General features: G+C 33.1%; 7 protein-coding genes, 1 non-coding gene and 2 pseudogenes across 9 annotated transcripts in view; 6 read left to right on the top strand and 4 right to left on the bottom strand.

Moving 5' to 3' along the window:
* LOC116107992 (exocyst complex component EXO70H1-like) overlaps positions 1-811 on the top strand; it is a 2030-nt gene extending 1219 nt beyond the window's left edge. Inside the window, exon 1 of the mRNA XM_031394276.1 lies at positions 1-811. This exon is cut by the window's left edge and continues 1219 nt beyond it. Coding sequence (XP_031250136.1) covers positions 1-656 — 656 coding nt within the window. The 3' untranslated portion in view covers positions 657-811.
* A 219-nt stretch (positions 812-1030) lies between these two features.
* Positions 1031-4400, bottom strand: LOC116107993 (probable pectate lyase 4). 2 transcript variants are annotated; one of them, XM_031394278.1, is made up of 5 exons: positions 4221-4400; positions 3430-3820; positions 3131-3341; positions 2936-3004; positions 1031-1528 (listed from the first exon to the last, which is right to left on the bottom strand). In XM_031394278.1, exons 1-5 carry the CDS (start codon positions 4345-4347, stop codon positions 1292-1294), a joined length of 1035 nt encoding a protein of 344 aa, XP_031250138.1. In that variant the 5' UTR covers positions 4348-4400; the 3' UTR covers positions 1031-1291. The 2 variants fall into 2 exon arrangements, with proteins under 2 accessions (XP_031250138.1, XP_031250137.1); XM_031394277.1 differs by having other exon boundaries at positions 1034-1528; positions 3430-3781.
* A 13820-nt stretch (positions 4401-18220) lies between these two features.
* LOC116107941 (3-ketoacyl-CoA synthase 19-like) lies at positions 18221-19985 on the top strand. The gene has a single exon (XM_031394213.1). It carries the CDS (start codon positions 18280-18282, stop codon positions 19672-19674), a length of 1395 nt encoding a protein of 464 aa, XP_031250073.1. The 5' UTR covers positions 18221-18279; the 3' UTR covers positions 19675-19985.
* Positions 19986-23644: 3659 nt separating this feature from the next.
* On the top strand, positions 23645-23762 carry LOC116108007. Its single transcript, XR_004124576.1, has one exon. It is a non-coding gene; the product is annotated as a U5 spliceosomal RNA (small nuclear RNA).
* Positions 23763-25985: 2223 nt separating this feature from the next.
* Positions 25986-29515, top strand: LOC116107957 (ankyrin repeat-containing protein ITN1). Its single transcript, XM_031394239.1, has 4 exons — positions 25986-26103; positions 26646-27173; positions 27736-28145; positions 28555-29515. The coding sequence occupies exons 1-4, from the start codon at positions 26082-26084 to the stop codon at positions 29386-29388; spliced, it is 1794 nt and encodes a 597-aa protein (XP_031250099.1). The 5' UTR covers positions 25986-26081; the 3' UTR covers positions 29389-29515.
* Positions 29516-33414: 3899 nt separating this feature from the next.
* LOC116107991 (probable membrane-associated kinase regulator 4) lies at positions 33415-34794 on the bottom strand. The gene has a single exon (XM_031394275.1). It carries the CDS (start codon positions 34695-34697, stop codon positions 33588-33590), a length of 1110 nt encoding a protein of 369 aa, XP_031250135.1. The 5' UTR covers positions 34698-34794; the 3' UTR covers positions 33415-33587.
* A 2775-nt stretch (positions 34795-37569) lies between these two features.
* LOC116107950 (filamin-A-interacting protein 1-like) lies at positions 37570-46304 on the bottom strand. The gene is given in 19 exon segments (XM_031394231.1): positions 37570-38241; positions 38342-38412; positions 38806-38893; positions 38971-39038; positions 39169-39235; positions 39378-39508; positions 39647-39754; positions 40752-40817; positions 41440-41506; positions 42354-42396; positions 42399-42423; positions 42621-42731; positions 43082-43199; positions 43544-43617; positions 43801-43897; positions 44252-44304; positions 44471-44566; positions 45183-45401; positions 45924-46304. Coding segments are annotated over 19 exon segments (2043 nt in total). The 5' UTR covers positions 46074-46304; the 3' UTR covers positions 37570-37850.
* Positions 46305-49690: 3386 nt separating this feature from the next.
* On the top strand, positions 49691-50866 carry LOC116107989 (annotated as a pseudogene).
* A 16671-nt stretch (positions 50867-67537) lies between these two features.
* Positions 67538-68965, top strand: LOC116107988 (probable caffeine synthase 4). Its single transcript, XM_031394272.1, has 4 exons — positions 67538-67612; positions 67694-68107; positions 68197-68451; positions 68585-68965. The coding sequence occupies exons 1-4, from the start codon at positions 67538-67540 to the stop codon at positions 68963-68965; spliced, it is 1125 nt and encodes a 374-aa protein (XP_031250132.1).
* Positions 68966-70319: 1354 nt separating this feature from the next.
* The window catches only part of LOC116107986, a 9290-nt pseudogene continuing 7520 nt past the window's right edge, over positions 70320-72089 (bottom strand).

Genomic DNA, 72089 nt, shown 5'->3' with positions numbered 1-72089 from the left:
AATCTTGCATTGGGAGTTTGACCTCCAACCACGATTCAGCATCTCCAGCGTCAGTTCACCTAGCCTGGCTCATACTTGTTCTTTTATGCAAGCTTGACAGCAAAGCTGAACCACACCGAAAAGATGTGGCTTTGTCATATCTCTTCCTAGCCAACAATCTTAACTTCATCATTGAAAAAGTTCGGACATCTAACCTGAAGAACCTTCTAGGTGATGATTGGATGAGTATGCACACCAAGAAGCTTAAACAGTATGCTTTAAACTATGAAACTGTGGCGTGGACCAAGGTCTTCTCATCTTTGCCAGAAAAAAGTTCCTCAGCAATGTCGCCTGAAGAGGCAAAGGAATGTTTTAGGAGGTTCAATGCAGCTTTTGAAGAAGCATATATGAAACAGACATCATGGATTGTACCAGATGGGAAGTTAAGAGATGAATTAAAGGTTTCGATAGCAAAGAAACTTGTACCAGCATACAGAGAATTCTTTGATGCACATGTGATGATGTTATATGGGGAAAGACATCTGGAAGTGTTGGTGAGATTTGGACCTGATGATTTGGGAAATTATTTATCAGATCTGTTTCATGGTACTCCCATCTTAGTTAGTTCTTCATCATCTTCATCATGCAGCTCATCGCCAAGATGCATACTCCATTAAAGATACAAACATGTACATGATTAGAAAAGGCAACGTCTCAATGCCCAACATAACTACTGTTATAATTTATGCTGTTCCTTCTCTAATGGTGCTTTCAGTTTTTTCATCAGATTAAAAATATGTACTAGAAAATAATTGTGCAGAAATAAAATACTTTACACTCTTACACTTCTGTTTCTTCATGGCTGCATATTTTTATATTCTAGTCTTAAAACTGATGTTACAATCAAACTGAACTTTAGCAAACTTTGGTTCAGAATGATTGAAAGTGAAAAAGCATACAAGGTTTCACTTTCCTCTCTCTATCTTTCCAAGAGTTATTAGTACTATACATTAACCATGTATAATTTCCGGTAAGGATTAGTTAGAAATCAACAAATTTGTTAATACACCCATCAAAGGAGTCAACCCCAAAGTATGCCAATAGTCTCAAGTAAACTGACCAGTTTTGAAACAATATTTAATACATAGTTACATACACTAAATTGATTATATTCTGGATAATGGATTTTTGTGATTAAAACTTTCCATAATCGAATGAAAAGAAAATTCCCAAAGGAAAATTAAAACAAGAAGGTATGCTCGTAAATGGCACCATACATTCAAGATGCATGCACAAAGAAGACATTGAAAAGCTATGTAGCTACCATCAGGTCTGCTGGTCGAGCAATGGATTGCCAACCCGTACAAATTTTGAGGACTTCCTTTAAAGAATCTGAGGGTGCTTCCATTGTCCACATCGGATAATATTCACTTGGGTGGAACACATGTTCATCCCCCACTCCGGTCAATAAGCAAGCTAGTGCTCCATTCAGAAACAAGTCTCCTTCAGATCTTATTACACCAGACTTTGCTTCCGGCTTGTCTGCTGCCTACAAATACATCCAATAGCAGCATGTTAAACAAGTGCCAGCAGATAAAACTGTTCTTTCAACAGGAGATACAATGCAATACAAACAGCTCATATTGTTAAAGGAAGGAACTTTAAAAAGAGGTACAAACTATAGTTAATTATAATGTAACATGATTCTAATTTACCCATAAGGAGTACTAATAAAAGGGTTCAACCACATATTTTAGTATATACCAGAAGTCATGATTATACTGATATGCAGAAGACAGTACTGATTTCTTTCTGACACATAATTGGTAAAGAATGATGGAACCAGAGAATAACTCGACACATTCAGCATGCAAAGACCACAGCAAGAATAAGACCCCTTGCAAGTGATGGTGCATCCCGTGTGTAAGTATGGTAACGTATCTGAAGTTTTTCATACTCTGAGAATGCATCCCTCATAGATTACTATTCCTGGCAACTGGCGCTTCCCATTCAGAAGAAAAGTTAAAGGTTTCCCTCATTTATTCACCAAAATGTCAAATTATTTCAAGCCCAACTATCAAAGCAGTAGAGAACTAAAAGAGAGCTCTTTGATTGTTACCTAATTGAAAGAAAAGCCACCAAGCCTTTTGTATATGGAGAGTAGACCTAAGGCATTGATTCTCCTAGTTCATGCAATTACAATGTCTGTAAGGTTGACAGAGTGCATACAACAGACTAAATAGATTTTCTTATGGATGGCAAGTGGCTTACTGACAACCTGTTAGATTCCACTCTCAAATAGTTTGGTGGGCTATGGTTAAAGATTTCTAAAATAAAAACATTCCAGTTTGAAAGGTAACCACACTTGATCGATATTGACACACTTTAGCTTTTTTACCATATCCCAATTTGACAGCAAGGTTCCAACTGAGAACAAGCAGCTAACTCATGCAGCATACCCATAGAAAGAACTTGTGGCTTGCTTTTAGATACATACTGCGGATGATATTATTGGTATTACAGTTAGCACATATAAATCCAACTTACCAGACCATCTGCTCCTAAAATGCATCAGTAAGTGTTCCATAAGACAAAATAAATTTATCTTCCATTAAAACAAGGAGTCATTGTGCAATTAAGAGCCATGCTTATTAATCGCACACATTTAGACAGTTAATTTACCTGAACTTTTATGGGCATATGGTAGATCAGATGTGATGGTCATAATATATGTTCAATTGGAACAACATTAACTTAACTTTGTTTTATGGATTATGCTTTAACTGGTAAAGGACAACATGGTCTAATAAGTCAGATTAATTCGTTCTGGTCATTACTCACAAACTATTAAGAAATATTATGTTAAAAAAACTCTTTTCCAAGCTGACTGAAGGTATCTTATTACTCTATACGTTAGCTAATGGAACTTCAACAATAAATAGATTGCCACTTTTACCTTCTCTGTATAGTATTCAAAGGTCTTTTTCTTCTTTCCTGCTTCATATATGTTGCACTGGGAGTATATCTGATAAAAACAAAAATGACATAAAATGTAATAACTACAATATAATCAAGATAAAGTTAAGAGGATAATAGCATTCCACATGGTTAACTAAAAGATGCTTAAACTGAAAAATGAACCATCATTTACCTGGGACTCTACACTTGCACAAACTGCATAAATGCCCCAATTTCTGGTGTAATTATTGTACAGATGAACCTTCCCAAATCTAAGGCGAGGATGTCTTTGCCTTGTCCCATCAAAAAAACAATGGTGAATGGTCACTCGAATGCATCTATCTTCAACATGAGAGGGGTCTGCTCCAATAAGCATTGTCTTATCATGACGAGTAAAATAACATCTGGTGCACCAAAATTAAAACAAGTAGATCAGAAACCAGCATTAATCACAACATTTTAGGTCTTATCATCCAATGAGCAAGAACCCACCTAGAAACTGTAATGTCTGTGCTTTGTCTCGTGATATCTATGAGCCCATCATCAAAATCACTAAGGCTACATCGATCTATCCATATGTGTCTAGATTTCGGCTTTATTTGAATGCCATCAACATCATGTCCTCTACCACCTTCAAACTCAAGATTACATACAATTATATGTTCACATTCCTTCAATCTCAACCCTTTCCCTGAAAGCTTAACCCTTTGGCCCCGCCCATCAATCGTCTTATAAGACGATACATTCAAGTACGACAAAAGATGAATTGTACCCGAAACTTCAAAAACAATCCACAATGGTTCTTTTCTCCGGCATCCCTCACGAAGCGATCCTGGACCATCATCTATAACAGACACATAAAATCTCATAATCAAATTCTTAACTACAAAGAACTTGATAGAAGCAATGAAAAAGTTGAAAAACACTCTCTTCCAAGTATCAAAAAGTAAATATTGACCTAAAGTGAGGTATCATATACAGATTCCATCAAATTATGTTGCAATATAGCATCAAAAAAATTCTGAATTCAGCCCATTTAACAAATCCGCATAATATTTTTAAACTGTTTAATACAGATTATGTTTAAAAGTATCTTAAAAATTAATAAACTTTTGGCACCAATCTTTCAAGAAAAGAAAAATAAAAATCCAGATAAAAAATCATAATGAGACAATTCATAATTCAATAATGAAAATCGTAATTCGAATCCTAACAATTCCATCTAAAAAACAAAATAATTCTGCAAAATTAAGGTATTGAGAATTAGAGAGAGAAAGGAGAACCAGATAAACTGGTGACGAAGTAGAGCGGGCCGTGGAGCCCGCCAATGGCGAATCTGCCAAAACCCTCGGCCCGACCCGCCAATGCTCTCAGACTGTTCTCCACGTCAGCGTACGGAAGCGAACCCATTTTCTTTGCTAATTTGTTCTTGTTCGAGAGTCGAGAGCTGAGAAGACAAAATCTCGTCTGTTTGTTTTGTTCGGGTTCACAAATGAAACTGTTAAAACCGTTAAAGCGTTCCGACCGAACACGTCAGCACTTTTTTTTTGGGAATTTTTTTCTTAAATTTAAATAAAATTAGTATACAAACTAACTGTACAATCTTGAAAATTATTATCAATAAACTCACTAATATTTATCGAATAATTTTCGAAATTATAAAGATAATTTGTGATATTTCCACTAAAACAAATTGCCTTATGCATTAATTATTATCACATTTATTTCACAGTTACAATAATTTAGAACCTCAACCACCACTATAAAATGACATTCTTTGCAAGATATTATTAACTAATACAATTATTATTTGGGTCCCTAAAGAGTCTAATATATAAGAATTAAAGATCCTTGAATGGAGGCGGCATTATTGTTGAGTTGAGTTTAATGAAAATGTCAGAAAGGCAATGATAAAATAATCTTATTTAAAGATAAATTTTTGATAATTAATCTTTGTAAAATTATAATAATAAATGTCAGTAATTAATCCTTATTTTCTTTTGAAAAGCCTTCCAATGGAGATAAAATTTATACCATCCACGTAATAATACATCAAGAAAAAAAAAAATACAATACCGAATAACGAAGGGAGTTTATATAAATCTCAAAAGGTTAGCTTGGTGGTTAAGAAGTTTTACTCATTTCATTAACTTTTTAGGTTCAAAGATTAAACCACCTTAGGACCACTTACTACGTTTGTTATTTATCTTAAACATTAGATTTATAGGATGTTCAATAAGCTTTAAGGATTAGTTGAAATATATGCAAACGACCCGAACACCCCAATTATCCAACAAAAAAAAAAGTCTATATATATATAAATATTAATGATATTTTACACTTTCTTTTGATATAAGATGACTGATTTATTTACAGAGTATATGAGAAAGTAATTGAAAGTGAAGCAAACACCCAATATATATATATTCATAATCATGAGGCATAGACTATATGATTGCCATTTTGAGAGGCTAGAATTCCTTCATTTTGACACGTCTTCAGATTGCTCGGTACATAGCTGGATTTAGGGGGTGTTTGTCTAAGCTTATAAGCTGGTCAAACTAGCTTATAAGCTGGTCAAACTAGCTTATAATCTCTAAAATTAAGTTGATATGTTTGTTTATAACTTTTTTGAGCTTATAAGTTGAGCTTATAAGCCAAAATAATAATAATAATAATAAGTTGGGAGAAAGATACTTTTTTTTTTTTTTTTTTGCTTAAAAGCACTATACTTATAAGCTAGTTTGACAAAGTATATTACCACATTATCCTTGTTTAATTTTAAAATTTCATAGTATACCCTTATTTAATGTAATACACTTTTTAGTCATTTTATAATAAAATGTACTTATAAGCCACATTTTACCAAACACGTTAACTACTTATCAGTCACTTATAAGTACTTTAACCAAACACGTAATTGTTTAAAATTTCAAATTCTTATAAGCTAAAATCACTTGTTGCTTATAAACTAATTTTCATAAGCTCAGACAAACACACCCTTAATTGGTGATGATGTGGACTGTTTACATTTGGTTGGATTTTATTAGTGATGATGTGGCATAAATTGATGGATTGTATTTTATGGTATATGTGGCTTTATGTAATTGGTGTTTGTTATTAATGATAGATTTTAATAACCTTATTGATTGTTGTTTGTTTCACATTGACAATAAATATTTTCATTTACATTTACATAACCTTATACACAAAACGTTATTGATTGTTGTTTGTTTATAAATTTTTGTGAATATAAGGGGTCTTATACGTTGTATGTTATTCACAATACATTTATGTGAATTTAGGGGGTTTGTGAATATGAATGGTTTGATAAGTTTTTATTTTGTTACATTGTATGTGTTCTATGTTGCTCTTTAATATAAACGGTTATAGATATTTATGAGAATGTGAAGAGTTGTATACTTTGATTGGATATATATAGTATATGTATGTAATTATTTGTATAATTTGGTACATTGTTACCAGCAAGAAACTGAACAAGAAACAGAGGTATAATTATTCATTTTTATATGTTTATATGTCATGTTCTTGCCAGTCTATTGTTTATTTTTTTTAACGTATGTTCATGCCAGTTACTTTTTCTTGAAATTTCATGAAGGTATACAATTTGTGGAAGGAGCAAAGCTATTGCTGCTTATATATCTTGGTGAAGGTAAAGTTATTCAATATTGTAATTTTTATATGTTTATATGTGATGTTCTTGCCAGTTCCAGTTTATTTTTAATATTTTTTTTTCATTTATAATGATTTATATTATAAGTTATGGTTCGGCAGGCGAATCATGAGCAGTCGAAGTATAATGCTTTACGTTATAATTTATGGTTCGCCAGTCGAACCATAATGGACCATTAGTATGTTTACAGTGGTGTCACACAGGCCAATTATGTTTGTTTATTATTGATAGAACAACTACTTTTTCCTTAAATTTGATTTAGGTATATACGATTTTTGGAAGAAACAAAGGTGCCGCTTATATATCCCTGTGAAGGTAATGACTCTTTTTATTTGTTTATTTTCATTAAAAATCCAATTGACTGAATTATAATTACATATATAATAAGTTAATGTTTATATGTCGAACCATAGCGATGTAATGATTTATATTATAAGTTATGGCTTGACAGGCGAACCATGATGAACCGTTAATATGTTTGTCATTATGTCATAGGAACTCCACACAGCGATTCATGTAGAGCATCATGAGTGGTTGAAGTATAATGATTTATGTTATAATTTATGGCTCCACAGGCGAACCATAATGGACCATTAGTATGTTTACAATGGCGTGGCACAGGCGAATTATGTTGGTTTATTATTGATATAACAACTATTTTTGCAATTATAATTACATATATAACAAGTTAATGTTTATATGGTGAACCATAGCGATGTTGTCAGACAAAATTTGCAAAGCTAAAGATTTATTCGTACCTTCTTAAAAATTTGCATTAACAAATACTACAGCAAACCAACAAGACAAATTATAAACAAAATTTCTGACAATCATGAGTTCGAAGCGATTACAAACCATTTAAATTTGGAAATTCCTCACTAATTTTGATTTGGATATTCTATTATATAGATTGTGTGTAAATGCATATCCAAATAAACAAAAAAATAGATTTTACCGTTGTAAAGTTGTGCAAACTAATAGGATTTTTGACGAAACTGTTCAATGTTATCAATTTGCTTGAAATCACAACAACAAATCTGGTGCGATAGAAACAAAAATAGATACATTAGGGTTAGAGAGTTTGAATCAGGCTGAAAAATACTCTTAAGCAATAACATGTCCTTAAAAGTAATAAACATATTGAACGACAACGTTTAAACAACATATAAATTTTATCAATCTAAACGACGCTGCACATCAAAATAATAATGCCAGTTTTTTTATCATTAAATAATAATTCCTTTAACACAGAATAAAAATAATTGCATATTTTATTTTAAACTTAATGAATACACATGGTATAATAATAATTGCATATTATTCTTATTAAAAAAAATATTTTCACTGAATAATTTATCATATGAAAAATTATAAATTCTTGAAATCCAATTGCCACAGAAAAATATAAAATAAAATAAACATGATTACCACTAATCAAATATAATAATTAGTAAAAAAATATAATATCTTATGAAAATGTTGTCTGATTTTCTTTTCATCTTTCACTACAATAACATTAGATTCAAATTCGAATAAAAACTTAGTGATGTGAAACAAACATTATTTTTATAATAAATAAAAATATTGATTACAATTTAAATATAAATTGTTAACATTTATTTGGTTTTAAATTTGATATAATATCAATGACCGTTGTCTTTCACAATTTCCAAATAGTTTTGCACATTCTTGAATCGACCAGTTTATTTATTATGATACGTTTGTTCGTTTTCTAACTCTTTGGTTTTCATACACATTAAAATGATACTTTCAAGCTTATATATATATATATAGAACGATTACTAAAACTACATCTGTATCATTATATAAATTTTTACTATAGTTTAATTATTTGCTCAAGCTTTGTTCACGTTTTTTAAAATGGTGGATAAAGGTAAGAAGAAAGCAAACGAAAATATTTCAAGTTTTTCAACAAAAAAACAAAAAGGTAAGAAACGAATCTGTTTGCATTGATAATGTTTCTCTGAATCAAAGTACGAACTGAGAAACTTGCAGCAACTTCTGCAAAAAGTCCAAACAAATTTGAACGATTTAAATGCGACAAGACTTGATTTGAAAGATGTTACCAATGAAATGGGTAACATCATGGATTCTTGCATGGACATTGTCTCTGATCTAAATAAACAGGAGAGTTTGGTTGCTAAAGAGGAATTGAAAATTCTTAAACAAAAAGTTCAAGATCTTTACTCTACATCATCCAAACATACTTGACACTAAAAAATGATGATGTATTCATGTTTACAATACAAATATAATAAATAATTTTTTTTTTTTTCAATTGGCTCATTGTCAAATGTTTAATTGATTAAAAAGTTTATTATAACATGTTCTAAATAATTTTTGTTAGATACAATATCAAACGTTAAAATACTATAATAAAAGCAATTAATATTGTTCATCAATAATAGTAACTAATAAAAAACAAAATGAGCAGTGTTTAATTATATCAAACAATTAATCAAGCAATACCATGAAGAGATGAATGACAATAAGGGAAAATAGACAAATCAATTTTATACAAGAGAGACATAACATTTGCTCATAAAACATTATAAAATACCTAATAGTATTTTTTTCTGTAAAAATTGATTGTCAAACTGGAATTCATTTTTGAATACCAACAATTATATTTTAAGTGTTGTAAACTTTATTGCTCAAAAAAAGTATAACTCATTCGTAGCAATATTCAACTGCTGGTGAACATATTTGAATTAATAATTGTACTTGCAAACCCATTGACAACAATTATTAATCAGTTTTCTAAACGTTTTCGAATTTATACATTTAGTATATAATTATATACCCATTTTATTGCACATTGTTCGAACATTTGCTTTCATCTACTTCCATAATTGTGGTTTGGCGAACCATTGTATTGTTCTCAAATATTTTAGATGTGTTTAATTTCATAACATACACAAAAATACAAACCATTTAAATTTAAAGTAAATATATCTTTATATATTTAAAAACATAACAATATCAATATGTATTTGTATTGTTTTAAAATCTTTTGATGTTTACAATAAAATTTATAAATATATAAATATATTCCATTCAAAATTACAATAGCAACAGTCCAAATTTGCAAAAATACTTAAAACAACAAACTAACAAAAATAACTCATTATTTGTAAATATTATAAATATAAGTTTTACTTTGAATAGTTACACCTCTTATATGATAAACATTATTTTATTATGCAGATTATCAAATTGCAAAATAATAATCAAACAATTATAATAAAATATTATACATTGACATTACAATTATGTATTCAACAAACAAGTTGAACAAACTGAACAATTTATTAAATAAAATTAAAACTTGCCATTATCAATGGTATATGTCAAACAATTTTAATAAACAATACTCCTACCATTTCAATTACAGAACAACATATACCAACGTTTTGCCGAACAATTGTATTATGTATTTTGAATATTTACAACGAATCTTCCAATGACCAATACTTATTACATACTATTTTGGTAACACACCTATATCAAGATATGTTGCTAATTGTTATGCCTGGAAAACTAAAGGACTGACGTCGGAGAGTCACGTGAAGGGTGACCTGCTCCCGTCAGAGCAACACGCACACGTCAGGCCTGCCAAATGATATGGAGCTCACACGCGTCCATTTCCCTGCAATAAATAGTGAGAAGTCAGCTTGGGAAGAGAGTAATAGGATATAAAACCGGATTATATCCTGACAATCGCACCAAACCGTGGATTTAATGATGATTACACGCTTCAGTTTGATATAAAATGAAGAAGACCCCTTCATTAAGGGGATTCGGCCATTTTTCATACAAAGAAAAACTCTCTCTCTCCTGTAAACACATTTTTACTTTTTCCAACTCTTTTGTAAGTCAGTACGCAGTTGCGACCTGACCCACACTAATATCAATACAAATCAGTGGACGTAGGACTTGCTACCTTAGCATCCGAACCACTTAAAAAACTCCCTTTGCATTTATTTTGCTTTATATATTTCATTTTCACGTGTATTTAACAGCCAATCAACGTTACGCACGTGACAATTTGTTGGTGCCAAAAACGAGCATCAACACTAACGGAGAATTTGCATTTGCAAACCATGGTAAGTAATTATTACAAAACCGCTAGCCAAACAATAATTAATAAACATAAATAATCAGCTAATACTGATTATAATGTTTCCAAGATACGTTTATGTTGACACATAGGAGAGATTGTCTTTAGCGAATCATTTTCACATGATAAATCGTTTGACATATGATGTACAATTACTCAAATACAATTCAATGCTCAATAAAAAAATACCTGATTTTCTTTCTCGTGAATTCTTATAGGAAAGAAAAAAGCTAAGTGACAAAAAGAGTGAGTGACAAAGAGAGAAAGTGAAAAAAGCTGTGTGCCGACAGAAAGAGAGTGACTCAGTGAAAGATGGGCACTCCCATCAAAAACAATAATTCTCATGAAGAAAAAACATTACCCAATTTTCAGAAATACCAAAAGCTAGATGCAATTAACAATTTTATTTAAAACAATAACTTATAATGACTATTCACTATCAACCAAAAAATTATATAAACTACAATGCAAATATCCAAAATCTAAAGTTTTCCTACACTCAAAAATCTTACAATGGCTAACGAAGATTCAACAACACAAATCAGTAATATTTTACAACTATCAGTAGATATACTACAAAAAATCATTTTTAAAGCAACTCGAAGAAGCATCCAGACTATGTGCAATTCGATTGACATAAGTACTACTAACACTAGTGGTATTGATTACTATATCAAAATACTATCATAAGATATAAATTACACTTTATTTATCTAACATTTTTCACATGCAAATATCTTAACAAACAAGCAAATACCAAAAAAAAAAAAAATATTGTAAAAGAAATATCTACAAGCGAATATCCAAGCTACCAGCAATCACACCGCACGAACTTTCAATTCTAAAAACATTTACAAATGCAGAAAATATACATGCTTTATAACTACTTGGAACACACTTAGTCTTCATCGAGCATGATGTACACACAGGTTTACCGATGCTAAATGCAACTTGCAGAACAAATACAATGCAAGCACTATATCACGTTGCAATTGCTCTACTAACCATATCCGCACGGAAAGGTATACAAATTCTACTGAAGTTGGTCAAACAGCCATACTATTTTGTCAGGATGAGAAATTGCAGAGAAACCTTTAAATCCCTAACTCCAATAGCAACAATTCTTATCAAAAGGAAGATATTTGGGATTTATGACAAACAAGATGAAAGTGTTGTGCATTGGGACAGAATAAAAACGCCAGAAAATATCACCTGCCAAAATTGTTGTGTAGATTACCAAATAATAGAATCTTCATAACATTTTACTAAAATTTAATATACCAGTGATTATTCAGAATTAATCCTATTAGATGATACATGCATTCCAAATTATATTGGTGAACAAAAAATCTCAAATTGCATAATCCTATTTCCTAACCATAATAATAAAGTATGTTATTAACATAACATGTAAATGATTTTCCAACACATGATACCATGTTATAAGCCATGATTTTTGAGTTTTAGATTTTACTGCACGTCATTGATAATGATTTGTAATATATACATAAAAATGATTTGCTATGACATATAGCTTAATATAATTCATGTTTCATTTTTTTTTGTATTAATAACATATATTAACAACCTTCATCATTGAAGCTTGATCAATCATGTACGTCACTATTAATTTAAAAGGCAAACTTCACATTGACATTAAATATTTTCATTTAGATAAACCAAAATTTACATAAACCTAAATGTTTTATACCTAAAATTCATTTGATAATAATATGAAGAATTACAAATATTAATGCAAATATGAACAGTTTGAAAAAAACTAACGATTTACAAACAAATTTACTTATTCATTAAACTTGATTGTTTGAATACCAATTGTTAACTTTTCATTGTGGTAAACTTCATTCTTATTGATTGTTGTTTGTTTCACATTGATAATAAATATTAATCTATTAATATTCAACATTCATGATAAAAATATTTGTGTGAATGTAAGGGGTCTTATACGTTATATGTTATTTACAATGCATTTATGTCAATTTAAGGGGTTTGTGAATATGGATCATTTGATAAGTTTTTATTTTGTTACATTGTATATGTTATGTGTTGCTCTTTAAGATAAACAGTTACATATATTTATGAGAATGTGAAGAGTTACGAACAATTTATTAATATGATTTGATAACTATGTGTAACGAACCATTGAATATGTTTCATTGCACGAACAATTGTTTTGATCTTGTCATAACTATTTTTACCAAACCTTTTAATAATAATAATTAAACTACCAAATAAATACTTATTACCGTTTCATTGCACACTATCCAACAGTTTTTTTTTATCTTCTTCAATCCCTATTATTATTTTTTAACATATGTCTTTTCGTTTTCTATTCATTCAATTGCTATTAAAACTGACTCTTGATATATATCTATTTATAAGGTTAAGCAAATTTGTATTCATAATGCATTCACAAAATACCGAATTTTTATTGATGCTTTTTGCTTCTCCTGTAATCTGAAGAACTTTGAAAGCGGTACTAGACATTTTACTCATTTGGTTATATTTTATATATATATATATAAACTCTATAATTGTTTAGTTTTCATAAGCTAACAATTTTTTTTAAATTTTTTCAATAGTTGAATTAGCAATACTTAACAAACAATACGAATTGAGACAGATTATAAAAAATGTTGAAAGCAACGTAGAGAATATAAATACCGAAAGACAGAAAGCGAAACATCTCATTGACAGGTTGGTGGATATCATGCATTCAACAATCATTATTATTTCTAATATGATGATATTGGAGTTACAAACGAAATGGAACTGGCAAATTATCACGATAAGAAATGAAGAATGTGAATGTACACATTTCTTTAATAATTAATATATAATAAATTAAATAACAATATATTGAATTCCAAAGTACAATAGCAACAATTTCTGTTTCTCATTAACTTACAAGTTACAGTATTCAAATTTCTCAACATCATCTTAAGTTTTTTATTCTTTTTTGTTAACAACCCATATTCCAAACAATAATAAATAACACATACATAATATTAATCTAAAAAAATCAAAATATATACTTGCTTAATCTTAAAATCATTTTTATAAACTAAAATAAATTACGATAACAAGTAACCCAACTATTAATTAATTTTAAGCATGATGAATTATAATTAGACAATAAATAAGAGAAATTCATAATTATACAAATGTAAATATCATGTTCAACACTACAATTTATAAAAAACAACAAAGTTTCACAAAAACTAATTACACATAACTTATATATCCAATTCCTTTTGTCGGATAGTTGAATTTTTGGGTTTGCGACCATGCTTTTTCCCCGGTTTTGATTGACAAGGTATATCCACTGCTTTTTCAGCATATTTTGAAACTTTTGAACTCAAAAACATATCCTTCCATTTCTCCACAGATCCAGAATATAATTCAACATGTTTCTCATGCTACAATAAAATTAAATATTTGTAAGTTATTTATCCAAAAATATAAAAATAAATTATTAGAATAAAAGTGTTTTATAATATAAACAAACACATATATGTTATGCAAAAGAACATATATTCAAACACCTTCCACACAACACTAATTAAAAAACATGAATCCCGAATAAAAACAACTCAATAAATCAGACAAATACAAAAGCCGTAACAAACATACCACTTCAAATTTACCAAGCAAGTTTTTTAGCTTTAAAGCAAGTTTATGGTTCTCCTAAGTTAAAATTTCAATATGTTTAACAAAACAACATCAAAATAAATAAATAAAACAATTAAATCAATACAATAATGAAAATCGATATAAAAACAATGATTTTACAACTATGTTGATAATAACTCTTTTTGCGAATTAAAATATAAACGTCAGTATTTGAATTGACAGGTACAAGATTATCACCAAAAGTAATTAAGCTTGCTTTGTTTACTGTCTATCATTTCAATCAAGTAATCAATTTTCTGTTCCAGAGTTTTGTTTTTCCTATTGGACTGAGAACTCTCCTTAATCACATATCCTGGTCGTTGATCTTCTTCTTCACTTTCACTATAAACGATAGAATCAATAAGACGCTGAATATCTTCATTTCACTTTTCAAGATCTGTTTCTTGAAAATGAACAGAGCGTCTAGGATTAACATTAACAGGGCACTTTCCTTTCTTTGACATTTGATTTGAGGTTGACATACTATTAACAATACCAAAACCAAAACAAAATCCAACTATAAAATCAATCTTGCAAAACTATAAAAGCCCAAACATATACTTAATCATCACTCTCATTATCCGTTGTATATCAAACATAGCTTTACGATATAATATGAACAACAATACAATAACTCAAACAACAACAAAAAAACCAAATAAAGCTTCACTTTCTTCAACCCTTTATTTCAGATTGCTACAATCAAATTTCAAAAATCAATCTTGCAAAACTATAAAAGCTCAAACAAATACTTAATCCTTACTGTCATTATCCAATGTATATCAAACAAAGCTACACAATATAATATAAACCACAAATAAACAAATCAAACAATAAAAAAAGAATGAAAACAAATATTTATTAAAAAAAAAAAGGATGAAATAAAATAAAACTTGGTAATTGAGCAACGTGAACCAAAGTTACAAATTAATTAGGATTAATAAATTATTAAGAGAGATTTACTCGTGGTGGACACCAGAAGGACTTTGGTTTATTATTGTACTGGCTCACTGTCCATGAGAATAACATATCCAAACTTTTTTAACCAAGTTATAATTACCAATGTTCTAGAACCTGACCTGCGGTGCCACCCGGCCAAGTCGTTGGGTCCCACGCTGCAAAAACAACCCTAAAAATAAATCAAGCCCTTCAAGTTTGAAATCTTACCAACACAACCTTACAACAGTTAAGGTTTTGATTTTTTTGGGCACACTTTGATTGATTTCGTGGCCAAAATTTAATTTGACACCATCACCTAAATTTTTTTTTTGTATTTCAATTAAATGNCTTTTTCTCATAAAATTACAATGCAATTAAAATAAAATATTATTCATTAATAGAATATGAAAATCTTTTATCCAGTGTATCAAAAAATGTCTGCAATAAAATATTGTTTTTTCACATAAAATTCATAAGTAAATAAACAATCCAAAAGATAAACAATATGTCCAAATCCAATTTCAAAAGCAACGTGCGCAACACGCGGGCCTTAAACTAGTTGTTAATTATTGGGAACCCAAGTCTTCTTCAATTATCATCTCCTCATTTATGTCACGATAATTAAAGAGAACTAGACCTGGACAGGACCAGTCCCAACGGGGTCCGGTTCTGGGCCCGATTGGAACCTGTCCCAACAAGACTGGTCCCATTTGGGACTAGTCACTCATAGGCCTGGAAAATTTTTTCCACCCCTTAATTTTTTTTTTTTTATATTTAGGGCCAAAAAAAATTATGTAGGGGGGATTATATAATTTTTAGGGGCCTAAATTTTGTGAAATATCAATTCAACCCTCAATATTTTTGTCAATTTTAAAATTTACGGGAGGTTTTGGATATTTTCCAGGGAATTTTTTGAAAAAATGCAAAGGGGTTTGGGTCCAGGCTTGGGTTCGGTCCCAAGCCCAAGTAGAGATGGCAATGGGCCTGATATTTTCGGCTACCCGACCTGACCTGTCCAAAAAAAGTCAGGCTTTACCTGATGTTCGCGGGCTTGGGCTTGGGTCTGGGCCTGATTTCAAGGCTCGACCTTGGGTACGGACCGGGCCTAGGTATCTCTTCAGGCCCGGCCTGACCCAACAATTTTAGTATTAATTATACTAAATTACCCTTATACTATATATTTAATTATAAGATTATCCTACATATATATACTCATTTTGCCCAAACCCTACATGGATGGATGAATGGATGCACTTTGTGGAAAGTTATTTATATATTTGGTGAGTATTCAAAAATAAATTAATATTTAAAAATTGTTTTCAGAATTAAAAATATAAAAAAAATTGAAATTTATTAATACTTAAAAATTCATATTATAAAAATGGGCGGGCCTAAGGTTACAAAAAACCCGTCGAGCTAGGCTTAGACTTTACCTGTCACACCCGTGACGGGTCTAGGTCGGGCTTGGCCCTTTTTCATGAGGTTGGGCTTGGGCATGAGCCAAGGGGTACTAGATCACGGCCCAACCCATCACCATCACTAGGCCGAGGTCTTGGAGGAGGGCCTGATCTAGAGATTGGTCCCTCCTCCATGGGCTTAGTCCGGGTTTGGGACTAGACCTTATAGGATCGATCCTTGTGAGGACAGGTCCTAGGACCGATTTTTTTGGGATCGGTCCTAAATGCCCAGGCCTAAAGAGAACCATAAAAACAATATGTGTTCCAATCTTGAACCAGATATTTGATAATATAAGGTTTTTTTTTTTTTTTTTTTTTTTTTTTTTTGGTTGCTTGGACTTTTGCTTAGGAGAAAAATTGAGGGTGAATAATCCAACAATGGCCAATGTATTTATTAGGGTAGGTTTTTGTCGTAGACTTTTTTTTTAAACTGTTCATCACATGGCCTGTTGGTGGAAATTAATTAATTGTTCAGACAATTCTATATATAATTGAAGAAGAAAATTAAGATCAAGGTACTATCAATCAAAGCCTTCACTCTCACCGTTCCCATCCACTATTTAATTATCATTGCCATCTTACCCTAATCTTATTGATTGCTTTCACATCTGAATATTTGATCATTCCTGGATTTAATCGAATCATTCAACTCTAAATATAGTTCTAGTAATTTTGTTCTACAAAGAATCCAGAGTAAAAACGATCGGAAAAAAAAAAAAAAAAAAAAAAACTGAAGATTTCTAATATTATCCAAAACAGTATTTATAATTATTTGAAAACTTTTTTAATCTGTCAAAAACTAGTATGTTAAATGTTGCATTATGAGCACGATGTTTCACGTTTCACCCACCAAAACAAGAAATTAAGAACCAGTTTCAATGGATTTTAATGGGATTTCTATTCTATGGGCACCTTAAGTAAATGCTACCTGGCGTCATAGACTGTACTGTAGTACTGTACAGTACTTTTCGTATCATTTTTAATAAATATATTAATCCATTATTTCTGTGGCGCTAGCTGCAGTTGTCCTTGCTGTTCCTCTCCTAGCCAGCGAACTAGAGAAAGATGACACTGAAATTCGGATGCATAAAAGAGCCGTTTTTGTGAACAAGGTCTTTCCCAGTAAATGATTTGACCCTTAATTAATTGAAAAAAATTATCAATTGAGAAAGTACAGGCTGTAATTAGAATTACAAATGTGCTTGAATTGAATATACAGAAATAGTTGAGAACGCAATTGTTAGGTAAATGAATAGAAAAGCACATCATTATCATAATTGACAAGAAAATATTGCATGGCTGGTCATAAATAAGTATTATAAATAGATAGACAAGCATATCATCCACTGGGATTATATATGTAGTATTGCTCAATTTCTTGTATAATTAAAACCACTCCTCCTGATCTCTGTCTTTCAATGGAGTTTTTAATTGCATTACTGTATCTTTTGCCTCTTACTTACCTCGTGTTCCATCTCTGTAAGTTGGTTTCTCGAAGGAGAAGCCAATGTTGCTATATGCTCGCCTATGAGTGTTACAAAGCTGCTGACGAGGCCAGGCTCAGCACTGGAGAGAGCGCAAAAGTCGTGTTCAGAAACAAGAATTTGGGCCTGGAAGAATTCAGATTTCTCTTACAAACCATCGTCAATTCAGGCCTCGGAGAGGACACTTATGGCCCCAAAAATGTCATTGCGGGAAGAGAAGAATCACCTTCTTTGATCGATGCTCTTTCGGAGATGGATGATATTATCTTTGACACTCTTGACCGCCTCTTCGCGAAGACGGGAGTTTCTCCATCTAACGTTGACATACTCGTCGTCAATGTGTCACTCCTCCCTGGCCTTCCTTCTCTGTCAGCTCGCGTGATGAATCGTTACAAGATGAGGGATGATCTCAAGGTGTTCAATTTATCCGGCATGGGTTGCAGTGCGAGTCTTGTAGCTGTTGATCTTGTTCATCAATTATTCAAGTCATATAACAATGCACTCGCCATTGTCGTTAGCTCGGAATCTCTTGCTCCAAACTGGTATTGCGGCAAAGAAAAATCCATGATGCTCTCCAACTGTCTGTTCCGCACAGGTGGCTGCTCCATTCTTTTGACAAACAACAGAGCTTTAAAACACAAATCCATCATGAAGTTGAACCATTCAGTGAGGACTCATATCGGCGCAAACGATGAAGCATATGGATGCTGCTTTCAAAAAGAAGATGGACTCGGCTACCGAGGTTTCCTTCTCACCAGAGCCCTACCAAAAGCTGGAGCTCATGCTTTTTACACGAACCTCCAGGTTCTAGTACCAAAAATCCTCCCCCTGAGAGAGCTACTTCGATATATAATTGTCACTCGGCGTAGGAAGGCCAAAGGCGCTACCACTAGCTTTGAAACAGCGGGCGCAGGTTTGAATCTGAAATCGGGAATTGATCACTTTTGTTTACACCCTGGAGGAAGAGCTGTTATTGACGGGATTGGGAAGTGTTTACGGATCAATGAATATGACTTGGAGCCATCAAGAATGGCGCTTCACCGATTCGGAAACACCTCCGCCGGTGGGTTATGGTATGTTTTGGGCTACATGGAAGCTAAAAAAAGGCTGAAGAAAGGCGATAAAATCTTGATGGTGAGCCTTGGAGCTGGTTTCAAATGCAACAACTGTGTGTGGGAAGTTATGAAGAACTTGGAGGATGCGAACGTGTGGGAAGATTGCATAGACCGCTATCCGCCGAAAACGCTTGTCAACCCTTTCATGGAGAAGTACAGTTGGATCAACGACGAGTATTTGAGCTTCATTAGGTTTCATAATCAGAAGCCATAGCCAGAATTGGTGGTTTAGTTCTGTTTCAGGTTTCCTTTGGTACGTATTAACAAAATCTTTTGAGTTCCGCATTATCAATATGTGGTGTGTGTTTTTGTTTTTGATTTCTCAGGTGATGGGGTCAACCACAGTCGATCTGCTGGCAGAAAACCCCACTCTCTGAAGCTGCATTTAGTACGACAATAAAGTTAAACTTCTGATATATTATTCTATGTTCGTGGAAACATTATCTGTATTCAGCAGAAAAAAAATATTTATCATCAATGAATTGTATTCCAACTACCAGTGTTTATTTTTATAATACTTCGGTTTGTAATCTTATACATCTTTGAGTTGCTATATATGTATATCACAACTTTTAAAATTTTATAATATTTGTTGTGTAATCAGAGGCAAATTAACTCTTATATTTGGGGTGACCATGTCCATCCTAAGTTTAGTAGTGAATAATATATTAGCGATAATATATTAACTATTAAAACTTATAAGAAAATTCTATAAAATGGTCTTATATCCCATGTTTTGAGTCACTAATGAAATATGGTAATTTTCATCTTAAATTATATTTCAATGATGGAAATGAAACAATATAAAATAATACCAAATCAAAAACAGTAAATACACAAAAGTAAAGAGAAAAAAAAAATATGTGTGATTTACTCTGGTTCATCCAATTAACATGCTACGTCCAATAAAGTCAATATTATTTAAATACTATCTCACCTCTCTTGTTATAATGAATGTAATTTTCCTTATGATTTGTTATCACACTTATCCAAAAGAAAAATAAGTTTATATACTAGGTTTAAAGAGTAAAACCTAATATAGTAAAATCTCTCTATAGTGATACTCTATATAGGAATAAACTCTATATAGTCATAAAAATTTATATTCCCAATTTCGGATAGTTATAAATAAAAATAAATTCTACATTTTAATAAGTTAAAATTTTTCTAATTCCCATCTTAAGGAAAGTTGCCTCCACATAGTAATAATCATATGTATATTAGAAAAAAAAAAATATAGTATGTTACATTAAAGGTTTAAAATAAAATAAAATATTTATCTGAAGCTGTTTGAGACAATAATTTATGCTTTAGAGTTGTTATTACATCTTTTAACTTGTGGATACATTACTCATAAGCATGAATATTTTCTTGTTAAAGCCAAAATATTTCTAGCTTCTCAAGCATTTTTAAAGCTTCTTGACATGAAACTTTTTGTATTTCTGTACTATCATCCTTATATAAAGAGGTTTTACTGTATTACAACGATCAATTTTGCTAAACCCAAACCAAATTAAGAATTAATTGGATCCTCAAATATGTTTGCGTGACCCCTTATTATTGAAGTGGCCGATAACTCCGATAAGAAATACTTTTATCAATATGAAATTTATATAAGCCTCAACGTATATCTATGACTTAAGAGGATATTAATTTTCCTTAATATATTAAATTTGTTATAGTGCTTCAAATAACTAAAATGCCATTTTAATCTTTTTTAAATAAAATTGTATTGGTTTTTTTTTTTTTTTTAAACGTATTAAGTAAGTTTTTCAAAGCAGCTCTAATTACACTAGACTTTTGGTAACTGATAGGAAGGAGGGACCCCTAATTTGCTTGGAAAGATATTCTAAACTCCATTAAATGTTTGGCTTATTTACGTAAGACTTTTGCCAGTTGCTACCTGCTTAACCAGAATGCATTGATCATGATAATAAAATTTCTTGGTGCCTCAATTAATATTCAACAACCAACGAATTCTATGTTTATCATTAATTTGTTGATCCAGCCAGTCAATAAACATCAAGATCGGTCCACTTTCATGGTTGACTTCTATTTAGGCCGCCTTGTCAATTCACTGTATTTAAACCTCGAGGGCGATGGCAAACCTATTATATCAAAAACCTAGCTTGGTTGCCCCATCTTTAAAAGGCGAACGACTTATACGTATCCAAGGTTTATCATAATGATAAGTTAGTATCCAAAAAGTTTTAAAACCACAAATAGGCACCTTCCGTCATGTTTGGTTAGTGATTTCTGTTTATTAATAGTGAAAAGACTAAAATACCCTTAAAAGTTTGAATTTTAGTTTTTTATAAATTTAAAAATTTCTAAACAACCCCTTAGGTTTACAAATTTAACTAAATACCCCAATATATAAAAATTTTGTAAAATAACCAAAAAACCCCCACCACCCGCAGTGCTAGATTCCGGCCACCACCGCCGGAATCTGGTCGAAAAATTGCGTTACGACACAGACCCGTCGGATCTGTGTCGTAACGCGTCAATCTGGCCTTTTCCAGCCAGATCCGTGGCTGATCTGGTCGGAAAAGGCCAGATATACGGCTAGATCTGGCCGTCGACGCCGCAAAACTCCATCTGCGGCGTCGACGGCCAGATCTGGCAGTAGATCTGGCCTTTTCTGGCCAGATCAGCCACGGATCTGGCCGGAAAAGGCCAGATCTAGCTGCTGCTTTGACGGCCAGATCTTGCCTTTTCCGGCCAGATCTGTGGCTGATCTGACCGGAAAAGGCCAGATCGGCATGTTACGACACAGATCCGACGGTTCTGTGTCGTAATACAGTTTTCCGGCCAGATTCCGGCGATGGTGGCCGGAATCTGGCAGTGCGGGTGGTGGGGGTGTTTTTGTCATTTAATAAACTTTTTATGTATGGAGGTGTTTAATTAAATTAGCAAACCTAGGGGGTTTTTTAGAAATTTTTAAATTTATAAAAAACTAAAATTGAAACTTTGAAGGGTATTTTAGTCTTTTCACTATTAATAAACAGAAATCACTAACCGAATATGACGGAAGGTACCTATTTATCATTTCAAAACCTTTTGAGTACCAACTTATCGTTACGATAAACCTTGGGTATGCACAAGTCGTTCGGCCCATCTATAAATCTTATTAATACAAGTACGGCAATTGAATTCAACAACTACATACAAACAAACTGGTTGATATATGGCTGCGCTTCTTTGATCATTTTCAAAACACTCAGATTAAATACATTTTTGTTTCTTTATTTTTAAAATCATAACTATTTAAACTTTTATATATTTATTAATTTAACTAAACATCCTTAACAAAACAAATATTATTTAAAAAAGTTTTAGTATATGATTTTGAGAATATGAAAACAAACCTGTATTTAATAGAGTATTTTGAAAATAGTTAAAGAAGCGCAACCACATATCAATCAGTTTATTGTATGTCAGTTGTTGAAATCAATTGCAGTACTTGTGTTAATAAGATTCAAAGATGAGGCAACCAAGCTTGGGTTTTGATAGGTTTGCCATCGCTCTTGAGGTTTAAATATAGTGAATTGACAAGGCAACCTAAATAAAAGGAAAACGGCCAGATCTAGCCGTTGACTATAGATATGGCATTTTATAGCAAGATTCCAACGGTGGTAGCCAGAATCTAACACCTGTGGGTAGGTGTGAGTATTTTTATTAATTTATAAAATTTTTATTAATGAAGTGTTTAGTTAAATTAACAAACGTAAGAGTTTTTTTGTTAATTTTCGAATGTTACCTCGTAATAATAACTTAACTCAGTTTAACAATAATATTTCAAAAATACTATTTAAAATACTAAAACAAACACACCCAATTTATATATATCTGATTTCCATAGATCAGTATTTTAAACATTGAATATATAGGTGCATTACTATTACATAGTCTCTTGTATTCATTTAAATTATGTTGCAGATACTTTGACGTTCATGATCAGTTTTGAATTGTGACAAATATTTTTGTTTATTAAAACTAGTGAGAAGTAGACGCTAGTGAATAATTAGACGGTGAGTGATGATAAAGCGTGTGTAGTTACTGTGGTAAACTAGTAGTAGGAGACTAGTTTTACAAGACCGCAGATCCCACATCGATACCGAAAGAGAACTACTGTAAGAGCCGTGTAAATATAAAGAAACGTTACAAAAAAATAAAACACACGGAGCCGTGCGGTGAGCACATAGCGAACTATTCTTTCGCCTTTTACTAAAGAATACCGTGTGCTCGCCGCTGAAAGCGGCATACGCCAATTTTTGGAGAGGTGTTCCTCTGTGAACGCCTCTAACAAGATATAGTTGCAAGTTTCGCGTCTTCTAAATATATTCTTCTCGGATTTTGTGGGATCCGTTTCTGCAGTATCATTAAACCCCAATTGGCCATTTGATACCATGTATAAACATCAACTATTAAAACCCAATCATCTATTTGAGCCCAATCAATCCAGTCAATCCCAGATAGCCCAATTCATCTAATTAATCCCAAATAGCCCAATTCATCTAATTAATCCCAAATAGCCCAATTTATCTATTTAAACTGAGGCATATAGACATAACTTTATCTAAAAGCCCAAACAAAAAAAGTGAGCCTATGGATCTTCAAAGCATATAGACATAACTTTATCTATAAGCCCAAACAAAAAAAGTGAGCCTATGGATCTTCAAAACTCTTCTGAGTATTTGCCACTACTCATTTGTTACCCTCAGTCAGCCCGAACCTCTCTAAATATTCAGCCAATCCACTGAAAATAGATTCTTTTTTTTTTTTGTATTTTTTCTGGTATGACTAAAATTTTATTCCCAAATATAAAATTTCATTGATAAAGAGATTCGCCCATCACCATACTTAACTAACATTAATAGTTTACTTTAAAGTAAGTAAAAATACTACATGAGAGTTGACATACTCTAGATTTAATTACTAATTAATAGTATTGTGAAACCCATAAGTTAAATTTTATAAATTGATTGTTAGTCAACAAAATGCAATTACTTTTCAGATTTAACAAAATTGGAACTAAAAATATTTATTTATAAAACTTGTTCGACTCAATTTATAGAAGAGAAAATGCAAACCTAATCATATGATTAAATAAAACCTAATACTTTCGAGGCGTTTGGATCATATAATGTTTTATTATAGGGAGATATTATATTAACGAAATAAAAGACCACCTTGAAGATTACTGAGAATGTTTAGAAAAAGTGTTTAGTTGGTTCGAATAAATTGGTGAATAATATGTTTGATTGGGAGGATAAATGAGTGAATATGTTATATAGATTACTAAATTGCTCTCTCTTTTAAATATTAATATAACAAGAATTTTTATTATTATTTTTTGAATATTCTCTCAACCCCCTACTTTTCAGATTTAGCAAAAACACCCTAGCAACCAAAAACGTTTTAAACTTAACAAAAACACCCCTACCCACCCCAAGCCACTGTCGGCAGCCAACCACCACCACTCGCAGTGCCACAAATCTAGTCGTGACACCAACAATGCCACAGATCTGGCTGTTTCACAGCCAGATATGTAGCCGTGAAACGGCCACAAATCTGATCGTGAAATGGCCAAGTCTTTAGCAGTGAAACACCGACTGTTTCACGGCCAAAGACTTGGCTGTTTCACAACCAGATCAATTGTTGTTTCACAGCCACATCGGCCAACGATGTGGCCGTGAAACAGCCAGACTTGGCTTTTTCCGACCATGGATCTATGATCCATGGTTTGTGATCCATGGTCGAAAAAAGCCTCACCAGTGCACGACCATTCGTTTGCCATTATAGCGACTTTTGACATTCTCTGGCAGCGGTCGACAGTGGCTGCCGGTGGTGGCTCATTTTAGGTATAATGACATTTCTGTAAATAATGATAATAACAAGGGCAATGTCATCCGAAAAAATTAAAAAGCGAAGAAAAAAATGTCTGCATAAGTGATTGAGTGTTTTGCAAATATTATTTGGACCAAATGGTCAACTGTTTAGGGGATATGGGAAAAAAAAAATTGTAATACCAGAGTAAGTTTTAATAACAGCACCCCCCGGCCGGTATTAAGAATATCAAAAATTTACCCCTCAAATATTACTGTTTATCAGAAAATATTTTGGTAATAATTTTTTACAAACCAACCAACTAACCAAACATCATCATCTACTCAATTTAAAAAATATTCTCCCAATTACTTAATATTAACCCTATCCAAACGGCCACTTCATGTGATTTTATTTTCCTAATTACTGGCGGCTGGCAAATCGTAAAATTAAAAATAATATTAAGTAATGAGTCAATACAAAAGTATTTGGTCGAGTGGTTGACGTGGGAAGAAGAATAACAAAGATAAATTATGACAAAAATCCAAAAGCTCTTTTCCGCCTTTCGACAAACACTTCACATTCACGACTCAACTATTCCACCACCCTTCCTTCCTCCCACTTTCCTTTCCTTCTCTCTCCTCTTTCTCTTTCTCTTCCCTTATCAGTGTAATTTAATCCTCTTTTTCTTCACTCTTCTTCTTCTTCTTCTTTTCAGCTTCCTTTCGACTTTCATTCCTCTCTTCAGTGATCTCTTAGTTTACTTTTTACATTTCCTTTTGGTACTCAACTATGGCTTCGTCTATTGAGGAAGGTAAAAGACTCGATGCCCATCAATTAATTTTTTTGTTTTTTTCAATTAAAGAGTCTTTTACATATTCTGATTGTAGTTAACGTGAATCTAGGTGAAGAATCTATCATTTCTATTTTTTAAGATGAAAAAATAATAAATATATACTATGATTGAAGTTTCTGATCTAGAATTTAATTTTGTTGCTGTAAATAGTATTAAGAAGATATTTTCTTTAATTAGACTCGTGGGTATTTTCTTGTTGATTGTCTAATTGATTGAGAAAAAAGATCTTGATTGGAGCTATAAAAAAGGTTTGAGTGCTTATAAGATCATATGATTGATTAGTTTTGAGCTAAAGAAACGTTAAGAGTTTATTTGATTGTAAAATTAGCTGTCTCTAGTTCAACTTGGTTAATTGGGTCTGGAAGTTTTCAGAGTTTATAGTAAAAGACAACAATAATATGAGCCTAATAAAATTATTGGTGTTGTGATTGATCGATAATAACAAGCTCTGGAGTAGTTACTTTGTGTAATTCTTGATCAACTGTGATGATTGTTTTCAGGAGCTGGGAGAGATCTTGAAAAAGGACAAATGACTCCACAGTTGAGTCAAAACTCTCTTTGGGAGCCTTCACTGACGCCATCACCTACGCCTTCGCTTTCGCCATCCCCTTCACCTTCTTCAGCAACAGCACCAGCTTTGGTCCTTTCCAACTCAGGGAAACGCATAGACCAAGCAGGAAAAAAGAAGTATGTGAAACAAGTGACGGGTCGTCACAACGACACTGAGCTGCATTTGATAGCTCAGCGCGGAGATTTAGGAGCAGTTAAACAGATTCTTGCTGAAATAGATTCCCAAATGGTGGGGACCTTAAGTGGGGATGATTTTGATACAGAAGTTGCAGAGATAAGGGCGTCAATTGTGAATGAGGTGAATGAGTTGGGGGAAACTGCACTGTTTACAGCTGCTGATAAAGGGCATATACAAGTTGTGAAGGAGTTGTTGAAGTATTCGTCCAAAGAGGGTCTTACAAGGAAAAATAAGTCCAATCTTGATCCCTTGCATATTGCTGCGATCCAAGGGCATCATGGTAATTATGTTGATTTCATGCTTTTTCTTTATCGTGGCAAGCTTGAGTATTCTAAAATAGCATAAGGTTGAAAGGTTTAATTGTGCCTTGAGCTTTAACTTTGTCATAAAGAGTTTAGTATTCTAAACAATAAGGTAATAGCTGGTTTTTTACATTTAAAAATTAAACAGTTATTTGCTTATCAGTTATGATAAGTAGCTTAATGGTTAATGGGGGAGAGATTGTTGTTCTGTTATGAAAATTCATAAGAGATATCTCTTCAAATGCAATTATTAAAGTAGAGGTTGCTGATTGCTATGTTACAATCAAAGTTATGAGTTATTATATTCACTTGTTATGGAGATCAGATTATAATTAAAAATTAGAAAATGTGCGAAAGTGGCTTTCTACTGATATGTGGTCATCTACTAGTGGAGTTTAGATGTTCTTTTTGTCCTTGGTTCTTTTTCAAGGACTGTGGTTATGGTTTTTCTTAACATTTGTGAGAAACATTACTGGTTGCAACACTTTATGTTCCTACAAGACTGGGGCTTCATACTAATAATTTTTCTTTTTGTTGCAGCAATTGTCCAAGTGTTACTAGATCATGATCCCAGCTTAAGCCGAACATTTGGCCCATCAAATGCAACGCCGCTTATATCTGCAGCTACAAGAGGACATGCAGCTGTAGTCAATGAATTGCTGTCAAAGGATAGTAGCTTATTAGAGATAGCTAGATCCAATGGGAAAAATGCATTGCATCTAGCTGCCAGACCAGGCCATGTAGAAATAGTGAGAGCATTACTCAACAAAGATGCACAATTGGCCCGAAGGACTGATAAGAAAGGGCAGACTGCACTTCACATGGCTGTAAAAGGACAGAGCTGTGAGGTGGTGAAACTGCTTCTTGAGGCTGATGCTGCTATCGTAATGCTTCCAGACAAGTTTGGTAACACTGCATTACATGTAGCCACCAGGAAAAAGCGAGCTGAGGTATTTATTTTCTTTTTCTTTCTTTTAAAACTAGAAGCGGTGCCTCTATTTAATGCTGCATGCTTATCTTTAGATTTTGTTCTTTCAGATGTCCATTTTCTGCATCCCTTCTGAATGTTTAATGATTCTCATATTTATTTAATGGAGTAATGATGTAAATTGAAATCAGAGTTGTATGCACACATATAATCAAATCAGTTAACTAAAAGGATTAAATTTGCTTCTTTCGCCTGAATGTATCAAATTGGATTTGTTTGACCTGCACTTTTTCTGGCAGATGTAGGATGTGTAGAACAGCACTGTTATTAGGTCTCAGTTTTACGTGTCCATGAATCCATTAATATATGGAAGCATCTCTAGAAATTTATATTAAAACCACCTTTGTATTGAACTTCCTGTTTTCTTGCAGATCGTGAGTGAGCTGTTATCCCTTCCTGACACCAATGTTAATGCACTAACCAGAGACCACAAAACAGCTCTTGACATAGCTGAAGAGCTTCCCCTATCTGAAGAAGCCTCAGAAATAAAGGACTGCCTTTCTCGCTATGGTGCTGTCAGAGCTAATGAACTGAACCAGCCCAGGGACGAGTTGAGGAAAACCGTGACTCAGATCAAGAAAGATGTTCACACTCAGTTAGAACAAACCAGAAGAACCAACAAAAATGTTAGTAATATTTCTAAAGAACTCAGGAAACTCCATCGGGAAGGGATCAACAATGCCACCAATTCAGTAACTGTTGTGGCTGTACTATTTGCCACAGTTGCTTTTGCAGCAATATTTACTGTGCCCGGTGGGGATCATGATGATGGAATGGCTGTGGTGGTGCACAGTGCCTCTTTCAAGATCTTTTTTATTTTTAATGCAATTGCGCTCTTTACATCTTTGGCTGTTGTCGTTGTCCAAATTACACTAGTCAGAGGCGAGACGAAAGCAGAGAAACGAGTGGTGGAGGTGATTAACAAGTTGATGTGGTTGGCTTCTGTTTGCACCTCCGTGGCATTTATGGCGTCTTCATACATAGTCGTTGGTCGGCGACATGAGTGGGCAGCAATTTTGGTGACACTTGTCGGGGGATTGATAATGGCTGGGGTTCTTGGCACCATGACTTACTATGTAGTGAAATCTAAGAGGACTCGATCAATAAGGAAGAGAGAGAAGTCTGCAAGATTTAGAAGCGGATCCAACTCATGGCCGCACTCTGACTTCTCCAATTCTGAAATCGATCGAATTTATGCTCTCTGAGTGTGGACCTGTAACATTTAAGAATATTTATGGTTGTAGAGAATAGAGCGATGTAATCAAACATGTATGAAAAAGATGTTGAGGCATCACTTGCTTAATAATATAGAAGTTCACATTAAGCATAATATATCTGATATGGCTAATTTTTCCGTGTGCTTTGCCTATTCCCTACATTCCTGCAACAGACTACCAAACTCAGAATTGCAAATGTTGCGCCTACTTTAGCTGAGAAAGGAGAAAAGTAGGACGTTGCTTAGTATGCTTAGTATATATGTACGTAGAGGAAAGCTATAAGTTCTCGGATGGGAAAAGGAAGTTGGCCGTGGTTGTGGTTGTGGTATTGTTCCTGATTCTGATGCATTGTTGATCATAATCTTGTGATTCAGCATCTGTTTCCCAGATCAAATAGTACATCAGATGAAGCTGATACTGGGAGATGGGTTGTGCCTGGAATTGCTCTGGAATGAATATTTGTAAGTCAGAATATATGTTTCTGAAACATATATGCACAGTAACTGTATGGAATTGTTGTGACATATCTCCAGCAATGTTCTTATTGTCTAATGGAAAATAAGCAAAATTGATAAATGGGGTACCCAATATTTTCTTCATCATTCTTTGATAAAATATGCCCTGGAAAGGGACATCCTCTGGCGCTGGACAAGTATCAGAAAATGCATAGACAATGCTCCATTGACATGCAAAATTTGACCAGCTTGGGCACCAGTGCTTTTAATCTGGCCTGAAGAATGAACATGGAAGATGTAATAATTCAAATGCGAAATGGCTCCACCAAGACGGCTGTACACAAAGAAATGAAACAATAATTGGAGTACAAAATATATGCTCTTCCACTTGAAAATTATCAATGCTGATCCGAACCCTATATAATATTAAAAATCAATCTAATCATAATCCATGGCAGGCAGACAAAAAAAAAAAATCTATAATTTAAACGATAAGGGCATGATTTAGGCTTATGGATAACTATCTAATGTATTGCAAATGGAATAATTATAACTTGGTAAGGGTATCAATTTATTAGACTATGGTGTATCTAACCTTTGGCCCAAAAAAAAAAAAAAAAAAAAACCGTCAAAATGATGCTGAAGAACAAAATCAATTTGGGTGATGATATTCATTTAAGTTTAATCTCAAACAGATAAGACCAAAATTAGAAATTTAAAATAATGAGGAGAATTTAAAATAAGATGGGCCTTTTGAGCTTTTGCGAGTATTGGACTGTCTAAACAAAACTGGATGTTTAGCCCAAGTGCTAGAGGCTTTTAGTTGAGAATTATATTTTAGGCTTTTCATAAAACTGCTTTAATAAAGAGCACATATAACTCAAATGGTTTATATAAATTTCAACAAGAAATTATAAAGGCGATTGAGGGGATTTATTCAGTCAGGATTTTTGGAGATTAGTTGAAATATATGCAAGTTGGTTAAGACATTCTCGATCACAAAAAAAAAAAAAAAAAAAAGAATTACAAATGATAGTTTTGACGATATAGATACGCTTTTGACACATATATATCCTTGTAGTATTTGAGTAAAAATAAGTCTTTTTGAAAAGTACTGACAACAGTTTAATAAAAAGCACTTTTAAGCTTAGAACAAAAAAAAAAACTAAAAATCTACTTTTTCCAAAATAAAAATAACATTCATAAAAAGAGATTTTGACATACAACCCCAAAGTCCCAGAAAATATTTGTCACAATCTCTGATTTGTGTAGCTTATTTCTATATTGTTAATATGATACAATGAATAGTGTAAAAATTTGTGTGATTTGAGGGAAGCTGGATTCATTTAGATAGATGATCCTTAAAAATATTTTTTGTTTTCCCTTCTAAGCAAAGCAAAATCTCTTACAAGTTACAAGTACAACACTCACACCACTGTTGTCATTTTCTTGTTGAGTATAGAATCATAGGATCTCTTTTTCATTGAGTAGTACACATGACTGGCAATATATAGAACATGATTTCTTCATTGCATAATTGTAGAATCAGGTACTGATATCACAAAAAGTGAGATCTTTGATTATTAGATACAATGACTATATGTTAGAATATCAACATTTATAGAGAGGAAGACTATATCCACTGTACCTTTCAAATACTGGAAAATACCCCCCTCAAACTAACAACTTTAATCAAATCCGAACTTCGAAATAACATTTTTTATACTAAAATGAGTGAATTATCTATTCTGCCTTTATGTGTACGAGTGAATTATTCATTCTCTCTTTATATAGGTTAACGTATATCAAAATCAAACGAGTCTATCCTAATAGTTTAAACTGTAACAGCAGGATATATACTTCATAGACCCAAACCCTGGGAGATAAATACAATTATCTCACGTTTTTATCTAAATTAGATCATCTATGGCAAGCCAAAAGAGCTTCAAATGAACTGATCATTTTGAACCCATATTAGTTTTATTATACAAAATTTTGGGGCCACTTGAAAATTCTAAGTATGAAGAATGTAATTGAGTATTCCAGCTGGTATTTGAGTTTGTCATCCATAAAAGTTGGGTGGGAAAAAAATAAAAACAAAAGGGTTTACTTTTTCCTTTTTTTTCTTTTTTTTAGTTATATGTTTTATGAGTTCTCCCTCAGTGCTCAACAACAACCAAAATAGCCTTTTAACTACTTTCTTTTCTTCTTTTCAATTTGGTTTCTAATCCTGTCAAAATTCTGACAGACATTGTTACTTAGTTTAAGGTTGAGTTACACCCACTAGGAAAATCTAATCTAAAGAAAGAAAAGCGGCCACCTGAAAGGCTGTATGTCTGCATTTGAAGATTTCGTTTTGCACATTATTTTATTCTTCATTCAATAGTGCAAATGTGCATGTACCAGAGGGCCCTGGTTCATTCATTTCTTACTGCTTAGTTAAAAGAAAACGTTTTATTTGTTTGATCCAAGAATCGTTTTCCTTATTTTTAACCTTTTTTGACATATTCAAATGTCCCTTTGCTTCTCTTAAGAGGCAGATAAGTTGGGTTTTTTTTTTTTTTTGGGTTGATGAACGGAGTTGTCTAGATCAGTTTATGTGTACTTTAATTAATCTTTCGGGATCTTGAAACTATAGTTCGAGTAAAAGTTTCAATGACCACTCTTATTAACATCTAAAAAGGAACCCAAACTCAAAACCTCTTGAATAATATATTCAGGATTTTCTATCCCTATCAAACCATTCAACCATCCAAAGCTAAGAAGTAGTTGAGTTGACAAGTTGGTTTTTGCTATTAAAATTTTATGTGTTTATTATTAATTCTGTTATCCGATGATTGGCTCGAACATAATCATCATCGTCTTTGCCTAATTTGTGTTACTTTGGAATTATAAACATAAATAAAAATCAGGGGAGCCATGTCGGCTCATTGACTTGATGACAAGGGAGATTCATCTACACTTTACAGGTAAGCATTGTAAAATTTTTGTTAATATGTGATGGTAATCACTATTATTATTATTATTATTATTTTCTTATTATCATTTGGAAACAAAGGCAAAAATTAGGCAGTGGTTTTGACTTGTTTGAACAATCTCTTTAATTGCATCAGGATAGCTCTCTGGAATCCTGGAGTCCTGTCCGGAAAATTCTTTCTTTTTCTCAATCTCTTAATTCGAGACAAGGAAGGAATCTGCCAACTGTCAAAGATCAATCTTAGAAAATGTAAAATTCAATTTCTTGGTCATTAGATAAAAGGAAATATAGGCAACAATCTTGAACAGTTCCAGGGCAAACAGTGTACTATACTTCTATTATTGGTACCAAATTCTGTATCATATTCCTGAGAAATTTCAAATTAGCCAAAACAGATTCCTGTTGCTGGCAGAAAGGATAAGTGTGAAGAAAATTCCAAATGACTTTATAATTGTTGGACTCACAGTTTCTTGCCTCAGAAAATGACTAGTAAATTGTTGATAGATTCCTGATTTGAAAGTTTTAAGTTGTTACTTTTAGGATGTACTTTCATTCATAAACACTTATTATGCTAGTAAAAGAAAAAGAATTTTATTGGGCTTTTTCAGAATCTTCTGCAGGATGAACAGGTCTAACAATCCAGGACATCATGGATAATATTTTTTTTTCTCTGAATCAAAGCATATCCATTATCAAAATTACGAAAGAAGAAAATTGGAGCACATGGGTAAAAAAATTTGAACTTTGTTCTTGTTTTAGCCCCTGCCAAGGTCTTGTCTTTCTTGATCATCACTAACTGTAATCCTGGAAGCTGAAAATGAATGAAACCCAACGTCGCTTAAAGTCTTTCTGGTATGGAATAGCTGCTGAGACTGTTTGCAATGTGCAATTGCTCCCTGGACAGAATTCTCAAACTCTGAATAAGCACTGCTGCTACTTCTCTTGAGAAATTGGAGCTCATGGAACCCGTTAGTGTCGTTAGAACTTGAAGACGAAGAAGAGCCGGATGATGATGAAGAAGATGAGGACTTGTTTGTTGAGTGCCGCTTGATAACCATTGAGAATGATCTCCTATGGCAATTTGCACTATCTTCAGTAATCTTTCCTTTGTCGAAACTTCTCATTAGACCACCCGAAGTTTGGTATTTACCCTTCTGAATTTGACCGAATGGATTTTTCTTTGCCACATTCACATAATTATTTAAACACTCCTTAGCCTTTGAAACCTGTCCTTCACTTGAAACTTTTGTGGCAGCCGTACAGGACTCATCAGAGCAACCGGATTTACCAAACAATGACTTGAAATAAGCCTTGGAGGCCTTCAACTTTGAACCAATTGCAGATTGTTTGATCAGCTTCAGCTTTTTAGTCCAGGACTTCTTCTGATTTTCGCCAATAAAACCACTAACTTCATCGGTTGAGTACTCGAAGAAGTACTCATTCGGATTCAGCTCTCGACTAACCTGACAAGATTCAGACGGTGAAATATTGCAGGACTCAAATGGGGTACTAGTTGTAGTTGGTGTGGTGAGGGTAGTGGCCAAAGGAGTGCTAAAGAAATCTTGATCAAATGCATCTTTTGTGTTGTCATAAACACAATTTGTGTTCTCAAGGAGTTTTTCGACCATTTGCAGACGCGGCGGAAGGTGAAGAGGAAGGAGTTTCCCTTTGTAAAAAAGCTCATCAGCAGGAGAAGTTGAAGGTTCCCTCTCATGACAAGTTGAAGACATCTGGAACTCAAACTCCCTCGTGTGAGGAGGAGAGTTCATGGCCATGGAGTTTCTAAAGAAATTGGTGTATGAGCTTACTTCCATATCAATGTAATCGTCATCTGCATTGTCATAAGATAGAAGGTTCACAGCCATTTCAAAAACTCAAGAGTGTTGAGAAGATAAGATGTTTCTCCTCTATGGTTTATGGAGGTTTGTGATGAAAGAAATGAAGGGAAGAGCACCCCTTTAAAGTGCGTGGGAAAATGTTATTGTCAGAATGTTGAATGCTTCCAAATATAAAATACAGAAACATGATGGGAATTCTTTTCAAATGGCCCAACACTGTCCCATTTCTGCATTTCTTTTATTTTCTTGAAGACTTAAAAATTTTTGTGGTTCATTTTTCATTGCTTTTCATGTAACAAATATTAGATTTTACCAACCCATCTATTCTTTTTTTCTTTCGCTTCAAATAGAATAAGTGAGGTGAGTTGATCATGATAAACAGTTTTGGAAAGTTAATTATTCAGTAATACATCATTAAGACTTGATTATTCGTTAACACCATCATTAATATAGTTTGATTATCATCTCTTGAATGATTAAACACAGGATATGATTTTGGAAGCACAATTTGAATAAGAAATATTCAGCTGTATAGCTATAGTGGGATGTGTTTAAGTAGTATCACAAATAAAATAATATCCCAAAACTGGTCCCCAATTTCTCGTGCTCATTTTAATGTTAATTAAACCAGCATCAAAATTGGTGAAAGTGATTAGTTTATGGTAAAAGAAACAGAAGCCCCGCATCCTGATAATATTTTCTATTCCATTAGTTAATGGCTTATAAAAAGATCATGCACACAGGAAAATAATTTGATATTTCTGGTAACCAGACTTAAAATTTGAAAGCAGCCCAGATCTCAAAACCTGGTTTTCTGCAATCTCATCTGGATTATTGTTATTAATTGTGTTCCATCTCTATCCCCCATGACTAATAAAAGAAACGAACTTGGGAAAAAGTTCCATTTTTCACTAGTAGAAAAATAGCTAAACTAATCACTTTACATACTTTACCTGGTTTTACTACTTTTACTGGATTCCTGGGTTTTTTTTTTTTTTTTTTAACTATCTTTTGTTGATTTGTTTATTGAGAAAAACTCCCCATGATTGTCTCATTTGAACTGATGAACACAAATCACACGTGTCCATCTTTTTTGCTTTCTTTTTCCGATTCTTGTTTAATCTAAAAATGACATATGATTAAAAGAAGTGATGAGAGGTGAATGAGTTGTTGATTTCATTTGAAAACAACACATGATGATCCGACATTTCTTGGTGGGTTTAAAGGAATTGTGGATGGGATGTCTACAAAGCTCGAGTCTTAAGTTTTTTTTTTTTTTTGTCTTCTCTTTTAACACACTCCCCCCATCTTTATAAAATTTCAAGCTCTTGATTCTCTTCTTTCTTTTCAATCACTAATTCAAACCCAAAACGGAAAACAGTTTGCTATAGCTTTGTATTCTGAAACAAGCATAAGAAAACACATCGAACACTGTTTCTTGAAGCACTCTTGACAAAGTATTTTTAGCCGTGTTCAAGGTATCTTCATGTCACGTGTATTGCTAGCACAAAGCTCTGACTACATAAAATCTTCCATGCATGCATGCTAAACTTTGACCCTAATTTCAGTATGCAATGGATGAGGATGAGTTTCTTCTGCATACACATGTGGATTGTTGAAAACGTAGTTCATGAATGAATTATATATATTGTCCTCTGCAATTGAGTGAAGAAAGTAAAGAAGCTCCAAAAGTTCCTGATAGTACAGACTTTTTACTATAACTATATTCTTCTAAATAGGAGTATAGCTGTGCAGTACAGTAATGGACACAATGATTCAATATATTTGCCTTTTGTTTGGCTGAAAGCCTGAAACCACACGTCCGCAGACTACTTACAGAATAATATAATTACGATAAACATATCATGTCATTTATACGTCAAACTCATTTATCTAATGTATCGTGAACTTACTTGTCATTTGTTTGTTTCCTTGAAATAATTTTTATGTCGACAAATAATAATTAATCTTCACTCACCGTTTGTTGGTTTCCTTTAAAGTTTCTTTTATGTTGCTGAGTAATTATAATCTTGTAGCTTCACTAGATTCCCCACCATAGCTAAACAATTCCTTATCTTCTAAACCACTTTGTTTTTCTTTCTTGACAAATATCTTTCAAAATCAACACAGGAGTAACCATCAATTAAGAAGTTTCGTTATATTTGTAACATCCAAATCCAATGCCCACCTCTGTTGTAGCTTTCATATTACAATCTCTTAAATGAGATATTGGATTAATATATGGCTGGGGCAATAATTTCTTCCAGTATAGGCAAAGGATAGCCATAAGTGTTTCAATCCAATGACCCACCACCCAGAAAATCAGGATGCATAAGTTCTTCGATTGGTTGAAGAATCAACAAGGAAGAAACTTCTGGGGGCAACTTTGCCGGGAAGCCCACCAGCATTTGACAAAAGTAGAAATTGCAACAACAGTTCCAAGCAAAAACTTTTGGTGAAGTCATATTTCAGAAAGCTGCCTTTTGAAGCGATTACAGATTGGAGGCTTCCAGCCCACTAGTTTATGTACCCTTGTGTTGAAAGCATAAGAGCCACTGCACAATGATGATGCTCCTTTAAAGACAAAACATATTTCAACTTCCTTATCGGGAGACCACCACTTGATCAAGTCTTTAACAATTTCTCCTTGGATTCAAAATAACCAAAATCTGAACCACAAATTCTGTACTTTGGTTCCTTCATTCCTTTGCAAGGAAGCATGAGGGTCCCCTTTCAATATCAGCAGCTCATCCTCCACTTACAAGCAAAGAAATGGCGATTTTCTCGCTCAAAGGTCACTTGCCATTCAACCAATAGGCAGAAATTTTGCAAAATAATTCACACACCAAACTCCTACAACGAACAAGAAGGTGTATGCCTGTGATTCAAGCAAAAGAAATATCAATCAAACTGTTAAGATTCAGCAGCCACGTCCATTTATATAAAGCCCTTTCATTCATTTGTTTCATCAATTCCACATTACAACATACAACTTTGAGAATTTACAGAAGAATCAATAAATCAACATTCCATACAATGTTACATAGAAGTTACAAAAAAGCCTGTGATCTAAAAACGCAGCTTCTGGAGAGGTCAGATACAAATTTATAGCATGTTTATGCATGCTTTGTTTATTAGACTTCAATATTAATAATCACTAATTTGACTGAGCGAATTGAGCTATTTGCTTGCTGCTGAACCTTCAGTTTTGAACTCCCTTTCAAGCTCATCGAACTCCCAGTCACCAATTTCTTCTCCTGAGTAGTCTTGACCAACCTTCCCAAACTCGGACTCTAACTTTGCCAACTCGGCTTCATGGTCCAGCACCTGCTCTGCCTTAACGGCAGATTTCTCGGGATGCTCATTTATCTTGGGTTTTACAGTAGTGATTCCTTGTGCAGTGGTATCGGAGGGACTTCCTGGTGGTTTCTCATTGAATGGAGCATCAGCCGGAGCATCAGCTTTTGGTGTCGGATTCTCCAATTCCAAATTCGGTCTATCAATAGATTCAAATTCCTGTCGCAACTTCTCAATATCATCAAATAACTCTTTAACCCTAGCATCATCTTTCCTGGATCAAAAAGGGAGGGTTGTGAGTATCCCCGTCAAATGGAATACAGCAACAACCATGTATAAGAAACAAAGGAATGAACACAACTAGAATATCAGACCTGGAATTTATTTCCCGTTGAGCATAAAATTGCTCTTTCATGTTATCTATCACACTGAAGGTGGTTATGATCTGAAAGAAAGCAACAAATCCACGTACACAGGAAACATAAAAGTCAGCAGACATGTCTACACCAGTAAAGAATGAAAAAAAAAAATGCCTATATATTTTAAATTCAAATTCTTTTGTAATTAAACTAGAATAAAAAAATTTACCAAAAAAATGTTAAAAAAAGGATAGAAAACCATCGAAGAACTTAAAAATAAGTTCTAAAATTTTTTTTGACATGAAATCTTGATGAAAATACCCATTGATGAACTTAAGATGGTGAAAAGATAGTAGACCCTAAAGGTGGTGAAAGAAAGAGGATGAGGTCTTGCAAACATACTAACAAATCATAACATGATAAAAAGCGAACTCTTATACACACATTTGAACTTAAGCACTGAAAATACATATTTCTACCTTGGCTTCATAGTTTAGATATTCCTCTTCAAGATTTTTCCTAGGGTTCAGTTCCTTTGAATCCTCATTCCTAGATTCCTCCTCGGACCTGCTTCAACCAGTGAAAAAAAATTAAATAACTTCGTAATTGTGAGAACCATTCCAGTGCAAACAGAATGCCATTACCCTTCTTTCAAATTCTTTAGGTTCTCCACAAATTTTTCAATGCGAACAATAGAAGGCCCCAACTCTTTCTGCATAAATACACATGGTTGCAACCAAAAAAGAAAACATGAGAAAGAGAGAGAGAGAGAGTTAAAAAAAAAACAAAAGCAGCTGCAATTTCAGGATAAAAATTCTTTAGAAAAAAATATAATCAAATACCTTGTAAGCAGAGAGCAGGGAAATGGCCAACTTCACAAAATAGTCCTCATGCTTGTCCAACTCATCACTTGAAAGTGTAAAACAGCAGTAAGTATTAACCAAAAAGTAAGTCATTTTAAAAAGCAGACAAGAAAGAAATAAGAGCATATCTCATAATGTTCATCCTCTTAAGTTATATAAATGTTAAGAAAATAGGTCAAAGTACATACTTGACCTGCTTATCCTTAATTTCTGCATTAGAGCATTGGAGAACCCAAGTGTCTTCCAAAAAATTAATCCATGTATTGAGCACATCTGCTTCTACCCTACATGCAGCAATGGATTTCAAGAGCTCATCTTCCTACAAAGCACAAAAAATTAGAAAATCATTATTCGGATATTTGACTGATAAGAGGGGCCAGAAAAAGTATACTGTGGAGTAATCTCTAAACGTTAACTTATTAGGATTCCAAAAGAAATCCCAAGAGAAGCATCCAACCTTTGTTTTCAAGTGCTCAACAATCTGATTGTTAGCTTCATCAAATTGTTCCCTCTCTTCCTTGGCATTGCGAAGGCGTGCTTGAGCAGCAGCCAAAGTAATATTAACCTACACCACATAGACCAATCTTAAACTGTTCACAACCAATGAACTAATCGAGTCATCAACAGGATGTCACCGGCTCTGACTGGCAACAAAGTAAACAGATGCACCTACACTCAAGGCTCATGAACTACAAGATTACTTGAACAGTCCCTCCACAATATAGTTTCAAACATCTTTGGAACTAAAATGGTAAAGGTTACAAAATCCATACAGTTCATCTAAGTTATATTCACTGTAGGCAGGAATCATGAACTAAATGGAAGTCTTAAAGCCCTTGCACTATTTAAGATTTACATCATTCAGATGGTTCCACAACAACTGTATGCACATCAGAATTAGTAAAACAATAACATTTTAGAGCACCTGCTCACTGCATTTCATGCAGCAGATGATAAAGAAAACATAATCCGGCAGAATGAGATGAAACTGTGATGGAATCACCAGGAAATCACACAACTCAACCAAATATTATTAAGGAAATTCAATAAGACAACCCTGCTCTGTAACACAAAACAACCGAAATTCTCATATACAGATTGGGAATGGTTAACACTGCAACAGCAAAAGTAAATGACAAAGAAAAGTTAAAAGTTGGCTAGCACTTCGAGGGTCTAGCAGCCTCCCTTGATTCCAGATTTCATCCTCCTCAGCTTACAATTTGTTCTCTCTTAAATACTGCTGAACTCACACTTTTCGCACTGCCCTTACGTGGAGATTCTTCCTAACTGATTTAAACTGCATTTCCTTTGCTGCCCCTGTCCAGTGAATTTCCCCTGCTGCCCTTTCTCTTCTTTTTGTATACTTTGGTTATAGGAGGCCTATCAAACTGTTTATCTCACAAGTACCATATTGCAACACTAGTAAATTTACAATACAGCACAAAGAAAATGAATTAGAGATGGCACCACATTCATATTTTCTGAAAAGAAACATGCACCCTTAACATATACTTTACATAACCACAACTAAATGTGACAAAGAGAAAGAGAGAAAGAGAGACCTTTTTTAGTTCAGCTTCAAGATGATCTCTTTCTTTTTCAAGTTCTGCAATCTCAGCTGATAATTCCTGGAAACAAACATTAAAATAAAACTCAAGTACCCCACGAACACAAAATTCATAGTAAATAACATACAATGGTTAGATATAACTTGAAATTTAATGAAAACAACACATAGTATCAGTAAATAGACATAATCGCTTTATACAAGACTCAATAATGTATATATGATTGTGCAGTACCATTAAGCAAGAAACACATGAAGAAAACAAAAAATTTAACAGAAAGTATAGCAAAAGAAAATTTTCAGAGCGGTTTCCTGAATGCAAAAAGATTTCAGCCACAACAGTTCTCCACCACTTCAGCAAAACCAGTCAAGCACAGTGTAACTGACTGTTCAAATAGAAAGAGAGGCATCCACAGAATTAAATGATTGCAGAAATGAGAGGGCTATTCCACAAGAAAGAAATAACATCGTTAATTTTTCTTATCTTTCTGTTCCTTAGCTCATAGAAGAAATTTCCTTTCTAATTAAACTATCTAATCAACTATTAAGTTGAGCTTGTAACAAGCACATTTGAAATCCATACCATGATGCATCATATGATAATAAATGAGTACAATGCCTAGGTAGTTCAGCACTTACTGAGAAGAAAAGACCAAAAGAGCATCAACACGCAAGGACATTACCTTTTCTTTTTCACCAGCTTCACTTGCCTTTAACACACGAACTTTTAGTGCTTCCTCTTTTTGTACTCTGCCAATCACAGGGTAAATAATGAACCCCTATTAGGGAAACCATCTTGTCATGTTAATATGATACTTTGGATGTAGACCCAAACATCTTCCTAGATCATGTAAGACACCTTGATTGATTATTTTTATATCCAATCTAACCTCTTCATGTGAAAGATAAATAAGCTGAAAGTAGATATCCAAATATAATCAAGACAGTCATCTGCTTATACTGCTCAAAATACATCAAGAATTTCTGAAGGGTCTGCACCCTCTCACAAGCACATAGCCAGCATCCAGACGGGATACGAGTCGAAGCTATATCTTACAATAACATTCACCATCTTCTTTGCCACAAACATCTCCTCGTTTAGAACATATCACTCAACACAGCCCCGCCTCTGCTTCTATACAAACCAACCTTTCTAGGCAAAATCCCTCTGAGCAATCATTTATGTGTTCTAGAATCAAACTGAGAACTGATGTTTTCAAGAACTTATGACTCATAATTTTACACCATAAAAATTTTAAGGCCCAAAAAGAAAACTGAAAAAGAAAAAGAAAGAACAAGGCTGTATTAAAAGAATTAACTACTGAAAGAAACCAAGATGATAGATTTTCATATTTCCAGATTAATTTATCAAGGCATCATGAACACAAAGGAGAAATTAGGATTATCATCCTATTGACAATCTAAAGTAATGCATGCTATATCACCTTCACATCCCATCATTTACTTTGCACTTCCCACAAATTCAATTAAATTCCTTCACACTCCAGATAACTGGGTAGAAAGTGGAAGTTTATGATGCTTTAGACAAAAAAAAAAAAGAAAAAAAAAAAAAAAAAAAAAAACACCAAAAAGATACCTGTGATCTGAAATGCGCTTTTCAGATTTTACGGTAGAGTTAAAAGAGATAACACCTTCAGCTTCTCAACCTGCTTACATTAATATCACCCCGCTCACATCTATGTCCACAAATTCATAGCTTAAAAGGGACAAAGAAGACATGGCATAGAAAAAACACTTCACACAAACACATAGAAGTAAAATCAAAATAGAAAAAAGGGGACCAAGAGGAAAATGCTCATTCAAACATAACCAAGGAACAACCAAAGAGCAAGCATATGAGTACCTTTTGAGCATGTATCTCGGGAGAGTCTCCATTGTTCAACATTTTCTTTTTTAGCAAAAGTCCCTCCAATCTGGAACAAGCCCGAACTTGTGCAAGTGCTTCTTTCAAAGCCTATTTATAAAGAAAGAGTGGTCAATTTCATAGTTCATAGCTTTTTACTCAATTAAAGGGTTGAGATTATCCTACGCCCATGAAAACACCCACCCATATCAATAGGAAGTACCTCAAAATAGTTTCCATTTTATCTTGATTTGAAGAACCAAATATACTATACCATAGCTCCATGGAGGTCAAATAACCAATGCAAATATGAATATCCTACTTCTGAGCCTTCCTTAAAAGTGACAACTAACTCAGTCTGATTCTGAATTGAAGTTTTTATCCAGAAAGTATTTTGATACCCCACAACATCTTTGAAAGAAAAAAAAAAAAAAAAAATGGTAATCAGTAACCAAGCTCACCTCTATTGTTGCCATAGTAGTTTCTTCAGATGCTTGCTCAAGACCTTCATTTGAAGCTTTTAGAGAAACATTCAATCTATCAAGTTTTTTCTTTAGGTCGGAGGCTTCAGCATCAATTCTACCAGAAAGCAGATCAAAAAAAGGAAAGAAAGAACCTGTTAATTCAGTCTTTTCCATGTCAACATGAATAATTATTTATCTATCAAGATCTATTTCAACATAGCATTGTATTCAAATTAAAAATATATAAGAATGCATCCAAAAGAAAACTCCATATTCCTCCAGAGAAAACACAGAGTATAGAATATATTGAAGACTCCAAACATAACAGAACATGACATTTACAACCCATATAAGAGCTTAGGCAGAGATCTCGAACCAAAATGCAAAAAACCAGAGAAAAGGAAATAAAAAATTGAAAGAACGAGGAATGAAGAGAGAAGCTCCTCATTTCTCAACCACCTGATAATATCAGCATTAATCTTCAACCCTGAAATGGCACCTTGTGCAAACTGAAGCAATTCCTCCCGCTTTACCTATACATTTACCACCAGAAAGAAGAAGATGGTGAGTAGGTCAAACCAGCAATCTGCACCAAAGCAATTACTTATGCACAAATTAGGCAAGACAGCTAAAACCACATTTGCGGGTTCGATGTTCCAGAGCCCTGTAAATGAGTAAAATAATAAAAGCTTGATTAATGTTTTTCATGGGTTTACCAATACTTCTTCTTGGTAGCTTGAGAGAGCTGTAGCTAGATCCTGTATACTGCTTGTTATTGCATTATGAACTTCTTTTCCTCCTATAAGGCAGAGCCTGCAAACAAGCAAATAATTAGTGATTTAAAAAAAAGAAACCAAAAACTAAAAACAAAAGATCGAACTGGGGCTCACTTCAAACATTGACTCACAACTCTTTTTATATATACCTCGATGGACCCAACAAATTCTCCAGCAAGATGCAATAAACTCAAAAACAAAACATAAATACTTAAAAAAATTGCTGCCACATCCTGCTAATGCTAAATAGTAGCTAATCCTAAGCCAAATATTTAGAAACTTTTAGCACCATGGATTAACAAGGAAATTTTCAATCTTAGTCCAGTAAGCTATAGTGCATTATAGGTCACAATTAAGAAATAATTATTATGATAATAACAATTATACTCACCCAAACATCTCCAAGAGCAAAGAAATTTCTTCATCACTTGGTGCTTCAAGAATCTGAATCATTAAAAAGAGTTAACCCATGGTTAACCTTCATAACCAACAAACAGAAAATGTAGATGTTCATTTAGAACCACACCAATATCCAAGATTCCATTAATTAATTCAAAGTGGCAAGTATAATTCAAGTTTGCACAAATGATTCAGATTAATTTTAGCATACCATGGACAATGTTATGCCCTCCAGAGCCTGGCTTTGAAGAAAAACATCACGGAAATTCAAAGGTTCACCCCCAACATCAGAGTCATAATACAGAAGCTGTACATAACAACAAAAAGGTCATTGAGAAGAGCAACTTAAACAATAGAAATAAAATTCAAGGGACAATAATATGGACTAACAGTATTGGTATGCCAATAATTAAATTGAATAAATTCACATAGCCAAAAAATTGGGATATAATTAGCAAATCTATGGTCCCGATATTCATTAATGTTACAACTCAGCAAAAGAAACCAAAAGTTCACAAAACAATAAGCACCTTTATTATTGGAAAGGACAACTGCAATCAACTGCAGTATATCTCACATTTAAATAGTCACTGTTTGGGTCTCTCTCTTGATAAAGAGTTCCAGCATACACAATTTAAAATAGCATGCACTCAGAACCAGTACACACTTTTTCACCCTAGATATGAGATAGTGGCAACAATATAACTAGCAATATGAATTTGACATAGTACTCTTAAATTTAGTAGAAGTATTGTACACTAAAGAGATAAGAGGAGGGAGGACAGTGAACTACAGACCTCAGAAACCAATATATAAAGTCACAAAACATAAAGCAAAATGGCACAATCCATAACAAAATTGCATTTTTCGTACAGCCAAATTGAAAACTTAAATACATGGTATTCAGAACTAATTAAGCTCACCATAGCTGATTTTCTTGGACTCTCCTTTCCTTCATCAGTCCCATGAGGCTCATGCACTTTTTCTTTATCCTCAGATACAGGGGCTGATGATCTTTCAGCCTGTTTAAGCACAATCAACCATCTTCTCAGCAACATTACTCTTTCCGGGCCCCTACATGAGATTGCAGCTTCCTCCAATCTTTTGATAGTTTGCTTTGCACTTCTGAAATTCCGCGTCCCCTTCATCAGCATACAACTTAAACAAGTTACGCACTCAGATTTGAATTTAAAAACAAATTAAATAAACACTGAATTCAAACAGAGGTCCATCCAATGGACTACTAAGGTTACAGTTACAGTTTTAATAACATGGAACGTCAAATTTTACTACTTTGACATCAAATTTTAGCGTCACTCCAGTAGCATCAGCTCCAGCAACATAACTCCCTTGAAACATAGATGGCAACTTTAAAGTTCCCAAAACATGAAATATCTAACTTTATCAGACACATCATAAAAATTATATAAATAAATCTTTTCAAACTACAAAATAAACAATAAAATTATCATCAAATAACTCGAAATAAATATGGTAATTATATAACCTAACAGAAACCCTAAAGGCAACATTCAAGAGCTTCCAGCTTGCTACATTCTATATTTCCCCAACAAGATCAAATTTAATTGATTATTGCAAAAGATAAGTAACAAAAACCCTAAATTTAAACTAGAATTGAAAGCGAAAAACTGAAATGACATTACAATTCGATCTTGCAAGATTTTGGCTCCTTCAGCGACGGCTTGGCCGGCCTGTTGAACGACGGTGTCCGCGTAGTTCCTTACGGTGCGTGTCAGGTTGTTCTTGTTCCCGACCTCCACCGCTTTGTTCACGGCATTCCTCAACCACGACATCGTTTCAACCTTTTTTTTTTTTTTTAATGATTTTTTTAAGATTTCGAGTAAAATGATAAACAGAGTGGATTGTTATTTTGTTTGATTTTATGATTTTTATGTTTGAGTGGAGAAATTAAAAGCAAAAAAGAGATTTACTAATGGTTTGTTTGGAGGTTTATATTGGAGGTTGAAGAAGATGAGAAATGAAACAGAGTCAGCGTGGTGGATTTGGTCGGAATGGAAATTGGCCACGTCGTTTTTCTCACAATGAGGTGTCGTTTTGATGGAGTTTTAAGGTAGATCAACCTGCTAGTCTATTTAGGTTTTAATTTTTAATGTTTAAACTGAGATTAGATATTTTCACGTCCACGTCATAAATGTTTTCCTTCTTTTTCTTCTGTGTGAATAATTTAGAAAAATTATAAATTCCACATGAAATTTGTTCATTGGGTTAAGTTAACTGGTACACGCTCTGAATTTAGAAATTCAGTTTATATCGAACAAAGACAATAATGTAACATAACCCCATCATTTAAGTGAGGGTATACCAGTAATAAAATATTTATTTTTCTTTTTCATTATCCATCCAAAACTTTATATATATATATATATATATATAGTCTCCAAATAATCAAATTCAATTTAGGTGACTTATAATTCGATATTCTATAATTAAATTAAAATTTATGAAAATTAGTTAATGCTTCTCCTTTCCTTCAAGAATTAATTTTTGGGTCTCATATCTTTTATATAAAAAGAAAATATAAGTGAATCGGTCGAAACAATTTTATCTAGAAGTATTTGAGTATCATAAGAGTTTTTAAGCTTTTTCTTTTTGGATAAATATCTAGAACTTATTTTCTAAGTTTTTTTATTTTGGAGTAAAACTATTATGAAATATAGTCATGGATTAATAAATCACACCACATTCCTTAAGATAGTGAGATCCTATTCTAATTCCAATTGTAATAACTTGTAAAGAGAGTATATTCAAGTAGTTATAAAGCCACAAGTCTTAACGTTATGTGACTCAATTAGGATCCTTACGAAAACCTAAATTAAATAAAAGGTTTTATATAAAGTGAGTTAGCGAGATGAATAAAAGAGTAAATATGATAAGTTTGACTTTTTGTATTCACTCTTCTATTTATTTTCTGTCACATCACTTTATATAAGAAATCTTTGTAAATTTATTTGTACCTCTAGTATTATTATAACATTTAATGTTGTCGCCTACAAACTTCACTATTTTGGAGACCCAAATGATATTGACAAAGATTAAAATGTTACTAAAAAATTCTACAAGTCTAAAGGAGACTAACCTAAACTTTAGGGACGAAATTGTTCTTCTGACTGAACAGATTAATACTATTTGGGGATAAAAATTGAAAGTTTAGTTGTCTTAGAAGTTTGAATATTGGAGTATTTTTTGTTCACACTAAAAGGTAATATTTTAATTTGGTTTTAATTTACATTTTTACCATTTCTATTCCTTGATATCTATCTTGACAATAATGCTACGGACATCAAATTTTTTACACTGAAATTTTTTATCGAATGATGTGACATCCAGTCAGACGCAGACACATTGGACAAAAAACACGTCTCCCATGAATAAACGACCTTCCAACAATCACGGACGATGGTCCATACTTTATGGACGATCGTTCATCACGAATGGACGAGCATCCACAAAAATATCAATGGACCCCGTCCAAATAATATGGACAGACATCCATATAATATGGATGCCCGTCCAAAAAATTTTAAAATCAAAATGATTGATCCCCGTCCATCTAATACAGACGGGCATCCATATACAATGGGCGGTTGTCCATATGCAATGGACGACTATCCATAGTAAATGGACTTTTGAAAGAGTCTATTTGATATACTATCATTTTAATACTATCATGCATGCAACTATTAATTAGTGAGTAATGCTACAGACACTGAATTTTTGTACCGAAGTACCTGAGAACCAATCAGACGCGACTACGCTGGAGTCTTTTATGAATGAACGGTCTTCCAACATTTATGTACGCTCGCCCATATTTAATGAACTTCTGTTCATATTGTATGATCGCCCGTCCAAAAAAATTTAAAAGAAAAATAATGGACGCCCGTCCATCTTATATGGACGGGTGTCTATTTACTATGGACAAGTGTCCATACGTCCAAAATATTTTAAAAAATTTTATATTCAATAGACATATGTCCCTTTTAGATGGACATCTGTCCATTGTTTAATTTAAAAAATTTTACATTCAATTTGGGAGGCCCAAATTTTAGTTTAATAAAAAAATTTCTTTAAAATTTTCAATTAGAATGTTTGAAAATTTAGGCCTCCAAAAACAAGTTTCATTTCTCTCTTGTATTTTGTTTATAAATGAAAAAAAAATTGAAAATTAAAAAAAAAATTGTGAATGGATGCCAGTCCATACTTAAAGTCAAAATTTTTTCTTTTATTTCATTTACAAATTTTATACTTTAAAAATAAATATTTCGTTTGAAATTATATGGACGTCCATCCATATAATATGGACGACCATCCATAGTAAAATGACTCTCGTCCATAATATATGGACGGTAGTCCATAAATATGGATAGTCGTCCTCATAAGATGACGGGTGTCCATAAACAATTTAAGCTAATTTTTTTTAGTTTAAACTATGAATGGACGTCCATTGTAGGTGGACGGCCGTCCAATAACAATGGACGGTCATCCATATTTGATGGACGACCGTTCATTCGTGGAATATTTGTTAATTTGTTAACGTGATACATGACTCGTCTGATTCAGTGGACACATCGTTCAGTGTAAAAATTCGGTATAAAGCATCAGTGTCCATAGCATTTTTCTTAATTAATAATTCTTTAAAGTACTACTTTTGTTATCTAAGACTGGAATTTCCAAATTCCAAAATTAGTAATTTGGAGGAAGTTTGGCATTGACTTTAAGGGGTTTCACAAAGAGTTTGGTAAACTGAACCCCAATACCTACGAAAATTGAATTTTGAAATAGTTTTTTTTATTAAACTCGAATAACAATGGACAGTCATCCATTGCATATGGACGACCATCCATTTTATATGGATACTTGTCCGTATTAGATGGACAAGCGTCAATCATTTTGTTTTTAATTTTTTTTAGATGAGCGTTCATCTTATATGGATGTCCATCCATAGTAAATGGACACTCGTCCATATAATATGGACAGGGATCTATTGATATTTTTGTAGACATTTATCCATTCATGATGAACAGTCATCTATAAAGTATGGACGATTGTCCGTGATTGTTGGACGATCATCCATTCACGGAAGACGTATTTTCTATCCAATGTGTCTGCATTTGATTAGATGCCACTTCGTTTGGTAAAAAATTTTAATGCAAAAATTCATTGTCCGTAGTTTTATTATCATCCTGATGTGCCGTCCGTATCTTTGACCTATTCGAAATGCCCGATTTACCGTTACTAAATTAAAAAAAAAAATAACAATTTATGTTCACAAATAAAACCAACTCCCTTCCCTCTCCTTGTATAAATACCACCACAAATATCCAGTTATGCTATTCTCAGGCTCAACTCAAACCTCACTTTTCTTTCTATCAAAACCACTTGTCTTTTCAAAATGAATCCCCCACAGGTCGTCACCCATAGACAGGTCGAAAACTACACCTTCTCCTCCACCTGTAGACCTCCTACCTCCACCAAAACTCACTTCCTCGCTGGCGCAGGTTATTGAATTACGCTACACGGTGCACCGCATTTGTCGTTTTCTTCTCTTTTAGTACTATTTGACATGACTCAATAACTCTTAATTGGTGCTACCTTGCGCAGGGGTGAGAGGTTTGGAAATTCAAGGCAAGTTCGTGAAGTTCACCGCGGTCGGAGTGTACATTGAAGATAGCGTTGTGTCAGCACTCTCCAACAAGTGGAAGGAGAAGAGTGCCAGGGAGTTATCTGAATCCGTTGAGCTCTTTAGAGATATCGTTACAGGTAATGATTCTTTTCTCTGTCCGCTTTCAATGCATTAATTTTGGTCGTTAAGTGAACGTGAGGTGGACAAGTTTTTCATAATTATACCATAATTATATATAAATTATGATAAATTAAAATATATCATCCTAAGTTTTGTTTTGGATTATGAATGATAGTTTTGGTATCATTTTGCAGGTCCCTTTGAGAAATTCATTAGAGTGAGTGAGTGACAATGATCTTGCCATTAACTGGTCAACAATACTCACAGAAGGTTGCTGAAAATTGCATGGCTATTTGGAAATCACTGGGAGTTTACACAGATGATGAAACCGAAGCCATTGAGCAATTCCTTGAGGCCTTCAAGGATGAAAACTTCCCTATTGACAGTAAGTAACATATATATGAAACGAAAATATAAAATCGAAGTTGCCTTCGTGTATTTTTTCATGCAAATTGCAACTGACTTTTGTATTAAAAGACGTATCTAAATTGAAGGGGTCAGAATTTATATATGTATTTTATTCTCCTGCAGATAGGCCTCTCGCAAGATGAATCGATAGGGGAATCCTGGAAGGTGGAGATAGATAATAAAAAACTTGGAGAGTCAGTTTTGGAATCAATTATTGGGAACAATGGCGTTTCTCCAGCGGCAAAGAAGAATTTGGCTGAAGGGTTTTCCAGATTGTTGAATGATGGACAAGAGGAATCAGAAGCTGACAATTGTGCTAAACAATTCAAAGGACTGGACATCGATATCACCCAAGTTGAAACTGGAAAAGTGTCAAGAGACCGGCATAGATTTATTCATAATAATATATATTTTTAATATTATTTATATGACGTTTTTAGTTCGATAATAGTCTTAACATGTTTTTGATAGCACTAAAGTAAATACTCTAATCTAACATATTAACCTCATTATTTAAATTGTTTCAATTATCTTGAATTTTAAGTTGTCTAAATATATTATAACTTATCAACTTATATGAATAAGTTTATATATAGGATTTCTAAGTGGACTCATTAACATATATTCTGCACCAACTATAATTAGTGAGTAATGCTACAGACACTGAATTTTTGTACCGAAGTACCTGAGAACCAATCAGACGCGACTACGCTGGAGTCATTAATGAACGGTCTTCCAACATTTATGTACGCTCGCCCATATTAATGAACTTGTTCATATGTATGATCGCCGTCCAAAAAAATTTAAAAGAAAAATAATGGACGCCCGTCCATCTTTATGGACGGGTGTCTATTTACTATGGACAAGTGTCCATACGTCAAAATATTTTAAAAAATTTTATATCAAAGACATATCTTTTAGATGGACATCTGTCATGTTTAATTTAAAAAATTTTACATTCAATTTGGGAGGCCCAAATTTTAGTTTATAAAAAAATTCTTTAAAATTTTCAATTAGAATGTTTGAAAATTTAGGCCTCCAAAAACAAGTTTCATTTCTCCTTGTATTTGTTTATAAATGAAAAAAAAATTGAAAATTAAAAAAAAAATTGTGAATGGATGCCAGTCCATACTAAAGTCAAATTTTTTCTTTTATTTCATTTACAAATTTTATACTTTAAATAAATATTTCGTTTGAAATTATATGGACGTCATCAATACATTTAATGTTGTCGCTTACAAACTTCACTATTTTGGAGACCCAATTGATATTGACAAAGATTAAAATGTTACTAAAAAATTCTACAAGACTAAAGGAGACTGACCTAAACTTTAGGGACGAAATTGTTCTTAAGACTGTACAAATTAATACTATTTGGGTATAAAAATTGAAAATTTAGTTGTATTAGAAGTTTGAATATTGGAGTAGTTTTTGTTCACACTAAAAGGCAATATTTTAATTTGGTTTTAATTTACATTTTTATCATTTCTATTCCCTGCTATTTATCCTGACAATAATGCTACGGACACCAAATTTTTGCACCGAAATTTTTTACTGAATGACGTGACATCTAGTCAGACACGGACACCTTGGACAGAAAGCACGTCTCCCGTGAATGGATGACCTTCCAACAATCACGGATGACTGTCCATACTTTTTGGATGATCGTTCATCACGAATGGATGAGTGTCCACAAAAATATCAATAGACCATGTCCATATAATATGGACAGGTGTCCATTTATTATAGACAGACGTTCATATAAGATGGATGCACATCCAAAAAATTTTAAAACCAAAATGATTGATGCCCGTCCATCTAATACGGACGGGCATCCATATACAATGGATGACCATCCATATGCAATGGACTAGTTTGAAAGAGTCTATTCGGTATACTATCATTTTAATACTATCATGCATGCAACTATTAATAATTAATTCTTTAAAGTACTACTTTTGTTGTTTGAGATTGGAATTTCCGAATTCCAAAATTAGTAATTTGGAGGAAGTTTCACATCAACTTTAGGGGGCTTCACAAAGAGTTTGGTAAACTAAACCCCAATGCCTACAAAAATTGAACTTTTGAAATAGGTTTTTTAATTAAACTCGAATAACAATGGATGCCCGTCTGTATTAGATGGACAGGCGTTAATCATTTTGTTTTTAAAATCTTCTAGACGAGCATACATTTTATATGGACGCCCATCCATAGTAAGTGGACACCCATCCATATAATATGGACAGAGTCTGAAATAAAATGAAGAATAGAGGATTCTTGGAATGTATTCTACCTTTTTCATTGTTGAATATTTCGCACTATTACAACCCATATAACAAGATGTTAATCAATCTTCTACTAATCATAGTTACCAACTAACCTAACCATAGTTATATAGTTGGCATCAACTAATACAAACAATGTAACTAATACAAGACTTAACCGACAATACTATAACCAATACCACTCTCAAGTTGGAGGGTCAAAGATGTCTAACACCCCCAACTTGTGAAGAAGATAAGAATGAACTCAACTACTAAGAGCTTTAGTAAAAATGTCAACAGGTTGTTCTTGAGTAGAAACATGAGCTATAGTGATTAGTCCACTCTTAACACTGTTGTGAACAATATGGCAATCAATATCAATGTGTTTTGTCCTCTCATGGAATGGAAGAGTTGATTTATTATCACAAAATAAAGTGACTGGAGCCAAATGTAAAAATCAAGTTTAGAGAGAAGCTGCACTCTCCAAGTTGCTTCACAAACAATAGATGCCATTGCCTTTACTCTGCCTCCGAAGAAGATTTAGACACTGTTTCTTGCCTTTTAAATTTCTAGGATAATAAAGAATTACCAAGCAAAACACAATACCCAGTGATGGACTTCCTGGTCATAAAACAGGACGCCAATCAGAATCACTGTAGGCCATCAAATTCAAAGAATTTTGAGATGGAAAGTACAAACCAAGACCAGGAGCTTGTTTAAGATATCAAACTATTTTCAAAGCTGCTACGATATGGGAATCTTTAGGGGAGTGCATGAACTAGCTAAGCAAATTGATTGAATAACTAATATCTGGCCTGGTTTGACATAGATATAGAAGCTAGCCTACCAATCTTTGATAAGGATGAGGATCAAGAAGTACATAATCATTAGTGATGTTAAAGAGCTTGTCATATGGCACAAAAGTGAACTTTACATTCTGATCTAAAGGTACAACAGCAGGCCTGGATCCAGACAATCCTGCAAAAGCAATCAACTCAAGTGCATACTTCCGTTGATAGAAAGTGATACCTTTGTTTAAATTGGCCATTTCAAGACCTAGAGTACCTTAAAGTCCCTAGATCTTTGACCTTAAAATGAGTATGCAAAAGGAATTTTGTAGCAGCATTGAGCGAATGATCATTGCCAGTTATGACAATATCATCCACATACATAAGCAAAATAACAATCTTGCATTTTTCCTTCTTAATGAATAAAGAATGATCATATTGGGATTGAATAAACCCACCAGTAACTAAGGCAGATGTAAGCTTATGATTCCGAGCCCTAGAGGCTTGCTTTAAACCATAAAGTGACTTTGTGAAGCCTACAAACCAAATTGTGCTTACCTGGTTAGGTAAAACCTTGTGGCACTGTCATATAAATCTCCTCCTGTAAGTCTCTTTGTAAGAAAGCATTATCCACATCCATTTAAAACAAAGGCCAATTATACATGGATGCTAAAGCTAGTATTACCCGAACAGTAACCATCCTAACTACTAGAGAAAAAGTCTCATCATAATCTACCCCTGCTTGTTGAGTATGCCCCTTAGCCACTAACCTAGCCTTATACCTCTCCAGTGTACCATCAGATTTGTATTTTAACCTATACACCCATTTGCATCCTATGGGAGTTTTACTTGGGGGCCAAGGTACTAATGACCAAGTGACATTATGCTTTAAAGCTTGAATCTCTTTTTGCATAGTAGCTATCCAATTAGGGTCTTTAGAGGCTTGGGCAAAAGTAGAAGGTTTAGTGAGATTGGAAAATTCTGATAAGTATGCTTGATAAGTGGATGGTAAGTGTAAATAAGATAAAGAGGAATGTATATGATATTAGGCAGTAGCTACTATGTTAGGTTTAGATAGTGTTGGACAAACAAAATCAGTTGTCCAAATAGGAGGTTTAGACACCTAGTGGACTTTATAATTGTAGAGGCTAGATGTGTTTGATTTGTCACAGGAATACCTTGTATAAAGGTAGGTGGATTTGAATGTGATAAAGCTGGTAAAGAAGCGTCTAAGACAGGTTCAATAACTGGTTCTTGTATCTGAATGGAAGAGGCATCTCTAGATAATATAATATGATCTTGAATAGGTAAAGTAGAAGAAGTAGTATCTAAATCCATGAATGAGTCTGTTAAAAACAGAGGCTTTGTTGATTTGGACTAAGCAAAAGGATTTTTTTTTTCATAAAAAATCACATCTCGACTAACTTGAATAGAATGTGTTTGTAAGTCATACAAGTAATAGCCTTTTTGTGTAAGTGAGTAACCTAGAAAAACACACGGTGTAGACCTTGGAGAAAACTTGTCTTGAGGAGATAAGGTTGTTACATAAGCCAGGGAACCAAACACTTTAAAATTTCCAAGATTAGGTTTCTTATTATAGAACTTTTTGTATGGGGATTATCCATGAAGAACCCTAGTAGGTAATCTATTAATGATATAAACTGCTGTTTTAATGCAATATCCCTAAAAATCATGTGGCCCATGTTATTGAAATTTCAATGCCTTGGCTACTTCTAAAATATCCCTTTGCTTTCTCTCTACAATACCATTTTGTTGTGGAGAATATGCACAAGTACTTTGATGTTCTATGCCTTTGGCCTGTAGTAGTTCAAAACATTTTTATTAAAAAATTCTAACCCATTATCAGTCCTAATGCATTTTGGAGTTTTGGTGAATTGATTTTGGACCATTGATAAAAACTGTTTGAAAATTTGAAAGACACCAGACTTAAATTGCATGAGGAAAACCCAAGCAATCCTAGAGTGATCATCTACTATAGTTATATAAGAAGTACCTAGCATTCCCATGGGTAGGGATCTTGTATGGACCCCATACATCCATTTGCAACAAGTCAAAAATATTAGTTATGGTTGATTGACTTAATGAGAAAGGAATTCGGGGTCTGCTTTGCAAGTGGACATATAGTGCAGTGCGGTTTATCTGAAGAAGGCAAATCAAGATGCATTGACTTTAAAACATGGTATAGAGTATGCCCTAATCTGTGATGCCAAGTTTCCGAATCAACATTCAAAGAAGATGCAGAGTAAGATAAAGAAACACACTATTTATTATTTTGCAAACTAAAAGAGACTTGGGGATACAACATGATGTTAGAAACAATATCATGCAATGACTGTAAATTGATTACATTGTCTTTTATTTTTGAAATTGGTGTAAAATAGTATAACCCTTGCTTATGTTTACCAATCCCTTTAACTTGCCACTCCAAAGGTCTTGAATCAAACAAAAATCAGGTTAAAATGTAATTGAACAATTATTTGAAGTGGTTAATTTTGATACTGAAAGCAAACTATATTTGAAATCTGGTAAATGAAACACATTATCTAAATAAATCTCTTCATTCAAATTGACAGAACCAGTATGATGTATATGGAGTCTAGTACCATTTGGAAGTCCTACTAAAGAATTTTGTGATGTTCCTATGCTAGCAGGAGATTCTAAACTTAGATAGTCATTAGTCATATGGTTCATAACTTCTGAATCTATGATCCAATCACTTGCAATATGACATGAATACAAAGAAACCAAGTTACCTGCAAGGTTAGCCACTAGTGCTAAGACATTTTCCTTTCCAAGTAACTGAAGAATTTGATTATACTGCTCTGGTGTCAGTACTAGTCCAAGATTAGTTCCAGCTTTTGAGTCAATGGCCGACTGAGTAGCTTGCACTTGATTAGCCTTAGCTTTAGATCCATTCTTGCCTTTTGTGAATTGAAAATCAGCAGGATAGCCACGAATCTTATAGCAAGTATCCTTCTTGTGACTAGAAAGATGACAATGCTCGCATTCTATATATGGCTTCTTGCCTATATTTTGGATTATGATTCCATGATTTTTGATTATTCTGTGAGTAAAGTGCAATCGATACTTCTGAATTGGTATTGATTCCAACAAGCATTTTTTGACTTTCATCCTGATGTACAATCGAATAAGCCTGTTTTACCGATGACAAAGGTGACATCAATAATATTTGACTACGCACCATTGAGTAAGATTCATTAAGCCCCATTAGAAACTGAAGTAATTTTTACTGACTCAAATGCTCAAGATAAACCTTTGCTGAAGCACTGTCAGGTGGAGGTAAGCTTACCAAAGCATTTAGCTTATCCCATAATGCCTTTAATTTGTTAAAATAACAGCCACATAATTTGTTCCTTGTACCAGATTAATGATTTCTCTATGGATTCCAAAAACCCTTGTACCACTCACCTTATGATACTGCTCCTGAAGATCTTGCCAGACTTGAGATGCATTCGTAGAATAAATAATTCCATTGAAAATTTCTTTCGATACTATATTGAAGATCCAAGCCAACTCCAAAGAATTCCATTTTTCCCATTGTGCATGTAAAGAAGCAACAAACTTTGATTTTTAACAAGTTCCACAAACCCTAGCTTATTCTTGGTGCGTAAAGACACTGTCATAGCTTTGCTCCAAATTCCATAATTTTCAGTCCCAAGAAGCTGTTCTGAAACTAACATCGAACCTAGAGTATCCGATAGATGTATATAAAGTTGTGAATTTGAATCTATAGCAGCTACATTCGATTCTCCATTAACACTTGCCATTACTCGTTCTGATCTTCAAATGAAATCTTTATTTCAACAATGGTGTTTCAAGAAACAAATGGTTGATTGAATTACTAGGATTGAATAAAATTTCAGAAAATACGATGGAGATAAAATTGGGAGCCAAGAATCACTCGGTTCTAGTTTATTAAGGAAACCAGTAATTTCTCCATTAAGGAAGAACTTGGGTAGAGATTTAGAAGACGATGAAGTTAGCAAGGAGAAAAGTGAAGAGGAGAAAGAGTGGGTTGATTGGGAGGACAAGAGTTGGCTTCGTCATTTTGCTCTAATACCATGAAATAAAATGAAGAACAGAGGATTCTTGGAATGTATTCTACCATTTTCATTACTGAATATTTCGCACTATTACAACCCATATAACAAGATGTTAATCAATCTTCTACTAATCACAATTACCAACTAACCTAACCATAGTTATACAGCGACATTAACTAATATAAACAATGTAACTAACACAAGACTTAACCGACAATACTATAACCAACAGGGTCCATTGATATTTGTGTAGATGTTCATCCATTCGTGATGAACAGTCGTCCATAAATTATGGACGGTCGTCCATGATTGTTGGACGACCGTCCATTCACAAGAGATGTGTTTTCCGTCCAATGTGTCTGCATCTGACTGGATTCCACGTTGTTCGGTAAAAATTTTTGGTGCAAAAATTCATTGTTCATAGCATTATTATTATCCTGATCCCATATCTTTGACCTATTCGAAATACCTAATTTACCGTTACTAAATTTAAAAAAAAATAATAACAATTTATGTTCACAAATACTACCAACTCCCTTCCATCTCCTTGTATAAATACCACCACAAATATCCAGTTATGCTATTCTCAAGCACAACTCAAACCTCACTTTTCTTTCTATCAAAACCATTTGTCTTTTCAAAATGAATCCCTCACAGGTCGTCACCCATAGATAGGTCGAAAACTACACCTTCTCCTCCACCTGTAGACCTCCTGCCTCCACCAAAACTCACTTCTTTGCTGGCGCAGGTTAGTGGATTATGCTACATGGTGCACCGCATTTGTCATTTTCTTCTCTTTTAGTACTATTTGACATGACTCAATAACTCTTAATTGGTGCTACCTTGCGCAAGGGTGAGAGATTTGGAAATTCAAGGCAAGTTCGTGAGTTCACCGCGGTCGGAGTGCACATTGAAGATAGCTTTGTGTTATCACTCTCCAACAAGTGGAAGGACAAGAGTGCTGAGAAGTTATCTAAATCCGTTGAGTTCTTTAGAGATATCATTACAGGTAATGATTCTTTTCTCTATCTGCTTTTAATGCATTAATTTTGGTCGTTAAGTGAACGTGAGGTGGACAAGTTTTTCATAATTATACCATAACTAGATGGCACGCCCGCGCATTGCACGGGTTTATTTATTAAATTATTTTTATTTTATTATTGAATTTTTATATTTTAAGAAACCGTAAACGATTATTGTTTCACAAAAAAAATGTCAAATATTAATTAAAATAGAATATTTTGTTATTATTATTTTTTTATTTTTTTATCGGGTTTTTTATGTTTAAAGAATTTTTCTTTGGAAAGTTTTCGGTTCAATTAAAGTAGAGTATCTTCTGGCATAATGAGAGAGTTGTTATCTTTTATTCATAAGAAAAATACATAAAGTTTAGTTATAAATTGAAGACTGTAATAACAATCGTAATGGCGAGAGAAATTGTTTCAACTCAAATGGTCCGCCTGAACTGGAAGGTATTCTACAAAACCTTAAAGCCACGTTGGACAAACTCAACACTGCCAGAGTGATGAACAGTGATATTATGAATGCTTTGTTAGAAATAACATGTTCAAACATGCATGTAATATTCGATTTACGGAAATGTGAATCCCTAAATATTGCCAAAGAAAAGGAACTTGGTATTTCTCAAGGAAAAAAATAGAACTATATCTAATGTTGTTGCTTGAACTGCTAAAAATTAAACAATGGACATGTAAAAGTAGATATATAGAAGCAATATAAGAGTAATCAGTTGATGTTATTTACCGCACGCTTCTGTTTGTTTGGATATTGACAATAGTTGGTCTTTTGTCTTCCATTTGTTAATGATATCTGTGTTAAATGAAATAAAAATTTGAAGGAGTATGGATTTTTGAATTGTCTATTCTTATATAGCTTTAGATGTCATTGAATGAAGTTTCATATGAATGATTGCGAATAGACATTAGTAATTTTTCAAATTAAAAGAGGAATGTGAAAGATCTGTATTGAATACATTAATTGAATGCATGTGAATAATCCCTATTATAGCAATCTCTTAATATTCATGGAAATCAATAATACACACGTGAATCATTAGTAATTTATCAAATTAAAAGAGGAATGTGCAAGATTTGTATTGAATACGTTAATTGAATGAATGTGAATAATCCTTATTATAGCAATCTCCTGATATTCATATAAATCAATAACACACATGTGAATCATTAGTAATCTATCAAATTAAAAGAGAAATGTACAAGATCTCAAATTAAAAAATTGAAATACATATCGTTAGAATCAGTATATTGAACAGTTGTACGTAATATATTAATAGTTGTATGTAATATATTAATGCTGAGTTATTTTTTTTTACGACATTTGAAATGTAAATACATTTTTATATTATTCATTCCATTGATAATAGAACAAAAAACAAAAAACAAAAAAACCGTGTACATAGCTGTTTTCTATTTTTTTTGCTACTGTTTTTGGCGATGAACTTCCTTGTCAACAATCACTAATTCACAGTGTGTTAAATCAGAGATGATTCCCATGGTTGAACTCATTATTTCTAACAAATCATGGATAATATCTCTTATCTTTTTGCTAGCCTCGCCAATACAGTCTAAGCTAGTGTTAACATTTCTGAGAATCTCTTTGATCTCATTCTGTATGTTTGATGATATTTCTGCAGCTATAAATAATAGATAGATATTAGAATTGATATCTGACAGTATGTATAAAGATATTGTTTGATGTTCATTACCATTTGTGGTTGCTCTTGATTCTTTGGCCATTTGCGAATAAAAATTTAAAAAGTAGAACAATATTTGTGGTTCTGCGATGTTTCAGATGGTATCTTGTTATGCTTATATAGAAACAACTAAATGCAAAAAGTAGAATATGAATAGATATTTGTTTCGTTTGGAGAGATTAGTTATGATAACTAAAAGGTTGAACGATATTATGAAAGGTGAATACAATTGAAGCATGGCGGTATTTGGATCGGTTCATCCATTTCAAAAACTTTTTTGGGAAGATAAATTTACAAATTTCTAAGGTTTTGTAGAATATCTTCCATTCCAGGCGGATCATCTGACGCTACTATTTGAACTGCAAAACATCAAGCAATGAACATGTAAAAGTAGATATGTAGAAGGAATATAAGAGAAATCAATTGATTTTATTTACTGTACGTTTCTATTAGTTTGGATTTTGGATTGATAATAGTTGGTCTTTCGTCTTTCATTTGTTCATGATATCTGTGTGAAATAAAATAAATATTTGAAGGTGTATTCGTTGTTAATATACAATTGATTCAATATTATTACAATCATTGATAAAAAATTATAAGCATGTCTATTATTTATGTTTTAGGTATTTAGTTTTTTAATTAGAATATTTAATATTTGTTATATGATGTTAATTATCAATTTAAAAGTATTTATATTAGTATGTGTTGTTATTATAATCATAAAAAGCAATATAATGCGAATTATCTATATTTTTTATTCATAATAATAATGTTTACATAGATCATGTCAAATTATTCCATCATGGATATCAAGTGCTATTTCTTTCACAATTATCAGAGATCGGCATTGATTCAGATCTAAGATTATATCCATGATTGAGTCTGTTATTTCTAATAAGCCAATCATCATTTCTCTGTTCTTTCTCTAGCAACGAACAGTTTCTCCAGGTTGGCTTTTACGTTTTGCAGGATATCTTTTAGTTCGAGAGGCTTATCTGACATTGTTGTTTCAACTGTATGAATGGATGTAAGTGTAGATGTATAGGAGAAATATTAGAGAAATTGTTGGGGAAATATAAGATATATTTTTCAATGTTATTTACCTCTTGCTCTTGCTTTTTTGGCTTCTGGATTGACAATTGTTGGTTTCCTATCTGCCATTCGTTAACGATATGCAAATGAATTGAGAATAGAGATTTGAGGATGTTTGAGTTGTTGAACTAGTTATGTTTACATACATATAAATAATAGTGAAGGGCGTTTTTACAAAGAAAGAATACAAACGGACATAATGTGAGTAGGCAACTATTCATTAAATAATATTATCTGTTAAGTTATGTTTAAAGCAACTGTTCACTCTCTGTACACTATATTTGGAATCGTGTTTTGTTGGTTTTTCAGCTTCTGGGTTGACAATGGTTTATCTTCTGTCTAGTATTTGTTAATGATATGTCAGTGATATGATATAATTAAAGCAACTGTTCATATTTTGTTCAATGTAATTAGAATATTTAATATTTCAACTTTTGGATTATCAGTAATATAGTTTCACTGAAGTCAACAATACATTTTATTAATCGGATTATATTTATGTTTATCTGTGTAGGAAAATATGTAATATATGTGTTGAATTTATGCGAATCATCATGACTTAATCAAATTAAGATGGACATGTGAAAGATATTAACAATCAATATTGTTTGTCCAATTGTTATTTTTTCCATTTTAGTTATTCAATTTATTTGCAATTTTTTTAACTAATAACTGTAGATTTAATATGAATGTGGTATGATTATAAATAATTTTAAATCTATTTAGACTATTTTATTATTATTGCATATAATATTTTTTTTGATACAATTACAATAGAAATATAATCCGTGTATTCTTATGTATAGCGTATGTTGCGAAATCATTTCACTAAAAGATAACTAGGTTCTACAAATAACATGGCAGTTGTAAATAATATTAACAATCATTCGAATCAATACCATGCAAGAAGATTATAGAGCCAAAATAAATACGAATAGTTTTGAGAAAGTAATTGAATGGAATAATTCAGCTTGTTAAGAGGCTTTTAAAACGGCCAACCTTCGATATTGGTTAAAGATGTGTTAGGAAAAACATAGATGAACATGTAATTGTACAGAAACAATATAAAATGCGAACAAAACATTGTTTTGCAATTGTTCATAATAATATAACACACATTGTTTGGTAATGTGTGATTCTATACAATAAAATATGTGTTGGGAAAAACATGTATAAACAATATTTTCATGCATATCATTGAATTACTCTAGAGTGAATATATATTTCTCATTTTTATTACATATTGTATTTAAGACATACTATTTCATAATCTACAGAGCATCTCTTGCAATGATATCACTTGGCCTTGTTATTCTGTCCCAGTATACAACGTATTCATCTTCTTTATTGCAAGTTCCTAATATCCTTTGCTTGAGGAGAATGTTTGCTGTTGGAGTCATGGATTTGAAAGTCCCTCGGCAATTCCTCATCCTTTGAAAAGAATCCGGTTGTTATACCAATTTGAGAAGAAGTTGTATACCATTGTTATCATATATTTTTAGCAAAGCAACTGCAAAAATATATAATGCTTGCATATTTTGTCTTTTGCAGGCTGCAGCCAGCATAGGTATACCTGTATAAATATCACATTTGATAAATACTAAATGTGTTCCAAGCAGTCATAAAGGCATGTTCATTTTTTGCGTTTGCCAAGATTTGTAAAATTGAAAGTCCTTCTGTTGTAATTGCTGGTAGCTTGTGTCTTTGTTTGAAGATGTTTCTTTTACGCAGCACTTGTTCTGTGTTAGATTGTATATATAGAAATTTACATCTGCAATTGGATAGATAAGATAGTTATGAATTGTGTATAGCAATATATAATAATTGATATTGTAGATGTTAGTAATACTTACGTCAAGCGGATTGATTGTAGATTTTTATTGCTAGTTTTAGTTGCTTTGACAATGATTTGCTGTAGTATTTCTTGTGATAGTTGTAAGAAACTTGTTCTCTGTACTACTGAATTTTGGTTAGTCATGATAATCTTCCTTTTTTTTTTTTTTTTTTTTTTTGTTGTTGTTGTAAATGTCTGCAGTTCCTGTCAAACACTGTTTATATAATTTTTTTAGAAGATATTGAATAGTCACTACATTATTGTCAATTAATAATGTTGTTCATGAAGCGTTCTAATTTAGGGGACTGTGAATGGTTTGTTGACTTTTGGGATGAATTTTTGTATTCTCCTATTTTGTTTGTCTTTAAACTACACTAAGTTTATCGTTTATATTTGTTTACTTAGTATTTTGGAATACAAATGCAATGTATCTGAATATTTGTTATTAAATAATAATAATTGTTGTTATTATGTGTATTTGTTTCATTGAACATACATATGATGCAATAAAACCATGATTAAAATTAACAAAATTAGACGTAACTAATCTTGTATATTAAATGCATGATAATTTATAATATTCTGGAAAAATATATTGTAATTATTATAAAATACACTAATGATTTATATATTCAGGAAATATTAGAAAATATTAAATTGAATTTAAAAAAAAAATATTATATTGGTATATATTGTCAGTGATTTTGTGATGCGCTATCGTTTTTGTATTATATTTTTTGTTTGGCGAAACGTCGTTGTCTAATGGTTTGATAATCATTTATATATAACTTGGATTTATGTCAACGTGTATCAGTTGTTAATTCACTTATCACTTGTTTTCTTGCCGTTGACAATTGCATATCTGTAAGTTTTTAATTTTTGTTTGAGTATTTTTCTCAATTGAAATTTGTTCCTTTTTTTAATCTTATCTGAAAAATATTAGATATTTCATTCATATTGTTAATTTTTTGGTGTTTGTCCAAAAAATTAACAATATATATTGAAAATAAATTAACTGTCATAACTATCCTGCTAAGATACTAATCCAAAGAATCAAAATCTATGCGAAAAAACAATTCAATAATCCCCCAAACACATGACTCTTGAATATATAAGAAACAGAAAATGCATCTCTTAATATTCATGGAAATCAATAATACACATGTGAATCATTAGTAATTTATCAAATTAAAAGAGGAATGTGAAAGATCTCAAATTAAAAGAACAATGTGAAAGATGTTTATTGAATACATTAATTGAATGCATGTGAATAATCCCTATTATAGCAATCTCTTAATATTCATGGAAATCAATAACACATACGTGAATCATTAGTAGTTTATCAAATTAAAAGAGGAATGTGAAAAATATGTATTGAATGCATGTGAATAATTTGTATTATAGCAATCTATTAATATTCATGGAAATCAATAACACACACGTAAATCATTAGTAATTTCTCAAATTAAAAGAGGAATGTAAAAGATATGTATTGAATGCATTAATTGAATGCATGTGAATAATTACTATTATAGCAATCTTTTAATATTCATGAAAATCAATAACACACACGTGAATCATTAGTAATTTATCAAATTAAAAGAAGAATGTGAAAGATCTCAAATTAAAAGAGGAATATGAAAGATTTGTATTGAATACATGTGAATAATCCCTATTATAACAATCCCAATAAACCCTATTATAGCAAGCTCAATAAACAGCAAACACGTGGACCAATTAACGACATCTTACATAACGATCTTCTATCAATCCTACTTGGCGTCAGAAGAAGCAGTCTGCTTCGGCACTATATAGATACTAGCAAAATCATCCCTGCCGCTAACCGGTGTTAAATATTTTTCAACAGAGTAAGGGCATTTGTGTCAATTCGATTACTTTGTTTACTTGTTTCTCAAACCTAATCGCCACCGTTCACCGCCACCATTGTAGCTAGCTCCATCGCGAATTCTCAAGCCTTTATCAAAAACTTTGCAATACATGACTGCAGCATCGTGGTTGGTAATGGCGGCGGCTTGGGTTGGCGACGGACAGAGCTTTTCGGCCAGTAGACCTTCATCCACTTGAAAAATTGCTTATTGACAACCCAAAAGTTCTCTCCTTCTCTGTAATGTGTATAAATGCATTATTCATACTATGGGCTCGGCTTATTTGAAATCAATGAATAAGGTAGACGGGTTGAGGTCTGATGTGTTATGCACGCAAGACATATGAAGAAAGTTACGGGTGAAAAAACTTGCAGCATTGGTTCAAATTTGAATTCACTTCAACTTGCCGGATGTTCAAGGGTGTTTTTGTCTTTTTGTTGAATGTTATCCATTAGATACCCGTTATCATAAACAACAATGCTACAGACACCGGGGTTTTTAAACCGAAATTTTGTACCGGCCTACGTGTCTCCTGACTCACATTTAACGTTATTAATTTTTTTTTTTAAATATAAAAATTAAAAAAAAAATCTGGAATGGACGGGCGTCCATTCCAAATGGATGCCCGTCCATTGTGTAAGGACGGCCGTCCATATATAATGGACACCCATCCATAAGGAATGGACGGGCATCCATTACATATTAGTTTTTTTTAATAAAACTAAAAAGCAATTGGAGAGAGTGGAGAGAAGTTTTACTGCCAATAGGTATCAAGATTATCATCACGAAGAGAGGAGACGCTATTGCCTGGCTTGCAAGAGCTAACACTCCAAGCAGCTTTCTTGCCTATTTCTCTGAGGTCATCATCTACTAATAAGTGTTGATTTCTGGCCTCCTGTGATTTTCCCTTCTTCTTCTGATGCTTCTGATTCTTCTTCTCCATTAACTGCTAAAAAGCCATGGAAGGCTATGAAGAAGAGGAAGTGGCGTCAAAAAGGCACATGGGTTGTGGGAAAGGTTGTTTTGTTGGAAAGACATTTTTTTTTTTTTATATTTGTGTTATTTGGTTTTAGCATTTTTGGCTTCCTGTCAAAGAAAAAGGCTCCACCTATTTTGGTGCAATTTTTCAGTGAATTTTTCGGTGGATATAGCATTTTTGTATCATAAAATGTGTGTTGACATGGATGATGAATTTGCTACGTTCCTTAAGAAAACAAAAAAAACAAAAAAAAAAAAAAAAAAAATTGGTATCTCTTCTTCTATTATGATATCCATAAATTTTGATCTAAAAGTAAAAATTAGACTTAGATTCCATAAACCATCTGATCTTCTTGCCTATTTCTAAATACTACTTCAATTAATGGGATTGAAGATTTGAGCTACTCTAAGGCGGCTCCTATCTGGAATTTAAAAACCGTAAGGAAATTGAGATTGTTCTTTGGGTTTCATATAAGGTTTATTGATTAATTTCATTTAACCCCAATTTTAAGTCAATTTAATTAATATCCAGAAAAGGCACGTGTGCAAATATACCAATTATACCGTTAAAATATATTTGGTCAAGCCGTGTAATTAGTATGTTAGATGTTTCCGCGAAAAGATTAAGGATTTAATTAAGTAGATGATTAGGTAAAAGTCTTTTTTTAAATAGTAGTCTTTTTTTAAAATCCTTCATCCAAGACGTTGAGTTAGGTGAAATATGTTAAATAAATTTTCAGAACCTGCCCACCCTTCTTTCAAAAACAATTAATCAAACCATCATAATATAACATCGACAGTTATTAATATAAAAATAAAAACTACACTTGTTGATATTTATTTAATATCAAGTGTACGTAAATATAATAGTAGTGGTCTGGTTGTACGTGTTGAAAAATGGCTTTTAGCAAATCACATGGGGGTAGAAGTGATAATGGAAAAAGGTTTAGGGACTTATATATAATAGGCTAAAATGTTAGTTTGTCCCACCTTGCTTGGGAATGAAAAGTGGAAAACTTTTGGGGTCTATATATAAGGACCTAAATCATTGTTATTTGTATCTCAAGTTGTAATTCCATTATACTTCTTTTGTTTAGGGTTCTTTCTTTAAGGACCCTTTAGTTTGCAAGTTTTGTTATATCTCCCTTTTGTTTTGGGTATTTGTTGTATTGTTCAAAAGTTTGTAATATTGTTTGGAGATAGTGGAGTTTTCTTTTGCAGTGCCCGAGGATGTAGGTTTTAATACCGAACCTTGTTAATTCCTAGTATTCTTTATTTTTGTATTTAATTTTGGTTATTTATTTATGTTTTACTACTTGTTATTATTATATTCAATAGCTAGCGTTAGAGTTTATGTTTTCGTTATATAACAGTACGTGTTATTGTATCTATATAAAAACGTGTGTAGAGCAAACAGGTAGCTAGCAATGGGGTTAAAGCAAGTTCTCCACATGAATGGAGGAGAGGAAGACTTCAGTTATGCAAACAACTCATCTACTCAGGTTCTCATCACTGGGAAAACACATAGAATTAAAGCTCTTTTCTCTCTTTTGTATATTAATCAATTTATATTTCTCTTGCAGAATGACGTGATTTTGAAAGCAAAACCTTTAATACAAGAAAGCATTTATGAGATGTGTAGCAACAACGTATTCTCAGAATGTTTCCGTTTTGCTGATCTGGGATGCTCGTCCGGGCCCAACACATATTTGCCCACATGGGAAGTTATAGAGGCCCTTGACCTAACGTGCCGTGGATTCAATCATAAACCACCCATGCTGCAGGTATTCTTGAATGATCTTCCTGGAAATGATTTCAACAGCGCTTTCAAGTCATTGCCAAGTTTTTATGAAAGACTTGAGAAAGAGAAAGGTGATGAGTTTGGGCAACATAATTGTTTGATAGCTGCTGTTCCTCGATCGTTTTATGAAAGGCTATTTCCACCCCATTCCCTTCACTTTATATTTTCCTCTTACGCTGTCCACTGGCTTTCACAAGTACGTCATGATCATCAGTAGCTAATTAATTATTTTTCTTGTAAATATATCTTCTATTACATAAACCGCATCATCCCTTGAATGCACAGGTACCCGAAGGATTAGTGAGTGAATCCGGAATTCCAATGAATAAACAAAACTTTTACATAGGGAAGACGAGTCCTTCTAATGTCAGGAAAGCATACTTGGATCAGTTTGAGAAAGATTTTACGTTGTTTCTTAAATTACGATCAGAGGAGTTAAAATCTGGTGGTCGTATGGTCCTCACCGTCATGGGTGACGACAAACACAACCCTCATGTTTGGGACTTATTGGGAGATGTAGCAAATGATATGGTCTCGGAGGTATGACATTATGCATAATATGGTTTGCTCCTCATTAATGCCAAAGATGAAGAAGCTATTTCTATATATTATTGTTTTTTTTTTTTTTTTTCAGAGATAGTATTAACTTCTCTGATTATTTAAATCAATTTAGGGGTTGATTGAAGGATCAAAATTGGAATCATTCAATGTTCCACTATATTCACCTCGTGCTGAAGAAGTAAGGCATATTATTGAAAGAGAAGGATCATTCAACATCCATCAGCTTCAAACATTCAATATAAGCTGGTTCCAGATCTCCGACATGAAGAATCATGAAGGCCTAGAGTTGGACAGTAGTATGTATTCAGAAGTAGGAGGCAAGACTGTAGCAGGTCGAAAGAGAGCGGTAGCAGAACCCCTTGTGGCTAGACATTTTGGGAAGGCCATCATGGATGATATGTTCCAACGATTTTCAATCAAAGCAACTCACTACTTGGAAATGGAACCAAGAGCAGCATACCCGAGTATACTTTTTTCCTTGATAAAAAAATGAACATTCTGTATTAAATAAGAGAGTGTGCATATTCATGGAGGAAACTAAATGGTTCTTAACTGTGCCTTGGAAAATAAATGGTTGTGTCTTTGATGTTTCGTCAAATAACTACATAAATTCGAAACTGTGCTATTTACCTTCAATATCAAGGAGGTCCACAAGTTTAGGTTCTGTATCAAAATTTCTTGCTGTGTTCTCATTTCATTTCTGAATCAAGTCCATGCCGTTTATTTTTGTGAGTTAATGACACTTCCCCACCCAAGGTTTGCCTTAATGACACTTTTTCATCCAAAAAGGTTCAAAATACCACTTTCCCACCCAACATATATATTTTGTTAATACTCAAAATATACTTTACTTTTTCAGCTGATGTTCGGTGAGTTACTAGATGGTCTAAGAGAATTTTTGTAGAGTGGAGGTCGGTGGATCGAATGGTGGTGGCTGATTGAATATTCGTCATCGGAATCAGCCAAAAATTAGCTAAGAACAGGAAACCTTAACTTTGCAGTAGCCGACAATCAACGAGAAATTAGGTGTCGGAGTGAGAGGGGTTTTGTAGAGAGGAGACTAGAGATTCAAATGGTAGTAATAGAGAGAATTTCGCCGTCGAAATTGGTTGGAATCGGCTTTATACAGTAATAGAATATTAACTTTGGGTGAAAAAATAGTATTTTGAAACATTTTAGGTGAAAAAGTGTCATTAAGGCAAACCTTGGGTGGGAAAAAAATCGTTTACTCTTATTTTTGTTGTTGGCTTTGGCTTTTTGAAGGCTAAAATATCATTTAAATAGCTATGTTTTAATTTAGATTAAGATCTAGAATCAATACCCTTCTATAGTTTGGCTTAATATTCTTTAATTTGCATATAAATGGATTTCCATTACAAAATTGGAGCTCTTTCATAGCAAAAATAATAATATATAAAATACAAAAGAAAATGTTTATACTTATTCTAAATCACTTTCATTCATTATTAATTAATGGCATCATCGTAAACAGAGGGTTGTGATTTGTGAAATAAATTGACGAAAATACAGGCCCACACCGCCCCTAATAAAAAATGTAGCTCACAAATGAAAACAAAACGTGGTTCATTGACTTCTATATTATATATTTTTAGGGTGCCAAAGTTTGAATTGTGCAGCAGTCATCTGGTTGTTTCCTGGTGTGCGGCACCTTCACATCACAAACAGAACATGAAAATAAAGAAAACATTTTGGAGAATGTAATTTTGCAAGATATTCCTTCTTTTTTTTTTTTTTTTTTTTTTTTTTTTTTTTTAAAGATTAGGAGAGTCTGATATTCAACCTAATTTTCTTGCAGCAAAACTAACTCCTTATAGAATGGCTCTTCTATTAGATTAACTTTTTGCATGTAGACAATACAATTTGGCAGAACAACAATCAACAAATGAACCTTAATTATGCTACCGATTGATTACTGGTTTTGGTCGGTAGATAGGTCACAATCCCGGTTGTTGAAATACAAGTAGTTTATTTTACCAGAGGATGAGAGTGCTGGAATCGGAGAAAAACCAGCATATGCCTTTTCTGATTTTGTTAAGCATATTTTGGCAACATAGTTGAATTGTTCATGTTCGCATACAAATGATTGGGCGGCATAATCCTCACCGGCCATCCACTGCAAAAGGGAAAGAAAAAAATATCATGTTACGATCTTAAGACTTTTTGGTTGATGATTAAAAATCTAATATCTCACAAACGTAACTAATAGCCAATTTTGTACATTAGTTTGTACAAGAAAGTACCCGAGCAGCTTCAATTTCTGAATCTTGTTTTTTAATGTCAGAGGAGCAAGGTCGTAGCATGCAAACAAACATCAAATCCGATTTTCGAAAGAATGCACGGTGGCTTTGCCTGTATGTCAAGAGTTGTAGAATTTGGAGAGGAAAAGGGCAGACGTAAGTAATCAATATCGACAATGTGGCAAAAAAAGACACAGGCGATCATCAATTGAAATGAAGAAATGTTTTTACCTGAAGGCGAAAACTTCAACAAATTCTGTATCAACCTGAAGCAAAATAAAGCAAATAATAATAGAATTTTATCATCAGTTTGGAACATCGCAGAAAGCAAATATACACAAATATATTTATAGCTCACAAATTTGATACTTGATTGTGTCTAAGAATGAGTAGATTAAAAATACTTACTCCTGTCTCTTCTTTGACTTCTCTAATTGCAGCTGTCCAGATATCCTCACCCTGTGGATAATAAAATTTCCAATAACACTACGGACACCGAAAAAATTACACCGAAATTCTGTACCGGCCTACGTGTAACGCGCGTCTGAATTTTTTCATAATTTTTTTATAGTGAACGGCCGTCCATCAAATTTGGACGACCGTTCACTCACATGGACGCCCGTCCATATTATATGGACGGGCGTCCATATACAAGGGACAGGCGTCCCCATTTAAAGGACGCCCGTCCATAAATAAAATACAATAAAAAAATTTGTAAAACATTATGGACGGCCGTCCCTTAATTTTGGACGGGCGTTCACAAATACGGGACGCCCGTCCAAACTTAATTTGTTTTAAAAAATAAAATAAAAAATTTGGACGCCCGTCCATAATTAATGGACGGGCGTCCCTTAATTTGGACGGGCGTCCATTCCCAATGGACGCCCGTCCATACTTTTAATAAAAAAAAAAAAAATTTAACAAAATCTCGTTTTCTGTTGCAAAACATCTTCGTCTTCATTCCCCATCTCCTCTCTTTTTCCTTGTGTTAAACTGATTTATGGCAGTGGCATCTTTTGGCTTAACAAACCTCTCTCTTATTCCTCCTACTTCTGCTTCGACTTCCTATCCCTTTCAAAGGTCCACACAAGAAAGGAGGGTTTTCTGTGGCGCTTTGAAGACTAGGTTTGGTTCTTCCAAGGGTGTCTTAGAGCGACCCGCTTTTGATCAGTCTCAGTTTGACCCATTTACACAAGTGTTAGAAGTAGTTTTCATCTGAATTCGCTTCTCTACTCAATAAATGCAATAAGGTGTTTTTATTTACTTACGAATAATATTAGAGACTATAGAGGTTTAATGTGTCCAGTTGCAGTTACTTGTCTATTAGCCAATCATTGGTGGAACGCTGATACAATTAGA

This window comes from Pistacia vera, unplaced genomic scaffold, assembly GCF_008641045.1.
Source record: "Pistacia vera cultivar Batoury unplaced genomic scaffold, PisVer_v2 Contig550, whole genome shotgun sequence".
NCBI classification, from domain to species: Eukaryota; Viridiplantae; Streptophyta; class Magnoliopsida; order Sapindales; family Anacardiaceae; genus Pistacia; species Pistacia vera.
The sequence above is the reverse complement of the archived record's forward strand: the minus strand, read 5'-3'. Positions and strand labels throughout refer to the sequence as shown.

Excerpts from the sequence above, each read along its gene's own strand:
- LOC116107957 (XM_031394239.1), top strand. The coding sequence starts at position 26,082 with ATGGCTTCGTCTATTGAGGAAG. Across the intron at positions 27,174-27,735 it reads TGCGATCCAAGGGCATCATG|CAATTGTCCAAGTGTTACTA; the intron begins GTAATTATGTTG and ends TTTTTGTTGCAG. Across the intron at positions 28,146-28,554 it reads CCAGGAAAAAGCGAGCTGAG|ATCGTGAGTGAGCTGTTATC; the intron begins GTATTTATTTTC and ends GTTTTCTTGCAG.
- LOC116107988 (XM_031394272.1), top strand. The coding sequence starts at position 67,538 with ATGGGGTTAAAGCAAGTTCTCCACATGAATGGAGGAGAGGAAGACTTC. Across the intron at positions 68,108-68,196 it reads CTGTCCACTGGCTTTCACAA|GTACCCGAAGGATTAGTGAG; the intron begins GTACGTCATGAT and ends TTGAATGCACAG. Across the intron at positions 68,452-68,584 it reads CAAATGATATGGTCTCGGAG|GGGTTGATTGAAGGATCAAA; the intron begins GTATGACATTAT and ends AAATCAATTTAG.
- LOC116107993 (XM_031394278.1), bottom strand. The coding sequence starts at position 4,347 with ATGGGTTCGCTTCCGTACGCTGACGTGGAGAACAGTCTGAGAGCATTG. Across the intron at positions 3,342-3,429 it reads ACAGACATTACAGTTTCTAG|ATGTTATTTTACTCGTCATG; the intron begins GTGGGTTCTTGC and ends TTGGTGCACCAG. Across the intron at positions 1,529-2,935 it reads TTGAATACTATACAGAGAAG|GCAGCAGACAAGCCGGAAGC; the intron begins GTAAAAGTGGCA and ends ATGTATTTGTAG.
- LOC116107991 (XM_031394275.1), bottom strand. The coding sequence starts at position 34,697 with ATGGCTGTGAACCTTCTATCTTATGACAATGCAGATGACGATTACATT.
- LOC116107941 (XM_031394213.1), top strand. The coding sequence starts at position 18,280 with ATGGAGTTTTTAATTGCATTACTGTATCTTTTGCCTCTTACTTACCTC.